Source organism: Tasmannia lanceolata, unplaced genomic scaffold, assembly GCF_043159265.1.
Source record: "Tasmannia lanceolata isolate RefF3 unplaced genomic scaffold, GAP_Taslan_0.1 ptg000023l, whole genome shotgun sequence".
Taxonomy (NCBI): Eukaryota; Viridiplantae; Streptophyta; class Magnoliopsida; order Canellales; family Winteraceae; genus Tasmannia; species Tasmannia lanceolata.
The window spans coordinates 12128953-12201041 of NW_027518700.1; the positions used below are offsets into that span (position 1 = coordinate 12128953).

The 72089-nt window shown below is 42.0% G+C and overlaps 1 pseudogene; it reads left to right on the plus strand.

Annotated features, from left to right (window-relative positions):
• Positions 1-17917: 17917 nt before the first annotated feature.
• LOC143855654 (transcription factor bHLH35-like) lies at positions 17918-53758 on the plus strand (annotated as a pseudogene).
• The last annotated feature ends 18331 nt before the right edge of the window (positions 53759-72089 follow it).

A 72089-nucleotide genomic window follows, 5' to 3' on the forward strand; every position in this document is an offset into this window, starting at 1 on the left:
CTCCGAAGGAAGTTAGAAGTGTTAGACCTTCTCGACAACCTCTTAAGCAGGCTTTCATTGCTCCGAGGGAGGTTAAGAATGTTGGACCTTCTCACCAACCTTTAAAGAGGCCAGTGATAGAGGAAGAAAAGATGGGTCAGAAACGAGAAAGAGAATTCACTCAAATGCCTTGTTCTCTTATAGTCATCATGAAGAAATGGGTCAGTGAAGGTTGTTTGAGGCTTCCAGATATTAAACCTGTGCCTGTACCATTCCCCAACAATTGGAGGATGGATCAATACTGTGAGTATCATAGAGGCCCGGGTCACCTGACGGAAAATTGTTTAGCCTTGAAACATGCAATCCAGAACCGGATCGAGAAAGACTCTTCTGCTCTCGCTGAAATTTATGCTTCTGCGAACCAGGCACTTGAAAGAACCATCCAACCTCGCAGAAATCCCGTCACTTATGTCACTCCAGAGCCAGAGAATAAGTTGAAGGGAAAAGAAAAAATGTCAGAGTTTGAATATCTTGAGAATGTTCAGGCAGAGAAGGTGATGTCACCAGCCAGTTTTCAAAGACAATTTGGGCCAAGTCAACAGGACTTCAGAGGACCACCCTTTCCAAGGTTTCTGAACCAGGGTCGAACTCCTTAGCCAGCATTATCATGGAAGAAGGCGTGCTACTTGTGAACTTCAATGCCAATTCCTTGCCCCTGTTCAAGTGTTATGTTTCAAGAGTCATATGTCAAGTATCTTGTTTCAAGATTCGTCATTTGTGAAGTTTATACCAACTCCTAGGTTGAAAGTTGGTGAGTCATAGTGTCAAAAAAAGAAAAAAAAAGAATTGTCATGTTTGTCAGTCTTTCTTATATAGAGTCAGTGTTTTGTTTTTTATCAGAACCGTTGAAGAGCCCATAGAGGCATGTCTGTGAGTCATCTATGTACTTCAAAGTTTTCAATTCAATATAGCATTTGGTTCTATATCTTCAATGTTTTTTATTCACTCTTGGATTTAATGTTTAAAACAACTAAAGACACCTCCTTCTCGGATGAGAATGCAGACGAAATTCACCTCGAGATCTGAAAGATGGTCAAACGAGAGGAAGAGCGTCGAGCATAGCCACTTGAAGAAGAAATCGAAGCCATTGATAGTGGTATCGAAATTCGAAACTCGAGAAAGATGGAGTGGCAAAACTTTATCTCCCGAGAAGCGCAAAGAATTGATAAACCTGTTTAGAGGGGTTTGAGGTAGTCTTGCTTGATCCTGTAAGGATAAACCAGGGGAATGCCCTGTCGTTGCTCGAAGCAAGATTTCATCGGCTTTAGACATCCAGTTGAAAAGTGAAGATTTTAAAGAGCGAAACATCAGACATCCTGTGGAGCTGATGAGATATTGAGAGAAGACTTTCAGGCAAGGAAGTTGTATGATAAATTTAAGTCTTCCTAAAAAAAAAAAAAAAAAAAAAGAGACAAGGAGTTGTGGAACCTTAAAGCATAAATTCAAGATCTTCGAGATGGGAGTGGAGCACAATGGTTGCAGTTTTGCCTGACATGCCGTCAGACTCCTGGAAAAAATTTTAAGTCTTCGAACCTTAAAGCAAAAGAGCTTGTACATCAAATACATCAGGAGGCCATCATTGGACGTCTGAACTTTTATAGCCAAAATCCTAATGTTTTAAAATCCATTTGTAAACCCTTTGGGCCAAAACGTCAAATCAAACCATATTTTTTTTTTCTAATCACATTATAAACTCGGGGCATTTATGCACCCGAACTACGCGGACCTGATCCCCACCTCTTCAGGGGTACGTAGGCAACTTGATTTATTCAGGTTCGGTCAAACCTTGGGATAAAATCCTTTTTAAAATTTTGAAGCTAAATGCTAAACCATTCTTTGAAAAACCCCAAAGCGAACTACGCGGATCTGATCCTCCATTTTTGGGGTACGTAGGTAGTCTGGCTAGACCAGATTCGGTCTAAATCGTTTGAACTTTAAATGTCCCACCCTTTTGAACCCAAGCCTTCCTAGAAAGTCCTTCTAGTGCAAGCGAAAGTTGAGACAAGTGGTTTTTTTTTTAGACTGAAAACTTGGAAAGCAAAAATTGTGACTTCTTTTGAAGGGAGAAATCAAGGAGACAGAGAAGCAATCTCAAAACAGGGCAGGACCCTGGAATCCGAGTAGTGTCGACAAGACTTACTTTGATATCCTTTTAAACTAGGGGCATTAAGACTGAACAATCCGAAAGGGGTAATAACCATGACAGATTTCCGGTGGAGGAAATTAGAGCCTTTTGACTTGGTTTTCGAGAGTACTCTAAGAGTGGATAGCCTTACCATAATACAATAACACATGTTATCTAAGGGTGAATCAAAAGTGAGTCAAGTCCCTTGAGTAATTTGAGTCTTCTTTGATTGAGTCATTGGAAGTCTTTTTCTTATTTTTATCATTTTTTCTCTCTCAATGTCCGAAGTGTTTGGCACTGGAAGAGCGAGAGTACACATTTTTAAATGTGAAGAAAATTCAGAGTAGATCCTGGTTTAGAAATCAAGGAAAGGGCAAGAGACATTTTGTTCAAACTTGCCAAAGACATCAAAGCCTCAAGTAGTGAGCAATGAAAGAAAGAAAAAAAAAAAACTCTCAGACTCATCCATTGTGGATATCCTCTTGCTTATATACCAAAGAAAGAACCCATGCAAGCTTGAATTTTCTTACCTATCCTGGTTTGGCTCTCCAATGAATCCTGTCATGGAAGTAATCATACTAGGGGCATCTTTTATGACTTGCGTCATAAAAGATATCAAATACAAGATAATTGAGATAAATATTTTCAGCAAATAGAGACAAGCGAAGCTTGAGCACTCTCTTGAATCAAATTCCTTCATTGAACTCATTCTTTCAAAGAGTCAATGTTTCAGAAAATCTAGTCCCCAGCGGAATCTAGAACCTGCTTTTGCAGTTTTCAAACCCAGCAGAATGTAGTTCCCTTGTTAAAAGGACTCAATACCCTAAAATTCTTTCAAGTTACTTGAGTTTGGTTTTCAGCAATGATCATGCACTCCCATTTATTCTCGGCTGGAGATAGCTATGCTATCAGTGAACTCGATATAAGATCGATAAATGTTTTTGTGTTGATTTGAGACTCTTTGAGTAGTTGAGACCCTTTGAGTGTTACAGACTCTTCGGGTAGTTGAGACTCTCTGAGTATAATCGTTTTGTGTTGATTTGAGACTCTTTGAGTAGTTGAGACCCTTTGAGTGTTACAGACTCTTCGGGTAGTTGAGACTCTTTGAGTATAAATGTTTTGTGTTGATTTGAGACTCTTTGAGTATAAATATTTTTGTGTTAATTTGACTCTTTGAGTAGTTGAGGCCCTTTGAGTGTTACCGACTTTTCGAGTAGTTGAGACTCTTTGAGTATAAATGTTTTTGTGTTGAGTTGAGTCTCTTTGAGTAGTTGAGACCCTTTGAGTGTTACAGACTCTTCGGGTAGTTGAGGCTCTTTGAGTATAAATAGTTTTGATGTGTTTGAGACTCTTTGAGTAGTTGAGACCCTTCGAGTGTTACAGACTCTTCGGGTAGTTGAGACTCTTTGAGTATAAATGTTTTGGTGTGTGTTTGAGACTCTTTGAGTAGTTGAGACCCTTCGAGTGTTACAGACTCTTCGGGTAGTTGAGACTCTTTGAGTATAAATGTTTTTGTGTTGGTTTGAGACTCTTTGAGCAGTTGAGATCCTTTGAGTGTTACAGACTCTTCGGGTAGTTGAGACTCTTCGAGTATAAATGTTTTGTGTTGATTTGAGACTCTTTGAGTAGTTGAGATCCTTTGAGTGTTACAGACTCTTTGGGTAGTTGAGACTCTTCGAGTATAAATGTTTTTGTGTTGATTTGAGACTCTTTGAGTAGTTAAGACCCTTTGAGTGTTACAGACTCTTCGGGTAGTTGAGACTCTTTGAGTATAAATGTTTTTGTGTTGATTTGAGACTCTTTGAGTAGTTAAGACCCTTCGAGTGTTACAGACTCTTCGGGTAGTTGAGACTCTTTGAGTATAAATGGTTTTTTTTGTGTAGTTGAGACTCTTTGAGTATAAATGGTTTTTTTTTGTGTAGTTGAGACTCTTTGAGTATAAATGGTTTTTTTGTATGTATTTGAGACTATTTGAGTAGTTAAGACCCTTCGAGTGTTACAGACTCTTCGGGTAGTTGAGACTCTTTGAGTATAAATGGTTTTTTTGTGTGTATTTGAGACTCTTTGAGTAGTTGAGACCCTTTGAGTGTTACAGACTCTTCGGGTAGTTGAGGCTCTTTGAGTATAAAGGTTTCTCTATGTAGTTGAGACTCTTTCGAGTATAAAGTTTTTTTTTGTGTGCTTTTGAGACTCTTTGAGTAGTTGAGACCCTTCGAGTGTTACAGACTCTTCGGGTAGTTGAAGCCCTTTGAGTATAAAAGTTTCTGTGTGTGTTTGAAGCTCTCTGAGTGTTATAGACTCTTTGAGTGATCGATTTGATATTCTTCGAGTGATTGATTTACATTTGCATGGATATTGATTTACATTCTCCGAAGTCATTTCATTGTGCTCGTTTTCTTAAAAGCTTTGTTTTAAAAGAGTATGTTTGTGTTTTGTGTTTGCTTACTTTAATAAAGTCCTTGCGTGTTGATTTTAGATAGTCGAGTCATGAGTATTAGAGAGAGGCCATCTCATTGAGATGTACCAATTGCAGAGTTAAGGGTCAGAGAGAGGCTATCTCACCAATGCTTGCAGTCTTTGAGTTTTGTTGAGAAGTCATTGCACTGTTTTATCCTTGTGAACATCATTTAAAAAAAAAAAAATTGCTTTGTTTTTATATCAGGTCGGCCAAAATGAGTTGTCTTGTCAGCTTTGCCATTCGTATGACAAGCACACTCTGCCAAAGAGGCGCATCTGTAGACACCCCATTTTGACCGAGCCCTATCCCCTTGTTTTACCCGAGGCATCCTTCTGTGGGATAAAAGAGTGGTCATAATTTTCGCCTAGTAGGGGCTGTCCAGAGCAAAAGAGGGGGTGTATGAATATATTATTTCCCTTAAAAGGGAAACGAATTAGGGTTTGAGGAGAGGATTTTCGTTTTTTTTTAAGAAGAAACCCTAGCCCCTTTCATTTGCAGAGGGAGGAGAAAAAGAGGAGAGAGCTGAGAAAGAGGGAGGGAAAAGGGCTTTGCAGCCATCTCTCCACCACCCTCACCCCCTCAAAAATCCGACCGGCCATTTTCTTCTTCCCATCTTCTCCGGCCGGATTGCCGGAATCCGGCAACTCCCTCATCTCCGGCAAGGCTCCATCTTCTCCGATCAACCTACTCTGACCGGCCACCACCTCAATCTTCACCACCACCCCCATTACTTTCACCATTTTGTTCACCATCTCTACAAACCCTTTTCAGCCACCCATACCCACCGTCTACATTTTCTCCATTAACACCACCCACCACCTCCATTTTTCCCACTTCTACTTCCATTCCCCATCTCCGGTAATCCGGCCGGAATCCGAGCTCCACTCCCATCCATATTTGCCACCATTTCTCTAACCCCATCTACTTCCTCTGCCATTTCCATTAAACCCTCCTCCATTACATATCTACCCTTGTAACCCTAACTCCGGCCAGCCACCCACATCTCATTTCATCCTCCATCTCCACACTCTTCCTCTCCGATCGACCTCCTCCTCTAGCAACCTCCTTCTCCTCCAACTTTTTTTCTGCAAATCCGACCGGATCTACGATCCTCCTCCGTCCGATTGTCTCCGGCCGGCAGCACCTCCTCCATCTCCACACTCTTCCTCTCCGATCCACCTCCCCACAACCTCCATCTTCTCCGACCGCACCGCCATCTCTCTCACCTCCAAGCCGGCCGATCTAGTACAGATCTGAAATTGGGTTTTCTTCCTCCGTCCGATCCTTCTCCGATCTGATCCATCGGATCTCCGATCCTTCTCCGGCCTTCTTCCACCTCCTCCACCATCGCTCCGGCCATGTCCCAATCATCTTCTTAGAACATTTCTACTGGAAATCCGGCAAGCTTGTCACTTTCTGCGGTCATGGGTCCTTCTGTGTAAACCATATCACCTCCTCCGGTTAGATCTGTAAAAATTCCGGCAAGTCCCATGGATTCCGATCTGAGATTTTAGATCATTTCAAGGAGAAGTAAGAAGAAGAGGAAGAGGGAGTTCATCTCGGGACGAGATGCCGATCATTTCTTTGCGAATTCGGTCATCGCTTCGTGCCTCCCCAAATCAGATTAGCTTTCTGCTGTCTTGGATCTGCCTCCTATTCACGTAATTCTAGTTGCGAGGCATCGAAGGGTGTTCATTCCGGCATAATCTCCAATCAGGTTCTATTTCTTGTATTTATTTAAATAAATTGTTTAAGTGGAGAAGGAAATCAGATGACTACTCTATTCGATTTTATCGACATGAGTACTGTCTGATTTCAAGGCGGTTTATAGAAATATTATATGTGTATTGAAATCAGATGATTACTTTGGCATCATCTGATTTCGTTGGAGTCCCCGTATTGGGGTTTGTGGTTGGCTTTGAAGTGTTTAATATCATTTTTTTTTACTTCATTAGGCTACCCAGCGGCTGGTCTGGGCTAATTAATGTTGTTTACCATTTTATGATTGATATTCTTACAGATTGTGCACTCTTTAGTTGTAAATCATACTTTGCGGATATTTGTTTGGTTTTTATAATAATTGATTGGAAATTTGAGATTATCTGGTATCTTTTTTTCCTCTCTCTTTGGTTAGACTAGCACAGTCTTTTAGATTTTTGTTAGATTTCTTTAGATACTATAACCGGTACTAGGAGACATACTCTGTCTCGTTAGGCAATTCTCCTTTGGAGGCAAGCTTTTTTTTTTAGTTTAACCTCAGGGAGGTTGCTTTGATTTTGATAAATGGTGTACCTATAGGAGGCATGCCTTGCCTCATTTAGAGAGCCTTTGAATCATTCGTTTGTGTGGTGATTTTATCGGGGGAGTCTTTGACTCATTTGATCTTTATTGACGTTATTAGGGAGTCATCTGTCTTGGCTTTGTAAGTAATTAGCCTTTAGAAGGCCTGCTTGGCCTCATTTGTAGAATCCTCTCAATTAGTTGTCTTAGCCTTGCTTACCCCTCGCCAGGGCAATGATAAGGTTACTTGGAGCCCATCTTTGTGTGTGTTTGGGAGACCCGCCCGGTCTCATTCTCTCGTTAGTCCTCTTTGTGCGCCGTTTGGTTTTGGGAGAACACCCTACTCGGCTTGGCTTCATACCCCTACCCTTATGGGTATTGGGTTGCACATTTGTTGCACCCTAAGGCTAGGTAGCTGTCCGGCCCGGCTGGGTGTTTTACCTTTGCCAAATGTGCACAAGGTCTCTTTTTCCTCTTGCTTGTAAGCTTCTCCTTATTCGATAGTCCATTCGCATAGGAGTCAGCCTTGATTAGAGAGTCTTTGACTCATTCGCCTTTTAGGTGATGTTATAGGAGAGTCTTTGACTCATTCGCCTTTTAGGTGATGTTTTAGGAGAGTCTTTGACTCATTTGCCTTTTCAGTGGTGTTGTAGGAGAGTCTTTGACTCATTTGTTTGTGTGATGTTGTTATCAGTGGAGTCTTTGACTTGTGTTGTTGTCAGTGGAGTCTTTGACTCATGTTTCCATCTCTTTTGAAGAGTCTTTGACTCTTGTATCTCTCGTTTGCTCCTTTTGAAGAGTCTTTGACTCTTGTATCCCTCAGTTGCTCTCTTTTGAAGAGTCTTTGACTCTTGTATCTCTCATTTGCTCTTTTTGAAGAGTCTTTGACTCTTGTATCCCTCAGTTGCTCTCTTTGAAGAGTCTTTGACTCTTGTATCCCTCAGTTGCTCTTTTTGGAGAGTCTTTAACTCTTTTATCCTTCAGTTGCTTTTATCAGAGAGTCTTTGACTCATTTATTCGTCGGTTACTGCTATTAGAGAGTCTTTGACTCGGTTGCTTCCTTTGTGCTGTTATTAGAGAGTCTTTGACTCATTTGCTCTTATAATGGTATTATTAGAGCATAGTTTCCCTTATTCACCCTAGGGTTTGGCCCTAGGGTTTTGCTTTGTATATTCCCTCCGGTCTTTGGCCAAAAGGGTGAAAACATCAGAAATTTTAAAATCCATAAACATTGAAATCATTAAAAATCTCAAAAACATTAGAAACTTAAAACATAAAAAATGGTTGATTTGCTGTAAGTGTTTGATAGGTAGAGAGTTCGTTTCGAACTACGTTGGCTTGATCCTCTTCCACGAGGTACGTAGTGCAGCTTGGGATTCTTATCCCAGGTCCAGCCAAACCTTTGTAAATAAATCATTCAAACTCTTTAAAAAAGTACAAAAATATTTCATAAACCTGTTTTCGAAAAATCTTCCTCTAGAGTTAGGACTTTGTCCTAGAAGGAAAGTTTTAGAGTTAGGGGTTTGTGTTTGTTTTTAGTCTTTGATTTGTTATGTGCTTATTTACGTTTGTTTTAGGGTTAAGAGTTTCGTCCTTGGTGTGTTGTTTGATTGTTGTGTGTTTTGTTTGTGTTTGTGTTAGAGTTAGGAGTCTGTTACGCCTCCGTCCGGTCAGTTGGCGATTCACATCGCCGACTGATGACTAGGTCTTGGATACGTTAGCAATCCTATTGTTTTCCTTAGGGCACAGCCTAGTTACACATAGGTTGTAGGAACCACCTGCATTAGCTTAGGGCGAACCTGCATTTAGTTAGGGCATATAGGGTGTCCTAAAATCTATAATTCATTGGAATTTAAATAATCGTTCAAGAAGCTTTAATAATTAGTCCGGTCTTTTAGATCGAGTCTAAGATAGAGGTCTAGGTGTCTTAGGCATCCTAGTTTAGAATAGGTGCGAAGAACTACGTTGCCTTGATTCTCGTGGAGGCGGGGATACGTAGGCTTCTTTGGATGAATACCAGACCATCCGAGGACTCGGGCTAATCATTTAGAGTCTTAGGATTTGTTGTGTAGTCATCGTTTGTTTTGCTATGTTTTCTTACTTTCTTGTGCAGACCTATACCTTTAGCTGTAGCATGCATGTGTTCGTCCACCAGAACTTAGACACCAGTTAGGTATGTCACTCATAACCTAGCTATGCTTAGGCAGCACATCTTTCATTTTATTTTATGGGTGTTTATTATCTCTATCCTCAGGAAATGCATGCTTAGGTAGACGACTCCTGAGGATTGTTCCCATTTCACATGATTTTTGCCCAAAATTCTTCGAAGTTAATAAATAAATGGCATAAGAGACCAAGTGTTCGCACTCGGGCGAATTGGGGGCGCTCTTCGGACCTTCTCCATTCGTCATCAGGCGCGGACCTTTTGTATCTCTGGTTATCCATTGCAAACAGAGCATTTGTTTTTGGTTCCATGGCGTGTCCATGGATGGCGACTCTGAGTTATTTTCAGATATATCTCGGTTTCGAGCCCTGGCTCCGGATCAGGATGTATCTCTTTCTTTTTATATCGCCACTCATGCTATGCTGTGAGGGTGGCATCCGTTTCGAGAGTTCCTTGGCAGAGCTCTCTTCCGTTGTGGAGATCTTAGAGGATTGCAGGAGGGATCTCGCGTCCCTCGGCGCCGTCTTCAGGATCGGGGTCCACAGTAACACATTTGTAGACACCCCTATTTTGCTACGCTTTGAAAAGCAAGAGATTCGGAAGTTTTATTGAGTCTTGAGTCGGTCTTCCGCATTAGATTAAGTATTCTTGCATTTTTAAGGAGTTTTGAAGTTGGTTCGTAATCCTAAAAGTCTCTAGGGTGTCCATTGGCCTATGAAAGATGAAAATTCAAGTTTCCGATCAAGTAGAAAAACCTGCTATTTTTTAAATTTCTCAGGGTTTTCCTCATTTTCATCGATTCTTGCACTATAGGGTATTTCGGTCATTTTCAATGTGTCCCATTTGATCCCCCGAGTTGTGTCTGAGAAATCTTGAGTGATTCCATGAATTTTGAAAAATCTGCTAAATTTAAAACTTCTCAAGGGTTTCACTTGATTTGAAAATTTTACGTGTCTAGGGCATTTTTGGGATTTTCAGGGGGTTCCAAGTGATCCTGTTTGATATCACCCACCAAAAGAAGCAAACTTAAAAACTTTCTACTTTTTAGGTTTGACCATGAAGACTTTCTATTTTTAATTTTCCCCTTTGGGGGCAATCCAATTTAAGGTCATTTTAATCGCCTTTGGGTGCGTAATGATCAAAGAAGGGCATTTTAGTCCGAAAAATTATTTTTTCTGATGGAGATGGTTTGACCATATGTCGATGGTGCACCATAAATGTCATATGGGTTGGGTTCATCAAAAAAAAATTTGAATTTAAATAATTTTATTGAATTTTCATTGAAAAAAACCCAAAATACATGTCACAAGGCCCATTAGGCTAAAGCCCACAAGGTGGGGTCCATGAAGACCCACCCATGTGGGTCGACCACACATGGGGAGGCCACATGTAAAAACCTCCAACATGGGATGAGGTGGTTGGTAACATCATATTTGTTTTAAAAAAAATAATAAAGAAAGGAAGAGTTATAATTAGAAAGGGCTAGTATGGTCAGGTTACTAAAATGACCAAAACTTTTTACCTATTAGTCCAAAAAATTTGTAATTGTAGTTATTTCGAACGTCTCGAAAAGATCTACAACTTTCTGGTTTTTAAATTTTCCTAAATCAGTCTCTAAATAGGTCAAAAATGAGCTCAAACGTTGGGCTACCCTCTTTGGACGAAAATCGTTCATAAAAGCTAGTTTCCTATGTGAGAAGGCTTTTAGATTGATCTTGAAGGATCTCCATTGTGTAATTTAGCATTGCTTGGCTTGCAAGAAACAAGGTTTACAAATAAGTTCAATATGAAAATCAAAGAATGAGAAAGTGAAAGCACAAATTAGAAACAAGCCAAAAGGAGAGAGCTCACATTGAAAACTTTCAAATTCACTCAAACCTAGCCATGTGCCTATAAAAGCAAACCCACCCAAGGCTTTTCTTCTCTTGAAAATTCGTTCAACCCTAGGAGGCCTCCTTGAAAAATTCATCCCTCTCACTTTCTTCCTCTTGGAATTTATTTTATTTTTGTGTGCTTTAGTGTTCTCTACACTTGGTTCTACACAAAGTGCTTTTAAATATTCAACATATTCAACATATTGGAGGCTATATTATTACTCTTCGGAATTTTCTTTTGGGATTAAAATGGTAAGTCAAAGCGTATATCTAAGGATTACTTACCCTAGAGACAAGGAGAGCTAGTAAGGTTGGTCTTCTAAACCATATTTCATGTAATCTAAATTAGAAGCATGCTAGGGGTAAATTTAGGATTTTCCTTGAAAAGTTATGAGAATGAAAGTGTTTGCATGTGAAATTTTGAGGAGATGAGATCAGGTTTAAGTTATTTTATAATCTGAAATTTTTCTTGGAAAATCTATTTTTTTAATATTAAAATCAAAATTTTGAAAATAAGAAGATTTAAACTCACTTTACAAAGAAACTATAATAAACCCTTGAAATTTCTTGAATTTTTCAATTCTTGAGTCTTTTATGTATTAAAAAGTATAAAAATCTGAAATTTTCAAGAATTTTGACTTCGTTTTGACCGCGATTTGACCTTTTGAACTTTACCCTTAAATGGGTAAAATTCCAAAGATCGAATTTAAAAAGGTGTCAAAACAGATCTAAAATCGATGAAATTTTAAACATAACAGAGATTTAGGGTTTTAAAACAATACAAATTTTTTGAAGAATTTTGGACTTAAATTAAGGAGTTTAAAAATTTGTTTAATTATAAGGGTATTTTTGGAAAAAACTAATTTTCGAAAAGTATATAGGATTTCCATAAGTAAAATTTGGATGAGAAGTAACTAAAACATGATCTGATCTCCAATAATTTCTTCAAGATTTTTGGTTAGATATGTCTTATCAAGATATGTCTTGATATGTCTTGATATGTCTTATGATTCTTAGATATTTCTTATCAAAATTAGTAAAAACATTGTTAGAGATGTCTTATGATTTTTTATGCCAAATCAAGCACGCCATATTAAATCGAAAAAAAATAGCAAACTGAAATGAAAACTTCTGAAAATATTTTATTGCGATTTACTGCTGGAATGACATGTTCTCACAATGTTTGGATTGATTCTGACTATTTTTGCTATAAGTTTATGTGCAAATTCATAATCTGGACAGAAATCTTTAAAATCAAACATTGATAGTAAATCATCTTTAAAATTCATGAACATTTTATCGTAGTCTTCTCTGGTCAAGAGAAAGCTACTTTAAAAATTTCAGCTTATTTAGATTAAATTTCCTATAAGTTGATGTTTAACTTCATAATCTGGACATATTTCTTCAACATTGAAACACTGATAGCAAAACACATTTAAAATTCATGACAATTTTACAGTAGTATTCTCTGGTCAAGGGAAAGCTACTGTAAAACCTTCAGCTTATTTAGATAGATTTGCTATAAGTTGGTGTGTAAATCTATAATCTGAACTGAAAATTTTAAAATCCTAATAAAAATCGAAATAAATTCATATTGTTATAAAAATTTCCAGAGAACTCTAATTTTCCATCACGTATTCAATTTTTAAACCATCGAAACAAAAACTTTAGGAATCATTGATTTCCTTTGTAAATTTGATATATTGTGATAGTTTAACCGCCAAGATTGCATTCATAATCGTATCCTAATTGTAATCAACCCTTGATAATTTGATCATTTAAATTGTAGTATGTTATTGGCTCCGAGGTCCACTGTCCACGAAAATCCTGAGAAACATGCCAGGCAATAACATGCTATAACTTACGTGCTAAATTATACAAGAGTCGAAAGCACGATTCCCTTCCTCGTTATAGGACATGGAAAGATGTAGGTGAACAATTCATAAAACAGTTCAAGTATGATGATGGCACAGAGATCACCAGAAAAGATATGGAGAAGACCAAACAAGACACGAAGGAGTCTTTCCTAACTTTTGTGAAAAGATGGAGAAGGTTAGCTGCGCAGATGATGGAGCGCCCTTATGATGAAGAACAAGTCTAGATAATCATGAAGAATATCTCCACTCAACTCCAATATCAAATGTATCTCCAATATTATCCGGACTTCAAACACTTTATTGTGGCAGGCACACAAATTGAGGAAACCATGGCTCAAGGGGTGTTTAACCATAGTAACCCGAATACCAGAGAATTCAAGAAGTCTAGGTCAACTGAGATTGGTAACCTTTCCCGTTCCAATCCTAAACCTCCCAAACCACAGAACCCCATTGTCTTGGATTATGACCAACCCGTGGGTGCACCCCAACAGAACCCTATGAAGGAATTCACTCATCTCCCTCTTCCAGCATTTGAAGTATTAAAAGAATGTCTAGCCTCAGGTCGTATCACCCTACCTTTTATTAAACCTCCTCCCAATCCATTACCTCAAAATTGGAGAGCACAAGACCACTGTGACTACCACCGGAGCCCGGGCCACATCATTGATCGATGCATAACTTTGAAGTATGTAATCCAATAGATGATTGATGATAAAATGTTGGCATTTCAATAGAGGCTAAATACTGTCAATAACCCTCTGCTGACTCATGCAGCACCGCCGTCGGCAAATCATAATGCTTAAACGACCCAGTGTTCAATTAAGCTCAGGTTTTGTTGGAATGAAAAGAATCAAAAGTTGAGATTACCAGTTATGAGGAAGTTTTTCGCCGAGCCTCCAGAGCCAGACAGTTGCAACAATTTTATTTTGAGTCAGTCATCATGTTAGTTCAGTTATTGAGTCAAGTCTTATAGTTCTACAGTTCAAGGTCAATGCCTAGTCCAGGCAAGTTATCTTTTGCTTTTCTTCTCGTTTTAAAAGTTGTGAATCCCGAGCTTGTTCAGGATGAGTTATAACGATGTAATCTCTTTCAATCAATAAAGTTTGCTTTTTCATATGTTCTAGTGTGTATGCTTCTAACTCAAATGAAAATAATACTCCCACCTCAAATGAGGAAAAAGATACCGACGAAACTCCCCTTGTTTGGCAGCATATGTTCAAACAAGAGGAGGAGCACCGGGCCCAGCCTCTCAACGAGAAAATTGAAATGATAAATATTGGCACTGAAACTTTGATTCAGTGAATGCGTATTGAAAATACATTAGAGTGTTAGGATTTGATAAACCCATTTCGAGGATAAGAAGATTGTCTAGAAGCGCTAGAACCGATACCAGGGGCAAGACATAGATTCAAAGCTCAAGAGAACGAAGAAAGTGAGAGACATATGCTATATAAGGAGCATGGATTGGAAACAACTTTCATATCTCCAGTCAATGACCTTGGTCCCCAAGTTCATAGTATGAAGCCAACAAATTCAAGATAAGAAGTTCAAGAGCAAGCATTGAAAAACAATCATCAAATATCAAGAGTTGCAGATCCATAGATGGGGGATGTCAAATAACAAGTTTCGCTCCATCAAAGTCGAAAGCACATATCAGAATCTTGAAAGAAGAAGATCCATTATCTCTTACCTGAAAATGCCGTCAAACTCCGAAAAAAATAATAATAATAAAGAGAACTCATCAACCTAGATCAATTCCAAACCTGAACATTGGAAGGCCTCCTTTGACCGAACAAATCTTAGAATCGTAACCCAATGTCAAAAAGAATATCCGTTTGCAAACCCTTCAAGCCTGAATGAAATTCCTTCGAAAACCCATTATACTAGGGGCATTCCCCCGAACTACGCTAGACATGATCCCTACACTAGGGTACGTAGGCAGCTCGGTCAAACCGAGTTCGGTCGTTTCAACAAAAAAAAAATGAAGTAAATAGAAAAAAAAGAAAAAAAAAGAAGTCAATCGAAAAAGAAAAATAAAAAGAAAAAGAAAAAGAAGTCAATCGAAAAAAAAATTCAATTTACCTTCAAACTAGGGGCATTCGTCCTAAACTACGCACGACCTGATTCCTACCCTGGGATACGTAGGCAACCTGTTCACAGGTTCGGTCGAAATATTTGTTGAACCTTAAGCCATTCTTTGAAAAAGCCCTATCCTACCTATAAAGTCCTTCAGATGTTCAGAATAAAAGATCTAGGCGTTAAAAAAAATGAACAAGAAAAAAGAACGGAGTTTGAAGATCTGCTACACTGAAAACCTAAAAGGGCGGTCTAGGCAAAATTTAAGATCATTCCCCTGCTAAGTTGAAAACCCAAAAGGGCGGCTTAGGCAAAAGCTAAGGGGATAGCCTGTTGGATCGAAAATCTAGAAAAGTGATTCAGGCAAAAGTTAAGGCTAGCGCGGTCCGCCAAGTTAAAAATCCTGAAGATGTGACTTGGTCACGGTAAGAGAATCATTATACGAAAGCTATAGCCAGAATCAGGACTGAAGATCGAAAGGAAGTTCCAGCAAGCTTAACATCCTAGAAACTGAGGGCGTTGAAACCAAGGAATTAAATCCTTGAGGCATTACTGCTTTAAGGAAGAAGTCCAGTGTTTACCAATTGAGAAACTACTCTTTGAAAAGCTAAGACTTACCAAATAAAATATTAACTAAGTCAGAAGCATCACTGTGTTTGTCAGTGTAGTCAGTCAATCTTTGTTATTCTAAGTTCACTCTTTCAGAGCTCCTCAATCCTTTGAGTTGTGTCTTTTATCCAAATTTCTTCTTTATGAAGAGTCAATCGTCGTCCTTGTGTCCAAATGATGCAGCTGTCTAGGTGAAAGAGGCCCGGTGTCGTCGGCTCCCTACGATTGTACCTGCGCTAAGTTAATCATGAAGGAAAGATCTCGAGAATCTAGTCAAAGAGTTTTGTTTTAAAGAAGATCAGCCTAGAAGCATTTCGAAGTAGAAACATCAGAAATTGCAGTTTCAATAAGAAAACCATGCCCCAGGAAGACACCTAAGGCTTGGGAGAGTCCTGTATGTGATGATGGTTGGGCCCGTTTCTCAGAAAGATGGACTATTGAAATTCATAATTTCCTTCCAGACACTTGAATACTATCCTTGTCAATAAATGTTTTGTCTAAACACTTGTCAAAGGAAAAATACCACTTTCCAATTTCAGTATCCAAAAGAGCCGTTGTTCTAGATTACCAGTTCCAGGTATTTAGATCAAAGATCTGGACAATATTTACACTATGGGGTCGGGGGGTGACAAAATGCCTCTCCGCAAGATTCTCTAGCAAATCCCATATTAAAAATAGTAATTTTCAACCAAGAGAAAAGGAAATTTCATTTCCATCTATGAAATTTAATAATTTTATATTTTCTCCTCTACAAAATATACCCTCTTTTTGTCTCTTTATGGCTTTTGCCTTCTCCATTAAAAAAAGAAAAAGAAAAGAAAATAAAACCTCTTAATATGAGGGTAAAATGGTAATTTAAAGTTAAAAAGAAGAATCCTGAATTTTTTCTTTACGAAAGCAGATAAGAGTATCCAAACTCATAAGTCACAACCACTATGATTGTGCAAAAAGAAGTGGAGGAGATGAGGGAGCATAAAAAAGAGAGAAAATTACGGAATGAGAGTATTAATTATCGAAAATACGGATTGCTGGTACTAATTAAAGTAGGTATTAAACTCAAGTGATTCTTCAAAAACGGGTGAAAAAAGACCCCAATACCCTTCTGACATGATCAGAACCCTCGTATGTTGTCCTTCATGACACATTCACAACCTAACATCAATCATTATCTTTAAAGTAATATTTCATTATTTCTCACTTCTCTTTTGGCTAAGAACGGCTACATTATTGAATATTTTATTATTTACACATTTCTTTTGGCTGAGAACGGCTGCGTTATTAAATATTTTATTATTTACACATCTCTTTTGGTTGAGAACAGCTACGTTATTGAATATTTTATTATTTCTCACGTCTCTTTTGGCTGAGAACGGCTACATTATTAAATATTTTATTATTTCCCACATCTCTTTTGGCTTAGAACAACTACGTTATTGAATATTTTATTATTTCTCATGTCTCTTTTGACTGAGAACGCCGCCGGAATATAGAGTATGCCGTCGGAATCTCGAATATGCCACCGGATTCTAGATTACGCTGCCGAAATATCAAGTACGTTGCCGAATTTTCTGGGTTCAAACATGTGTTCCAAGCATATCGAATATGCCGTCGGATTCTGAAGCACGTCGCCATAATATTTGGAGCACATAAAAATATTTCCAGTGTGAAGGATCCAACGGTCTCTACTTATTGCAGACGGTGAATATTAAAACAAACCCAAGGCTTTTTTAGGTTCAAACACATGTTCAAACGAACCAAGCGATGACAACTAAGGTCAAATGCATTAAATGTTATCCTAGTTTCTCTCAAAGATAATACTAAAATATACAAAAGGTGGTTACAAATAGACGTGAGAAATAATTAAATATTCAATTCTAGCCTCATTAACGTTTTACTGTGATCATGCCAGAAGGGTATTGGGTCTTTTTTCCACCCTTTTTGAAGAATCACCCGGTACCTGAAATCTCTATTTTTCGATAATTAATACAAACATTCGTACTTCTCTGTAAAATTTGTTTTTGAAAGCTACTTCTTCTTTTGGCACTGGGTGCAAGGACGGAGTGCGGTCTTAGTCTTTGGGTCTATGAGGTCTTTCCGACCTTTGATCCAACGGTTCAGGATCTTTCCCAGAAACCCCAGATTAAATCTTAAGAGATGATATTTCTCCACTTGCCTCTTCTTCTTCTTTTTTTTTTTTTGGTGACGTAGGGTGTCCCCACCCCCTTTGGAAGTAGGACTATTCCCTACGGATGCGCGCAATAGCCCGTAAACCACACGCAACGGGTAAGCCCGGGTGGGATTCGATCACACATCTCCACTTGCCTCTTCTTCTCCATTATAATCTCTCCTTTATTCCTCTCTCCCCCACCTCATTTTTATATAAAAGCACCCTTAGCATGGAAATCCCACTACAAAATGAAGAGTATGGTCGAGGAATATAAATTATATTGGGAAACCAATATGTTTTTCCAGAACGAAGAACTCGACAGGTATTCATAAATCACTCAATCTGTTCTTTCTTTTCCCCTCCTTTTCATAGTTTTTTTTTGTAACAGTTTCAATTTGCAATTTCTGGGCATTATGATTCTAGTTCTCCTGATGGGACCCCTTCTTCAGCCACACCTATGAACATTGAATCAGAGAGAAGTAGAAGGAAGAAGCTCAATGATAGGCTTTATGCCCTCAGAGCCCTTGTCCTCACCATAAGTAAGGTAGGACAAACTTAATTATTGAAAACCCAAAAAAAAATAAAAAATTAAAGGATTGTGATTTTCTAGGCAGGACACTGAAATGAGGATTGATAGATCAATGGCTAAGATCGTCCGATCATGGTGTTAAGACACATGGTCATGGAAAATGAATGTTAAGATACTATGTTGTTAAAAAGGAGGGTACTCATACATGCAATGAACAGGAGGTGATATCAATACAACAATGCTTTAATAATTGTACAAATTCAGCTTGTCATTTCTTCTTTTAATTGGCTTGTCAGAGCTATTTGGGAAGTGTAATAACTTTTGACAGCTCTTTGAATAATAAAAGACAAGATAAGTTAGTGCAATTATTAAGAAATTGTGGTGCTGATATGATTTACCTTTATTATTTGAGGAATGATAGTACGATAAGTTAGTGTAACCTTCTCTTTTGTTGTCTCTATTTTTTACATATAAAAAAAGTTAAAAAAATAATGTTCCATATCTTTCCACCCTAAGCATGTATATTAAGATTTGGGTTAGTGATTAATTAATTGATTGATTGACTAATTGGTTGTATTGAATAACTGGATGGGGTTAGATGGACAAAGCATCATCATCAAGGATGCAATTAAATACATTCAAGAGCTTCATGAGCAAGAAAGGAAGATCCAAGCTGAGATCCTAGAGCTTGAGATAGAGAAACAAAAGAAAATACCCATTTCTCATATTGAACAGGCACGCGTCTCGCTGTCGCAATCAAAGAAAAAGAGAATAGAGCGAAGCTGTGATCCTAAGGTTGTTGGAGGACAACCAACGGGTACGATTGAAGTCCTAGAAGTAAGTTGTACAACTTTTTATTATAATAGCACTTGCACTTTATTAACCACTTTTCTGATTGGTTATTGGAAGCATTATGAGAATTATAATAGTTGTGTTTAAAATAAAGGGAAAATTACAGTTGCCCACTCAACTTGCTGACACATTCAATGATAACCCAGTAGTTCCAAACTCATCAACTACACCCCCTGACTTTTCAATGTGTATAAGGTATACCCCATCTTTTGAAACATTATCAATGCTAATTAAGATATGTCTCTAGTCGGATGACTAGAGAACCTTCTCTAGTCCGCCGACCAAAAGCTCAGTGGGCCCATATTGTTTAGATGATTGTAGACCCCGATCCCGAGAGGACGGTGAGCGAGGGACGCGAGATCCCCCAGTCAATCCTCTGAGACCTCCACAATGTGAAGGAGAGCTCTACCAAGGAACTCTCGAAATGATGCCACTCACAGCATGGGTGGCAATATAAATGAGATACCTCTCGATTCAAGGACTAGCCCGGAACCAAGATGTACCTATAACAAAGAAGAGTCGCCATCCAAGGAAATGGGTCCTAGATCCCATGAAATACTCTGTTGCAACAGATAACCAGAGATGCAAAGGTCCGTGCCTGGTGACGAATGAGGAAGATCTGAAGTGCACCCCCAATTCGCCCAAGTACAAGCACTTGGTCTCTTATGCCATTTTTAATTAACTTTGAAGACTCTTGGGCAAAAATCATGTGAAATGGGAACAATCATCCCCGAGAAAACGTCTATCTAAGCATGCATGACCCGGGGATGGGCAAAGAAAATGAACATCCACATCCTAACTCATCGCATCTAATAAAACAGTAAACAACCACATGCAGAGCTATAACTAAACAGACAATGATAGATATAATGAGATAAGGAAAGCAGTAAAGATCTATATCTAGACAGATAATCAAGATAAGATAAATGAATAAATGCTATAGCTAAGCAACCAAAGCAGTAGAGTAATCATACTAACATGCGAACCTATGCGAGAGATAAGGTATCACATGCTTGAGAAGCAAACAAACTAGAAGCGACGCATGAGAAATCTGAGGCAAGCACACAAGCTAAAAGATGCAAGAAAAGAAAAGAATCAGAAAATCATCGGTATGCGAGAACCAAAAACTGTCAGGAAAAAGAAAATGGAACACACGATAGGCTCAGAGGGCGATTCAAAAGGAATCAAGCCCAGCGATCCTAATCTGCTGAAGATCGGACAAGTCTCGCGATCGTCATGACCTATCGTTGGGCTCAGCGAGGACAATCCCTGTGAAGGGACCACGCTACGTCATCGCCCGTCCCAAAACTTGATAAAACGTCGGAAAACCGATGAAAATTGAAAAACCACGATCGAAATCGAAAATGGAATGAAAAAGGGGACTCCGAGTGACCTGGCGATCATCATCCTTGCCCATTTTTGTTTTGAAAGGTTTGAAAATATTTATTAAAAAGGTTTGACTGGACTTGGGTGGACCCAAGCTACCTACGTACCCTGTGGAAAGGGATCAAGCCAACGTAGTTCGAAACAGCTTTTTCAAAAAATATTTTGGTGTTTTTGATGTTTTTTGTTGTTTTTGGATTTTTACTATTTGATTTTTATGTATTTTTATCCCTTTTGATTGAAAGGGGGTTTTGGCTCAAGAGGTTGCCGTCCGTCATCGTCTTGACCCGAGAGAAGACGTTCCCAAAATCGATGGAATCCCGAAACTCGAAAAGGATCCCGAGGAAAGCGAAGAGAATGGCCCCGAAAAGAAAGGAAACCCCTCAAACCCTGTGAAGACCCTGAGATGGGGAAAATGATAGGAAGGGCAAGGGGTTTCACATATGACTACATGGCCAAAGGAAAATAAACACGCAACTGCATGACTTGGTGAATCAGATAAATGGTTAGAGAAAGGAGGCAACAAAATTGAAATTAAGTTGGAGTGAATGAATGCCTAGCATAAGCTAGGTGAAATTACTCTCATTAATTTCTTTTTCAAGATAGGCCAGCAAAGGCAAGAAGAAACTGAACCAGTCTAAATCCCATATGCTGAGAAGAAGCCATGCCAAAACAGAAACAAAGCACGCGGATTGGAATTGGATTCAACTATTAGAATTTCACAGAGCCGCTTTTCTAAAAAGAAAACCAAATTAAAAGTATTGAATATCAATCACAGATATAGCACTGTCCAAAATGAGCATGATCTTAATTCATCTATAAATTAAAAAGAGAATAGAGAAGTTACCTGAAATTAGAGCTCGGTGGAGAGATGGTAGTTGGTGGCCGACGGTAGAAGAAGAGGCCGGATTCCGGCACAGTTTTGCCGGAGAAGGTGGAGTTGGGCCGGAGATCCGGTGGATTTTCCGGCAAACCCCCCCCCCTCTCTCTCTCTCTGCTTCTTAAAAAGAAAACAAATAAATGAAGGAGGGTTGGGTGGCTGCAATGGAGATGGAAGAGGGTTGTTAGGGAGTAGAGGATGATTGAAATGGGTTTATATGGAGGAGGGATTGTAGAAAGTAGTGGAAATGGTGTAATGAAATGGGTTTATAGATGGTGGCTGAAATTAGGAGGTGGCTGGGGGTGGAAGAAAATGAGGATAGAGGGAGAGAGATGGGGGTTGGGCGTGGCTGTTGGAGATGATCGGATTTAATGGGGTTTTCGGCCGGATTCCGGCGAGGGTTCTCGGAGAAGATGAAATGGAATAGGGTTTAAATGGGCAGAAAATGGGTTTTGGGGTGAAGAAGTAGTTGGTGGGGAGGATGGGGGTTAGATGTGGAGGAGGAGAGTGGAATGGCAAAAGAGGGTTTACCGAAATCTGTTGAGGATGGGTTTGGATTCCGGTGGGTTTTTTTAAAAAAGAAAATGCGATGGGCGTGGTTGATGATGATGAGGATGATAGTAAATGGCTGAGATGGAGAGGCTAGGGTCGGTGGCCGGAGCTCCGGTGACGGAAAGTTGCAGAGATGGGTTTTGTTGAGATGGAGGTGGCGGCTGAAGAGGTGGAGGATGGGAAATGGGTTTAGGATAAAACAGAGGAAGGGTTTGAAACGGTGGTGGAGAGAATGGGTAATGGATTTTTGAGGAAATAGATGGGGGTGGAGCTCGGCTGCCAATGGAAGATGGTTTGGATATGGGTGGAAGTGGCTGAGGATGGTGGTTGAGAGAAGAAAGGGGAGGACTACTGCTACAAGAAGGGGACAGAACTCCGGTGGAGTTCACGGGGAAGATGACCGGAAGTCCTCCCTTTTTTCTTGTTTTTCTTTTTTTTTCTCTGCCTCTCTCCCTTTCTCTTTTGCAAAAAAAAAATCCGAGCCCTCTCTCTCCACGATTTGATTTTTGATTAAATAGCTAGGGTGCCCTCCTTGATCCCATCTCCACCCTCCATTTGCTGCCTTCTCATCTCAGCCATCCCTTTCTCCCTGCTAGCCCTAATGCCTTTTTTAGAAACCCTAAAAATCTAAAAGCCTCTAATCTAATCCAAGCCCTACACTTCACTTTTTAGATCCTACAGCCCATGTTTATTGCTTGCAAAGGAAGCAACACCCATTTTATCAAAATACCCCTAGGACAAGGTGATTTTACAACCTCCTACCATTAGCCTCTACTTGCCTTTTCTTCCTATCAATGGGCACCCCCACTTGATTGTTTCGCTCCCCTCTTCTAACAAGGGAAAATATATACGCCTCCCCTTTTCCTCGGACAGCCCTCTTTAGCATATTTTCTAGCTATAGGGGGGGTGGTTTAAGCAAGAGAAGGGGAAGAGTGAATTACTTCTTTTTCTTGTATCTTTTCTTAGGGAAATGATATTGACACATTCGTATTTTGATAACGACACCAACTCGCCCATCTTTTCTTATTTAAACTTATGAGAATGTAATGATCATTTAATCGTGATTTAAACACAAAAAGACAAGGTAAGCTAGTGAAAATATCAAAGCGAGATTGTGCCAGCATCATTTGCACTTGGGAGGTTCGTGCAGAGGGGTGCCAATACCAAGGTTTGTATAGAGGGGTGCTAATACCAGAACTCATGGTATTTTGCAATTTTTGTAAATTCCGAAAAAGAAAAAAAAAAGAAAAAAGGGAAGGTCAGGGCGATGGAACGGATGATATCAATGGGGTTTATGGATACTGGGGCTTTCAGAGCATTTCGGAAATGGACTGCAAATGCGCACTCTTGGGTCTCTCAGGTTCTTTCGCACTCTATGCTCGGTTTCGAGAATTTCAAAATTGATTCCGGACATGTTGGAACTGGTTTCGGGAACTTGAAGCTTGATAGTGGGGACCTTGAATTCGGTTTCAGGACTCGAAATTCGGGATTTATTCAATTTTTTGGGGAAATTTGGGTCAGGTCGAAATGGGGTGTCTACAGATGCCCCTCTTTGGCAGAGGGTGCTTGTCGCACGAATGCTAAAGCCAAAAGGCGACGCATTTTGACCTGCCCCAAAAATTTGGTTAAAGAAGGAAAACATAAAGAAAATGATTTTGTGAAGATTGAATTCTTGAAGGGTCAGATGCCTCAAGAGTCTAACCCGGATTGGATGCCTCAGGGGTCTTTAGAAGGAATGTCTCAGGGGACTTTGGAAAGAATTCCACAGGGGACTTTGAAAAGAATGCCACAGGGGACTTTGGAAAGGATGCCTTGGGAAGGCGGTTGAATACAGCCTGTCTGCGAAATTGACCTGTCTGCGAAATTGACTTATCTACGAATGAGACACAGCCAGCGGGACTGGAGGTCAGCGAGATGGGAGCTAAAGAAAATTTGATTTGTGTGAGAAACGGACCTGTCTGCGAAATTGACCTGTTTACGAATGAGACACGGCCAGCGGGACTGAGGGTCAGCGAAACGGGAATCAATAGAGATCGGCCTAGATGGCCGGATGAAAATAGCTTGTCTGCGAAATTGACCTAACTGCGAAATCGACCTGTCTGCGAATGAGACGCGGTCAGCGGGACTGAGGGTCAGCGAAACGGGAGCTAAGGAAACTTTGATTCGCGCTCAAAATTGACCCGTCTGTGAAATTGACTTGTCTGCGAATGATACACGGCCAGTGAGACTAAGGGTCAGCGAGACGGGAACTAAGGAAGATTTGATTTGTCTGCGAGATTGACCTGTCCGGGAAGTTGACCTGTCTGCGAATGAGACACGGCCAGCGGGACTGGAGGTCAGCGAGACGGGAATCAACAACGACTGGCCTTGATGGCCGGATGAAAAATAGCTTGTCTGCGAAATTGGCCTGTCTGCGAAATTGACCTGTCTGCGAATGAGACGCGGCCAGCGAGACTGAGGGTCAACGAAACGGGAGCTAAGGAAAATTTGATTTGTCTGCGAGATTGACCTGTCCGCGAAGTTGACCTGTCTGCGAATGAGACGCGGCCAGCGGGACTGGAGGTCAGCGAGACGGGAATCAAAGAAGATATGATTTGCGTAGATTCGAATTGAGAATAGGATCTTGACTGATTCCATTGGGGATTGATTGATCATCTCTTGCCAAGAGAAATTAAGAGTGCGCATTCTCTGCTGAGGACAAGACTTCAATGACTTGCCGAGGAATTGATTTTGATGGAGAGTTCACTGTATTTGAGAGTGGACTCAGCTGGAGATACTGATTTTGCTAAGGAGTAGATTTTATTAGAGAGCGGACTCAGCCGGGAGTTGACTCGGTTGGGGATTTGGAGGCTTGACTCGAGATGTGCTCATGCCTCTCTCATCTCAACTTGCTGGAGATATTGACACTGATTGCCTTTGTGTGCTTGACATCTTTTATGACGCGAGTCATAAAAGATGCCCCTAGTGTATTCGTGCTTCCATGACAAGAGCATAACAAGGCAACGTAAAGTTGATATTTCATTTCATGAACACTGGGATTACATGAGCTTTTGCTTCTCTTTTTTTCTTTTCTTTTTCGAGGGAAAGAAAACAAACACATTGCTGATGGTTTTTAGAGCCTTCTTTCTGGTTCTGTTCGTTTCTGATGCTGAGATCTCTGACAGACTTGGGCAAGGTAATCTTCGACGCTTCTGGATCATGCTCTGACTTGCTCTGGTCTTTGAAGATGTCGGCCTTTCTCTGCATGTCACCCCAACTTCAGGAAGGGACTAACTAAACTAGACTTTAACGACCTACACTCGACCCGACACATAAAAGACCGAGACTTCAAAGAGAAACTTGATTTGCTTCAGGACCTGATGAAACCAATGAATATTTTTAGCATTTTAAATGGTAATGGTCGCCCACCCTTAAAAGATTTCCGATACCATGTTTAAAGGCATTATTTTCCTCTCTCGGTATTTGCGTCATGGTCATTATACCCTTTAGATTGTTCGGTTTTAAATGCCCCTAGTATAGAGCAGCCAAAGAAGATCTTGCTGGAGCTATTCAGACTCTGATGGTGCCAACTCAGATGCTGAAGGCTGTGCCCATTTTCTGATACTCTGCTTCTTGCGGGAAGTCACTGCCATTCTACCAGATCACCCAAGCGGGTTTTCGATCTATCGGATCGCTCTGCCTTGATTTTTGCCTGGATCACATTTTTTAGGTTTTTTGGTCCAGCAGGCTAACACCCTAATTTTTGCCTAAGTCGCCCTTTCAGGTTTTCGACTTAGCGGGTGAATGACCCTAACTTTTGCCTAGACCGCCCTTTCGGGTTTTCGGCCTAACGGGTCTTCAGACTCCATCTCTTGTTTTCTTTTCTTTTTTTTCTTCTTACCTTCGCCTATTGCACCAAAAGGACTTTTTAGGTGGGTTATTGGTTCAAAGGATAGGATTTTGCTTTGGAGTTCAAGGTTTGAGGGTGATTGATTTTTGTTTGGAAGAGCGACCGAACCTGGATAAACCAGGTTGCCTACGTACCCTGGAAGAATAGGGATCAGGTCGGGCGTAGTTCAAGGCAAAAAAAAAAAATGCCCCTTATTTGAGGCTTTGGAAGACTTTTGATTTTGTTAAGGCTCAAAAGGGCTGCGAACGATTGTTGTATTATTATTTTTTTTTCAGGATTTTTTTTTTGAAGGTTCTGGCTGGCCAAAGGAGGCCTTCTGGTGCTCTAAGCATAATATTTCTTGAGTTGGTCCAGGTTTGTTGGCTCTGTTAATTTTTCACCATTTTGATCGAGGAGTCTAACGGCTTTTCCTGGCAAGACTTCGTCCACAATATAGGGGCCTGTCCATTTAGGCTTAAACTTTCCCCTGGGATCATAGACCGGTGCCCGAAAAGTTTTCAACACGAGGTCTCCTTTCTGCAAGTCTCTGATGCGAACTTTCTTGTTAAAAGCTTTCTCGATACGGCGCTGATATCCTTTGACATGATATAGAGCTTTTAACCGTTTCTCATCAATCATGTGAAGCTCCTGGTATCTGGCTTGTGCCCATTCTGATTCTGGCAAGTCAACCTCCATCATCACTCTCAAAGAAGGAATTCGCAGTTCTACAGGCAGGACAGCTTCCATTCCGTACACCAGTGAATACGGCGTTGCACCTGTGGAGGCCCTGATTGACGTCCTGTAGGCCCATAGAGCATACGGGAGCTTGTTTGACCAATCTTTGTAGGTTTCGGTCATTTTGCTGATGATAACTTTGACATTCTTATTGGCTGCCTCGACAGCTCCATTGGTTTGGGGCCTATAGGGCGAAGACTTGTGGTGCTTAACTTTGAACTCTTCGCATAAGTGTGCCACCTCCTTCTTGAAGTGAGACCCGTTATCTGAGATCAGCTCATGCGGTACTCCATATCTGCATATGATATTTGCTCTGATAAACCTTGCAACCGAAGCAGAGGATAATGAGGCATAGGAAGCTGCTTCTACCCACTTGGTGAAGTAGTCAATGGCGACCAGAATGTACTCATGTCCGCTCGATGACTTCGGTGATATCTTCCCAATAATGTCTATTCCCCATACTGAGAAAGGCCAGGGCGATGTAAGAGAATGCAACTGAGATGGCGGCACGTGAATGAGATTAGCATAAACTTGGCATTTGTGACACTTCTTTACAAAAGCATGACAATCTGCTTCCATGGTCGGCCAGTAATACCCAAGTCTTGTGATCTTTCTTGATAGCATTTTTCCATTCATGTGTGGTCCACAGACACCTTCATGAATTTGTTCTACGATTTCAGCGGCTCGATCTTCATCTATACACAAGAGCTGGATCCCGTCGAACGATCTCCTATATAATTCTCCACCACATATGATAAAATTAGAGGCCAACCTCTGAAGTGTTCTCCTCTCTTTTCCCGTGGCTTCGGCTGGATGCCCCTTGCCCGAAATGAGATCTTTTATATCTGTGTACCATGGCTTGCCGTCTGGACACCTTGCTTCTATTTCTATTGCATTAACATGTGCCGGGGCCCATTGCAATCGTACTGCCAAAGGCTGAACCTCCATTGTCGCAGATAGTTCCAACATCGAAGCTAAAGTAGCAAGGGCGTCAGCGAAATGATTCTTCACTCGAGACAGGTGAGTAAATGAGATGTTTCGAAATTTGCTAACCAGAGACCCCAAGTACTCGTGATACGGGATCAGCTTATCTTCTTTTGTTCTCCAACATCCTTTGGTTTGACAAATAATCAGGATCGAGTCTCCGAATACATCGATGTCTTGGATGTTTAAAACCAGAGCTGCTTCGAGACCAGCAATGCATGCCTCGTACTCCGCCATGTTGTTTGTACACTCAAATTGTAGCTTGATTGATATAGGGGTATACTCCTTTCTCGGCGATACCAGTACTGCCCCTATACCACGACCTTGCTTGTTCACAGCTCCATCGAAGTACATAGACCAGGGCGTCCCTAGGGCTTCGTCTTCTAAGGTCATTATCTCTTCATCTGGAAACTCTGTTTTCAAATATTCAACCTCTTCTACGGGTACTTCAGCCAGCTGCTCTGCTACTACCCGCCCCTTGATTGATTTCTGAGTGACGTAAGTGATGTCAAACTCAGACAATAATAACAGCCACCTTGCAGTTCTTCCAGTGAGAGCTGGTTTCTCAAACAAATACTTCAAGGGATCCATCCGTGAAAGGAGTGAGACCCTATTTGATAACAGATAATGCCTCAGCCTTTGAGTAGCCCAAACCAGCGCCAGACAAGTTTTCTCGAGCAGAGTATACTTCTGTTCATACTCAAACATCTTCTTACTGAGATAATATATAGCCTTTTCTCGCTTCGACTCTGGATCTTGCTGGGCCAACATGCATCCCATCGCTGTATCAGTCACAGACAGGTACAACAACAATGGCTGGCCTGGCGTAATTGGTGACAACACTGGAGGCGAGGTCAGACACAACTTGATCTTTTCAAAATCTTGTTGACACTCTTCATCCCATTTCTTTGATGCATTCTTCTTCAAAAGCTTGAAGATCGGCTTGCAAATAGTGGTTAACTGTGCTATGAATCGTCTCAAGTATTGCACCTTGCCAAGAAATCCTCTGATTTGCTTCTCCGTTTTTGGTGGAGCCATTTCTTGAATAGCTTTTATCTTCTGAGGATCGACTTCGATTCCTCTCTGACTCACCAAGAAACCCAATAACTTCCCTGATGTAACACCAAACATGCATTTGTTTGGGTTAAGACGAAGCTGATACTTTTGGATACGCTGAAAGAACTTCCTCAATGATACAACATGCTCTTCTCTGGTCTTGGCCTTGACTATCATGTCATCCACATAAACCTCTACTTCTTTGTGCATCATATCATGCAACAAGGTAGTAGCAGCTCTCTGATAGGTCGCTCCCGCGTTCTTAAGTCCGAACGGCATCACTTTGTAACAATATGTTCCCCATTCAGTTATGAAAGCTGTCTTGATCATATCTTCGGACGCCGTCTTGATCTGATTGTATCCCGAAAACCCATCCATAAAGGAAAGCAATGCATGACCAGCTGTATTGTCCACCAGGATATCTATGTGCGGCAGAGGGAAGTCATCCTTCGGACTTGCCTTATTCAGGTCTCTGAAGTCTACACACATACGAACTTTTCTATCTTTTTTAAGCACCGGTACTATGTTTGCAAGCCATTCAGGGTATTCCACCACCTCGAGAAAACCCACTTCTAGCTGCTTAGTAACTTCATCTTTAATTTTCAAAGCCCACTCAGGTTTCATTCTCCGAAGCTTCTGCTTTTTCGGCTTGGCACCCGGGATTAAGGGAAGCCGATGTTGGACAATGTCTTCGCTTAATCCCGGCATGTCTTTATAGGACCAAGCAAAGACTTTATAGGACAATGTCTTCGCTGAATTCCCTAAGTAGGTCAGTTAATTCCTCCCGTTCCTCAGGGGATAATGTTTTGCCAATTCGTATTTCCCGAGTTTCGGTTTCATCGCCAATATTTATGGTCTCGATTTCTTCTTCGAGGGGCTTTGCTCGACGCTCCTCCCCTTGTTTAATCATATACTTGATTTCAGGGGGAGTTTCGTCGGCATCCTCATCCGAGGAGGGCTCTTTATTATTATTCTTATTATCATTGAATTCATCAGATAAAGAAGCAGACACAGAGACATACTGAGAAGAGATATTCATTTCATCAGAAACTGCAAGTACATCATTGGACGCGCCTGACTCAGGCTCAACGTCGGACTCAGCATCGGTCCCATCAGTGGACTCGAGCTTAATAGTAGCTACATCAGACGTGACGTCAGACAACTCAAACTCTACTTCAGACACATCAACAGACTCCGACTCATAACCATACTCCATAACATTGGAAGACTTATTGACAAGAATGTCATCATACTCCATAACAACCTGAGGAAAGACATAAGAACTCCAGTTGGTGAGGTCTCCTTCAGCTGAGGTGATCAAGGCTTGCGGGTTCAGAAGCGGTACATCTTCTCCGATTATTGCTACAACCGGTGAATCGATCTTAAACAGAGACTCCAGAAGGTACGGTTCCATAAGGTCAGCCCAGTCCGATTCAGATTCCTCTTCATTGATCTGCAAGGAGGGGAATTCATCTGGTAGTTCCATCTCAAAGAAGATCTCAAACCCTGGCATCTTTTCATGGGTTATTGTATCGACCCAAGGCTCAGCAAAACCACAAAAGGCGAAATCCTCCCCTTCTTTCCTGTAATGTCCATTTCTCAACAAACTGTAAAACCTGCTCGGCTCATCTATCCCCAAACGACGAAGCTCAACCTTTCTGCGCATATACTTCTTCATCTCACTGATCTCTTCATTTGTAGGTTCATAGCCCAACCCAAACAATCCAATTGCTTTACCCATATTCGGCCACTCAACTACACCCTGATGGTGGCGACCTAACCCGGCTCTTGGAACATAGCCCTGTTTGCGCATCATACGGACTACTGCGGGGTTTGAGCTTGTAAGGAAGGTGAGAGGTTCATTCATGGCTTCCTCCACTGATATAGCTATGACCTCCAGTGAGAAACCAGTCAGACTGACATCTTCATTCTTTTCTAATGTGGCCGGGATGATGAGCTCCTGAGAAATTTGGCCAACTTCTAGATCTGGGTCTCCTCTAACTGTTATCACACTGTTACCCTTGATGAATTTCAGCTTTTGATGCAATGATGAAGGTACAACTCCGTATTTATGAAGCCAAGGTCGGCCCAAGAGCAAATTGAATGATGGTTTAATGTCCAACACCTGAAACTCAATTTCAAACATACCACCTCCAATCTGGATTTCCGTGGCTAAAGTTCCAACAACATCATGCCTCGTACCATCATAAGCCAAGATGCCTTGTTCAGAAGGGATGAAATCGCCAGGTTCAAATCCTAAGGCAGTAGCGGTACTCAGAGGACAAACATTCAAAGCGGATCCATTGTCAACTAAAACCTCAGGAACTTTCTTCTCATTACAGAAAATGGTGACTCGGAGCGGGCGCCTATGATTGTGACCTTCGAGAGTCAAGTCTTCATCAGTGAAAGACAAGGTTTTGGAAACTCGGGCCATAGCTACAAGTCCGACCAACTGATCCGGAGTGATATCGACAGACACTTTAGCGGCATTCAACTCTCTAAGTATAACCTCTCGGTGCTTTGCAGAGTTCATAAGCAAACCCCAGATCGAAATATTTGCCTGAGTTTTCTTTAACTGCCGGAGGAGGTTTTCGTCTTCTTCATCTGACTTTGACTTAAACAACTCTGATGCTCTGGCCAACTCAGCGGGATTCTCAACCCTTAACTCGGCTGGTTTAAAGACACGCCCGCCGCGAGTAAAATGGCGGACCTCATCACAAACAATCTCCAGATCCTCTTCATCAGGCTGAAAAATATAAGGACGAACTTCATGATCTCCCTCATCAGGCTGGAAAACATAAGGAATTCGGGCTTCCTGATCTTCCTCATCGGGCTGGAAAACATATGGAGTTCGGGCGGTGCGATTGATGACAGGCTCAGCAAGACACTCCTCTTCCTCTTCTTTGAAATTTAAGACATAGGGAGTTGCAGGAGTTATGGCACAAATAAGAGAGGTTGGATCAACAAAGGGCTTGTCATCAGAGATGGCTCCTATCTCAGGTGGAGGGGGAGCGGTATGTCTAGGTAAGGGATTTCGAGTAACATTAGGTTCGGGTAGAACAAGGTCACCCACTGCTAGCAGTTTCTCAATTCTGTATCTCAGGGCTATACAACGATCAGTATGGTGACCAGGACCTTGGTGGTACTGACAGAACTGGTCTTCTCTGAAACCTCTGGGAAGAGGGTCTGGGGGAGGTCTTGGTGGTAAGAGTTCAATTACACCATCTCTGACAAGATTTCTCATGATTGAAGATGGGGTATAAGGCAACGGAGTGAATTCTTTCTTCGGCCTTTGAATGGGTTTTTCTCCTCCCATTACTATATTTCTTGGAGGCGGGCGAGAAGTCCCCAATTGATTCACTTCTTTGGCAGCAGTGATAGGTCTTTTACCCTCCTTCAGATTCATGTAATGCTTCAGAACTACACACTGTGCTAAAGCATCTTCTGTCATGTTCCCAGTGTGGATGAAGTGCTTAAAATCCGGATAGTACTGAGTAGCCATATACTGCGCATAAGGGCCGGAGAGATTTTTGACAATAATGCTGAGCTGGTCTTCTTCAGATGGGCGGTTAGTCATCTGAGCTGCCTTTCTCCTCCACTTCTTAACAAAGGTACTGAACGGCTCATGGATCTGCTGCTTGAGCATTTTCAGGTCTCGACGAGTGACCTCAACCTCGTCATCATAAGAGAATTGTTCAATAAACTTTTCAACAATGTCCTCCCAAGTCTTGGTATAAGCTGAATCCAAAGTCAGAAACCATTTACACGCCACGCCTGATAGAGACATTTGGAACAATTTAGCCATCTGCTGAGAATTCAAACCGTACTGCTCAAGCGCATTGATGTACATCTTTAGATGACTTCTGGGACTCCCAGATCCGTCATACTTGGCAAAGTCAGGGATTTTGAATTTGGGAGGGAGAGTGACACCGGGGAAGATTGAGAATTCAGACATGTCTATTTTCCTTGGATTGTGATTTTTCAAATTCAGAAGCTCGAGAGCCAACTGGTCTACTTTCTCAGATAACTCCTTCTCTTTTCTGGCTCTAGCAGGAGATGGCAGAAGATTTTCCTCAGCGTACTGCTCATCATCGTCTGACTGGGATATGGACTCCAGTTGAAGGATTCTGGACTGCAGGGTCCTTCGAGGTTGAAGACTTCTCATTTGCTTGACCCTCCAGACGTGTCACCTTTTCAGTAAGGGTTGACATCTGTCTAGTAAGGTTCATCATCATTTCTCTCATTTCAATCATGAAACTACTCTCAGTAGAATCAGCCATTAGGTCAGGACTAGAAGATACAGGAAAAGTAGAATAACGACTTAGTCTCGATGTTTGACGAGACTAAACCGGCATAGGAGCGGTAACTTTTCGGGGAGCGATGGTGTTCAGTTAAGACTCCTGAATGGAAGTTAATAAGTTAAATTGCAGGTTTGACAATTGAGATTGAATACTTCACACAAATTCAAGACGAGAAAAATGGAAAAGAACACATTTTCATTGATCACAAATCAAACAGCAGTTACGATTGATAAAACGTGTCACTTTTAATTACAAGTAAATGAAACCAAGTGAGCATAATGAGACTTGAAATTGAAATGACAATTGTATGAAAATGACAATCATATGACAATCGTATGAAAAAGGTCTTCAATGCTCCATGATCCGAGCTCTCTTCCCCGCAGGCTCTTCTGGTAACTCCTTCCGTTGGACTTTAGATGATAGAGCAAATCTCTTATCTGTAACCTTGTTTCCCCAAGCAGCTACAATTGACTTTATGAGACCGGGAGTAAGCTTTTCGCAAGTGAGAGGGGCTACAAATCCGGGAGGACATGGCTTTCCCGTGATCTGGTAAAGCAAACGAGTTGGTGCATAAAAGGTTGACTTTTCCAAACCCATAAGATACACAAATGGATGCGGGTAGGTGCTAGTGATAATGTGTGAGCATGAATGACTCACCCAGTGAAATTGATCCTCCTCCACGTGCTGCAACCAATTATGCCACTCATCAAGGGATTGGAGTTTATTGGCCATTGGTTGCCACGAAAGGTGATCCTTGAGGGTGTACTGAAGGGAGTTCCGTGGCCGAAGGATGGTGAGTTTTTCACAAAGCCACAAATAAAGCATTTTGACACACCCATGGAAATTATCCTTAACCTCTCGCCGAACAATAAGATCCAGCCCAGAGAAGGTTTCCGCTAGCATGATTGGGACGGGATTCCTTCCTTTGCTAATTTGATCGACTACACTCAGTAAGGTCACAGGGGCAATACTGGAGTCTTCACGGATAACGTGATGTGCAAGGACACTAAAGATTAGGGCACTGCGCCGGCAACTTTGAAAACGGGAATCGGCAGGGTCAGCGTTTTTAGAAAAACGCTCAATGAGGTCATCGAATTGCACGCATGTATCTTTGAAACAGGGCATGGCATCAACAGTTTTGTTCTCGAAAAGCTTACAGAAAAGAGAACGAGGAGACGCTACACTCGAAGGTTGGATCCAGAGTCCCTCCGGTGGGAGCTCTAATAGGGCGCACCAATACTCGAATATAGGACAGATTTCAAAGGGACCAAATTGAAAAACATGAAGAATAGGATCCCAAAGTTTTGCAGCTGCTTGAAGAAATTGCCAATTCACACCGGATGCGCTCAAATGATTAAACGTGCTGATGAACCTGTCGGCCATACTCCACTCTGCACGCTCGCGTGGGAGAGCTCTAGTTGACTCAATTATCCAATCCCTCATCACCTTGTTCGACATGATTTAACCTAATCACAGATATGATAAGATCAGAAGAGTGAAGATAATCTTGAATAACGAGGTAATAGGGATAAATTTGATCAACCATATGGGAAGGATACAACTGGTGATACTGAATTTCGTTCATCAATGATCAAGGACAACCAATAAATCAAACAAGTAGACCACGGCCATAAAATGACAGAAGTAGGTCATAGACTGGATCTCAAATCTGATGATGGACATTGACAACTGTATGATCAAGAGGATCGATAATGATAGATCATGGTCACAGAGGCAGCGGACAAGCCATCGACCATATCTAAAACAGGGCAGGCGAGTAAGCAACATCTAGCCTAATGAGTAATACATATACACCGCCTGAATCTATGACACATCAAAAGAATGGGTACACAGTCGAAGGGTAATGTACATATACGGCAAGGATCTATGTACCCAAAATGAGTAGACCGTGGTCATGAGAGTGACGGGTATAGACCACTAATTAGGTGACTCTGAAAGAATGTACATATGATTGATTAAACAAGGAATCCCTCACTGGAGAAGACGGTTCTAATCTAACCAACTGACAAAACTGAATATACAGAGAAGATTCGTACAATCTGAAGACAAAACGACAGACATAGTCCCAACAATGGTAAAGGAAATACTATCGACTGCATCGAAGGAGTGCAAATAGGATGAATCAGACTTTGAATACCTACTGCAAAAGGGGGTCTGATTTGAACGACCGACTCGACAAGTAGGATATGTACAAGAAGATGGCAAAACTGTACATCGACTCAACGAGTAATACGTGTACAAAGGAACAACACCACTGTACACCCAGGAGACAAAACATAGACCATGATCAGGATAAAGACCAGGGAAAATGATTAACCATTTTGAAGACTGGAGAATGAAACTATGTAGCTGATAGTTAGACCATAAAATGCTATTGACAGACAGGCCTTGGTCTAACAGGTTAGCACAAAGACCGATTAGGACAATAAGAAACCAAGGACTGGACCCTGGCCATGAAAGGTGGTGAACAAAACCATCGGCCAGACCCAAAACTGAAAGAAGGAACAAACTCCACCTGATGATAATAGATAAGAAAAACTCACAAACATGGACCTAAGACACCGGAATGACCATATGATAAGAGATCAAAGGGTAAGTCATGATCCAGCTGACAACCGAGCAAGAGTAAGGGTCATCGATCAGGTCTGAAGGAATGCACGACTGCGATAGATACAGAAACCTAATCTAGGAGACAGGTCCTAATCTAAGAATAGATATAATACAAGCACGTACATATATACATACATACCCTAACTAGGGACACCAGCCCTAACCTGATCTAGCGGAGCCAAGAAAATCTCGCCTCGAAAGTGTCTGTGAGTGTACTAGATAACGCGGTGGGTAATCACGGTGTGACTTACCCTTCTACACTACATGGGTAGGCTGACTTCTATCCTAGGCTCACATATGCTGGCCGCACATGTTCGTCCTATATGAGTACATATATATAGTGTCCTAGTAAGGGTTCCCTAATTTTGGTTCTAAAGGGAGCAGCTAATATATATACATAATATAATGAAATAAAAGTAGGGCCCAGGCATTTCTGCAGGGTACTATGCTTATGACCATACCCATGATGTATAATGCCAGCACACCCAGCATTATACAGAGTATGTTCATTGCTCATCGGCTGCTGTAGAACACCAGCACACCCAGTGTCTACGGCCGCAGCTCCGGCGCATAGCTTGGAAATAGATACAACGGTTCCCTCAAGGTCATAATTACCCATCTGGTACGCGTCATATCTATTCCCTGAGGCCAATAATGAAAATAATGAAAGAAATAAAGAATATAACAATGTATGATGTGCAGTGTGTGAATCCCTCGTTTTATTTACGCACCTACTTGGTGCCCCTGGATTTCTAACGATATTCGTTTCCATTTAACTTGATTTTGACCCAAATTTCTTCAAAATTAATTAAGATGGCAATTTTACAGAGTTAGGCAATATTTCAAAAGATCCCCCGCAGAGTCGCCAGCCTGGGGACCCCGACCCCGAGAGGACGGTGAGCGAGGGACGCGAGATCCCCCAGTCAATCCTCTGAGACCTCCACAATGTGAAGGAGAGCTCTACCAAGGAACTCTCGAAATGATGCCACTCACAGCATGGGTGGTGATATAAATGAGATACCTCTCGATTCAAGGACTAGCACGGAACCAAGATGTCCTATAACAAAGAAGAGTCTCCATCCAAGGAAATGGGCCCTAGATCCCATGAAATACTCTGTTGCAACGGATAACCAGAGATGCAAAGGTCCGTGCCTGGAGACGAATGAGGAAGATCTGAAGAGCACCCCCAATTCGCCCAAGTACAAGCACTTGGTCTCTTATGCCATTTTTAATTAACTTTGAAGACTCTTGGGCAAAAATCATGTGAAATGGGAACAATCATCCCCGAGAAAACGTCTATCTAAGCATGCATGACCCGGGGATGGGCAAAGAAAATGAACATCCACATCCTAACTCATCGCATCTAATAAAACAGTAAACAACCACATGCAGAGCTATAACTAAACAGACAATGATAGATATAATGAGATAAGGAAAGCAGTAAAGATCTATATCTAGACAGATAATCAAGATAAGATAAATGAATAAATGCTATAGCTAAGCAACCAAAGCAGTAGAGTAATCATACTAACATGCGAACCTATGCGAGAGATAAGGTATCACATGCTTGAGAAGCAAACAAACTAGAAGCGACGCATGAGAAATCTGAGGCAAGCACACAAGCTAAAAGATGCAAGAAAAGAAAAGAATCAGAAAATCATCGGTATGCGAGAACCAAAAACTGTCAGGAAAAAGAAAATGGAACACACGATAAGCTCAGAGGGCGATTCAAAAGGAATCAAGCCCAACGATCCTAATCTGCTGAAGATCGGACAAGTCTCGCGATCGTCATGACCTATCGTTGGGCTCAGCGAGGACAATCCCTGTGAAGGGACCACGCTACGTCATCGCCCGTCCCAAAACTCGATAAAACGTCGGAAAACCGATGAAAATTGAAAAACCACGATCGAAATCGGAAATGGAATGAAAAAGGGGACTCCGAGTGACCTGGCGATCATCATCCTTGCCCATTTTTGTTTTGAAAGGTTTGAAAATATTTATTAAAAAGGTTTGACTGGACTTGGGTGGACCCAAGCTACCTACGTACCCTGTGGAAAGGGATCAAGCCAACGTAGTTCGAAACAGCTTTTTCGAAAAACATTTTGGTGTTTTTGATGTTTTTTGTTGTTTTTGGATTTTTACTATTTGATTTTTATGTATTTTTATCCCTTTTGATTGAAAGGGGGTTTTGGCTCAAGAGGTTGTCGTCCGTCATCGCCTTGACCCGAGAGAAGACGTTCCCAAAATCGATGGAATCCCGAAACTCGAAAAGGATCCCGAGGAAAGCGAAGAGAATGGCCCCGAAAAGAAAGGAAACCCCTCAAACCCTGAGATGGGGAAAATGATAGGAAGGGCAAGGGGTTTCACATATGACTACATGGCCAAAGGAAAATAAACACGCAATTGCATGACTTGGTGAATCAGATAAATGGTTAGAGAAAGGAGGCAACAAAATTGAAATTAAGTTGGAGTGAATGAATGCCTAGCATAAGCTAGCTGAAATTACTCTCATTAATTTCTTTTTCAAGATAGGCCAGCAAAGGCAAGAAGAAAATGAACCAGTCTAAATCCCATATGCTGAGAAGAAGCCATGCCAAAACAGAAACAAAGCACGCGGATTGGAATTGGATTCAACTATTAGAATTTCACAGAGCCGCTTTTCTAAAAAGAAAACCAAATTAAAAGTATTGAATATCAATCATAGATATAGCACTGTCCAAAATGAGCATGATCTTAATTCAACTATAAATTAAAAAGAGAATAGAGAAGTTACCTAAAATTAGAGCTCGGTGGAGAGATGGTAGTTGGTGGCCGACGGTAGAAGAAGAGGCCGGATTCCGTTACAGTTTTGCCGGAGAAGGTGGAGTTGGGCCGGAGATCCGGCGGATTTTCCGGCAACCCCCCCCCCCCTCTCTCTCTCTCTCTCTCTCTCTCTCTGCTTCTTAAAAAGAAAACAAATAAATGAAGGAGGGTTGGGTGGCTGCAATGGAGATGGAAGAGGGTTGTTAGGGAGTAGAGGATGATTAAAATGGGTTTATATGGAGGAGGGATTGTAGAAAGTAGTGGAAATGGTGTAATGAAATGGGTTTATAGTTGGTGGCTGAAATTAGGAGGTGGCTGGGGGTGGAAGAAAATGAGGATAGAGGGAGAGAGATGGGGGTTGGGCGTGGCTATTGGAGATGATCGGATTTAATGGGGTTTTCGGCCGGATTCCGGCGAGGGTTCTCGGAGAAGATGAAATGGAATAGGGTTTAAATGGGCAGAAAATGGGTTTTGGGGTGAAGAAGTAGTTGGTGGGGAGGATGGGGGTTAGATGTGGAGGAGGAGAGTGGAATGGCAAAAGAGGGTTTACCGAAATCTGTTGAGGATGGGTTTGGATTGCGGTGGGTTTTTAAAAAAAAGAAAATGCGATGGGCGTGGTTGATGATGATGAGGATGATAGTAAATGGCTGAGATGGAGAGGGTAGGGTCGGTGGCCGGAGCTCCGGTGACGGAAAGTTACAGAGATGGGTTTTGTTGAGATGGAGGTGGCGGCTGAAGAGGTGGAGGATGGGAAATGGTGTTTAGGATAAAACAGAGGAAGGGTTTGAAACGGTGGTGGAGAGAATGGGTAATGGATTTTTGAGGAAATAGATGGGGGTGGAGCTCGGCTGCCAATGGAAGATGGTTTGGATATGGGTTTTGCCGGATTTCGGGCGGATTCCGGCTTGGACGGTTGGGGGAGACGACCGAGATGGGTTTGAGAGTGAGGTGGGTTTGGGTGTTGGGTTTAATGGTCGGCGGTGGCTGTCGAAATGGAAGTGGCTGAGGATGGTGGTTGAGAGAAGAAAGGGGGGGGACTACTGCTACAGGAAGGGGATGGAACTCCGGTGTAGTTCACGGGGAAGATGACCGGAAGTCCTCCCTTTTTTCTTGTTTTTCTTTTTTTTTCTCTGCCTCTCTCCCTTTCTCTTTTGCAAAAAAAAATCCGAGCCCTCTCTCTCCACGATTTGATTTTTGATTAAATAGCTAGGGTGCCCTCCTTGATCCCATCTCCACCCTCCATTTCCTGCCTTCTCATCTCAGCCATCCCTTTCTCCCTGCTAGCCCTAATGCCTTTTTTAGAAACCCTAAAAATCTAAAAGCCTCTAATCTAATCCAAGCCCTACACTTCACTTTTTAGATCCTACAGCCCATGTTTATTGCTTGCAAAGGAAGCAACACCCATTTTATCAAAATACCCCTAGGACAAGGTGATTTTACAACCTCCTACCATTAGCCTCTACTTGCCTTTTCTTCCTATCAATGGGCACCCCCACTTGATTGTTTCGCTCCCCTCTTCTAACAAGGGAAAATATATACGCCTCCCCTTTTCCTCGGACAGCCCTCTTTAGCATATTTTCTAGCTATAGGGGGGGTGGTTTAAGCAAGAGAAGGGGAAGAGTGAATTCTTTTTCTTTTCTTGCATCTTTTAGCTTGTGTGCTTGCCTCAGATTTCTCATGCATCGCTTCTAGTTTGTTTGCTTCTCAAGCATGTGATTGATTGTTATTTTCTTAACCTTATCTCTCGCATAGGTTCGCATGTTAGTATGATTACTCTACTGCTTTGGTTGCTTAGCTATAGCATTTATTCATTTATCTTATCTTGATTATCTGTCTAGATATAGATCTTTACTGCTTTCCTTATCTCATTATATCTATCATTGTCTATTTAGTTATAGCTCTGAATGTGGTTGTTTACTGTTTTATTAGATGCGATGAGTTAGGATGTGGATGTTCATTTTCTTTGCCCATCCCCGGGTCATGCATGCTTAGATAGACGTTTTCTCGGGGATGATTGTTCCCATTTCACATGATTTTTGCCCAAGAGTCTTCAAAGTTAATTAAAAATGGCATAAGAGACCAAGTGCTTGTACTTGGGCGAATTGGGGGTGCTCTTCAGATCTTCCTCATTCGTCTCCAGGCACGGACCTTTGCATCTCTGGTTATCCGTTGCAATTAAGTATTTCATGGGATCTAGGGCCAATTTCCTTGGATGGCGACTCTTCTTTGTTATAGGTACATCTTGGTTCCGGGCTAGTCCTTGAATCGAGAGGTATCTCATTTATATCGCCACCCATGCTGTGAGTGGCATCATTTCGAGAGTTCCTTGGTAGAGCTCTCCTTCACATTGTGGAGGTCTCAGAGGATTGACTGGGGGATCTCGCGTCCCTTGCTCACCGTCCTCTCGGGATCGGGGTCCACAATGATCCAAAGCATTCATTTGAAGGGCCCTAACATAGGTAGGGTGTGCCCAAAAAATCAGCTCCATAGGATCATCCTAACCCTTCGATTTGTGGATGGACCGTCAACTGAGGAGGTCTACCTTATACACATTGAAAAAAGTCAGGGGGTGTAGTTGATGAGTTTGAAAGAAAGTTGAGGGGGTGTAACTGTATTTTTCCCTAAAATCAAAGGGAAATGATAAGTGCACCTCTTTTCCTCACTCGGGACACCCAGCAGCAGTGTATCAGTGACTGCAGAGGGGCTGATGTAGTTCATGTCAGAAGGATTCAACGGATTTGATTGCCACATACACTGCAATTGGGTGTCCCATGCGATGAAAAGGGGCGCATTTATCATTTCCCAAATCAAATCAGATGAAGGGTGCATTTGGATTGTTAGATAAAAATAGAAAGGATGCTCAATAACTAAATAAATTTGTTTATAAAAGTGTTTTGAGTAAATTGCAGCTTAGGGTTAATAAGGTGGGAGAAAGGACATCGGTTATTAGCATCACTTGCATTAAAAAAACGGATACAATTGTAAAGCTATGTGAAGCTTTTGAGTCTTTGAAGCTTAAAATTATTACAGCAAATATCACTGCTTTCTCTGGCAGACTTTTGAAGATCTCTTTTGTCGAGGTAATTTTTTCGAACACAATAAATTTCATTACTCTCTGCTTTTGCCTCTTTACAAATGCAAAGGAAACAGTCACTGTTAGGCTTTTTCCTAACAGGGGCTTTTTTGTCACAACACATTCCATGTGGATGTGATAGCGACCGTTGATCTTAACTTACGAAAACTTATCTGATCCAATTGCTGAAAATGACGAAAATACCCTTATCTACCTTAAAGTGCCAATGACACACATGCATTCTTATTGTTTTGGGGAAGTGGTCCCTTTTCTTCCTTGGCCACCCCTTATCGTCTAAAAGAAGAGTCATGAAATGATATATTTTCCCCCTTTTCCTCGCAATGCCTGGTCATGAATTTATTGGAGGTCTTGAACAAGAAAAGGGGACCCAAAATTGCGTTTAATTTTGGGAAATGATAAATGTGCCCCTTTCATCACATGGGACACCCAACTGCAGTGTACGTGGTAATCAAATCCGTTGAACTATTCTGACATGAAGTACATCAGCCCCTCTGCAATCATTGATACATGCTCCTGGTTGTCCCTAGTGATGAAAAGGGGCGCATTTATCATTTCCCTTAATTTTGACTCTAATAATTAGTTTTGGGCTTCAAATCATTTTTCAAAATCCAAAATGACGGGACCTAAATGAACAAATTAGGTCAATGGTTGTGCAGTTCACGTGCATCATTGATGACCTTAAGAATGTCAATGCTGCACGTGAACTGTCATCAATGACGCTGGTGAACTATCCAATCATTGACCTAATTTGTTCATGAGTGCCCTTAGGGCACTTGTTAAGCATCATTTAATTGTTCTTGGGATCTTGGATTTACACATACTTCAAGGAAAAAAATCTCAAAATGTGTGTAAAAGTCTCAAAGTATGTGTAAATTCAAAATTACGAGGGTAATTAAATGATGCTTAACTAGTGTCCTTAGGGCACCCGTTAGCAAAACCCTTATTTTATTGGTTCCAAAGTACTTTCGGTTATAATTAAGCAAACATTAAACCAAAATCCCTAAATATGGCTTTCCGTTCAATGACGTAACTAACATGGTCCATTCTTGGATTCAATTTCCTACATAAAGATCAATCCCCCTAAGCAACATCCAAATCCATATTTTTATTAACCAAATTAGCATCAGCTAAGGGCCTCCAAGATATCCCTCACACCAAATTGGGTGTCAATATTAATTTCCAATGGCAGTTAACCTCTCTGATGGGGTATGAAAAACAGCAGCCAGTTAGCTGTTGACACATGGCCCCGAGATGGCCCACCACAGGCCCAACTGTTGCACAAGGGAAATCTGGTAATTTCCTGAAGAGTAGGTAAATTTAAACCTATAACAGGTCGACACCTGTCCTGGGGTAGGTAATCCAACCACCCCAGGTTTCCCTCTATAAAAGGCCTTCCAGGGCTCAGAATCGAGGGTAATAACTTCTCACCCACCACACTTAAAAACAAGCTCTGCACTCCTGCTCATACTGACTTGAGTGTCAAAGGGCCTGTCCGGAGTAACGACTTCGGGTTGGTCTTCTAACCTCGTTTGCTCTTGTGCAGGACTCAACTCCTTCACTTCGCCTCCTCGGGTCCTCCAGCTCAGCTCTTACCTCACTGCCGTATCTGTTACCGATTTTAGGCCTAACAGATTGGCGCCATCCGTGGGACGACGAACTAAAAGATGTTCGAATCCCCTTACAAAATGGCAGGACGGAGGAATGCTCGGGTACCAACTGCACTGACTACTAGAGCCGTGCTACCTCGCAGGACCCGGAGTGAGCGAATCGCCTCACAGGTGGTGGCTACTTCTGCTTCCGCAGAGCAGAGCCCAGCTCGTTCGGAACACCTCAATTCCACACCCACTCCGAATCAAGTTCAAGCTCTTTTTCAACAGATGACGGCTCTTGTCGGTCAATACTAGCAGCTACTCCAAGCACCTCCCCAACATCCTCCAGAAGCTCCACGACCTGTACAGGAAAGGTCGAATATCCATAGGGGAGAGTCAGCGCGCCATGGTGAAGACCAAACTCACCACTCCACAAGGCAAGTCCATTACTCCAGAACCGGGCATGCCCATACAGAGCCTCACCGCCGCCGGAGGTCGTGGTCCCACTCTGCGCGAAAGCACCGAGCAAATGAAGACCGCGCACCATAGGAAAAATCCCGGCCTCGTCGAAGGAGTCCGGAAAGTCAGTCCAGCTCTGCGGCGAACCCGCCAGTGGAGAGAAACGGGTCGTTGGACCAACCAGACCGTAGAGTTGATCCGATGCTACGAAGGATAGAAGAAATGGACCACCGTATAGAAGAGCTGGCAAAAGATCAAACCCGGCCTGCTACAAGGGCGTTCTCAAGTAGAACGCCGTTCACCGACGATGTAATGAACGTCCTGGCTCCCACAGGGTTTAAAATGCCAACCGTCCCGCAATATGACGGGACCACTGACACTGTGGACCATTTGGAGACGTTCAGGACGATGATGCTCCTCCATGGCGCGTCCGATGGCTTCCTCTGCAGAGCATTCCCGACCACACTGACTGGTGCGGCCCGAGACTGGTACTCAAGGATCAAACCGAACTCCATCAGCAACTTTGAGGACTTTGGGGACGATCTAGTCCGCCATTTCATGAGCACCCGCAGGCCAAGGAAAACAACAGCATCCTTGATGGCCTTGCGGCAGGAGGACAACGAACCTTTGAAAGTGTTCGCCAGCCATTTCAACAGGGAGGCACTCCAAGTGCCGAATTTGGATCCCTCAGCCGCCATGAACGCGCTCATCGCAGGCGCTAGATCCAACGATTTTTGCCGGTCAGTAGCTCACCAAAATCCACACTCACTGGCAGATCTGATGTCCGGAGCGAAGGAATATATAGCAGTTGAAGAGACACTGGCGGCCCTGGACTCAAATCGGAGGAGAACCTCTGAGGACAAAAACCCCACTGAGCAGTGTAGGGACGATAAAGCCCCCAGAAGAGAGAAGTCCCCCCCAGAGGAGGGAAGAAAACTTTACCCCTCTCAACACCTCCCGGAGACACATACTGGCCGCTATCAGAGGAGAAGAGTTCGTAAGGTGGCCGACCAGAATGATCTCCAAGGGAAATAAGAGAGACAAGTCGAAGTACTGTCAGTTCCACAGGGACCACGGTCACGACACAGACGAGTGCTGGCAGCTTAAGGAAGAAATCGAGTTGCTTATCGGCCGGGGATACTTGAAAAAGTATGTCATAAGTGACGGCCACACAAGAGAGCGCAGAGAGAAGAGTCCCCAGGGCCGGAGCCCTCGACGGTCACAGCCGCCTCCTGCCTGGGGTCAATCTCCTCCGCCATCCAGTCCAAAGCTAGACGCACACCGATCCCAGCCAAGGGGGTCATTGGCACAATTATGGGCGGACCGGCCGCTGGGGGCGCATCATCCGCTGCTCGAAAAGCTTACGCACACCGAGTCAATGCCGTGCACACATGTAGCAAAAAGATGAAGACGGAGAATGGGATCTCCTTTTCATATGCGGACCTCGACAACTTGATACTGCCACACGACGACGCCCTAGTCCTGACAATGCTCGTCGCGAACTGGGAGCTGAAGAAGATCCTTGTCGACAACGGGAGTTCGGCCGATATCCTTTACTATCATGCTTTCGAGAGAATGATGATCAGAGACGACCGTTTAAGGCCGACAAACTCCAATCTGTTCGGTTTCTCAGGGGAGGTCGTGAAAGTGGCAGGACAGATTGAACTCCCAGTCCTCGTCGGAGAGCCGCCCTGTCAAGCCTTTGCGATGGTCAATTCCCTGGTAGTGAGGGCCACTTCGGTCTATAACGCTATCTTAGGACGACCCGGCCAGAACTTGATCCACGCTGTCGCTTCAGCGTATCACCAGAAGATGAAGTTCATAACGCCAAACGGCGTGGGAGAAGTCCGGGGAGACCAACCACAGTCCAGGGAGTGCTATGCAATGGTACTCAAGGGCAAAAATGCGGTGGAATCGCTGCCGATTGAACTACTCGATCTGAGGGATGAAGCCCAGGGGACTCGGCCCGCCGAAGACCTCATCTCCATCCCTTTGTGCGAAGGTGGTAATGAGAAAGTCGTTCAGATCGGCTCCTCTCTAAGCAGCAGCACCCGGGACAGCCTCACCCAGTTTCTTCAAGACAATGCAGACGTCTTTGCATGGGCTCCCGTTGACATGCCCGGCATAGACCCGGAGGTCAGCACGCACAGACTTGGTGTTGACCCAACCTGAAGGCCGGTGAAACAAAAAAGAAGACACTTCGCCCTCAAAAGGCAACAGGCGATAAAAGAAGAAGTGGAGAGGCTCTTAAGGGCTGACTTTATTCGAGAAATCCAATACCCGGAGTGGTTGGCAAAGGTAGTCCTGGTTAAAAAGACAAATGGAAAGTGGAGGAACTGCGTTGATTTCACTGATCTGAACAAAGCCTGTCCCAAGGACAGCTATCCGCTCCCAAAAATCGATCAGCTCATTGATGCCACTGCAGGTCACAAACTACTGAGCTTCATGGACTCCTTCTCCGAATACAACCAAATCAGAATGTATGAGTCAGACATACCAAAGACTTCCTTTATAACGGATCAGGGGATGTACTATTACCGTGTCATGCCCTTCGGCCTAAAAAATGCCGGGGCCACGTATCAGAGGCTCGTAAACAAACTCTTCTAGAATCAGATCGGCCGTAACATGGAAGTCTATGTCGACGATATGCTGGTCAAGAGCCGAAGTGCACAAGATCATGTGTCCGATCTAAGAGAAACATTCCAAGTCCTTAGAGAGCACAGCATAAAGCTCAACCCCACCAAGTGCACTTTCGGCGTCAGCTCGGGAAAGTTCTTAGGGTTTATGGTAAGCCAAAGAGGGATAGAGGCCAAACCAGAGAAGATCAAGGCCATGGTGGAGCTCACTCAACCGAAAACCATAAGAGAAGTGCAACGGTTAACGGGAATGGTGGCCGCACTGGGGCGTTTCATCTCGAAGTCCGCAGAGAGATGCCTGCCTTTCTTCAACGCCGTTAAAGGAATCAAGACTGCACCCTGGACAGCTGAATGCCAGACCGCATTCGAAGAGTTGAAGCAGTACTTGTCCTCTCCACCGCTGTTGACAATGCCGGAACCGGGGGAAGAGTTGCTCCTGTACCTGTCTGTAAGCCCCATGGCATTGGCAGCCGTCCTAGTTTGTGAAGAGCACAGCCAACAAAAACCGGTCTACTATGTCAGCAAGGTCCTGCATGGTGCCGAGATCAGGTACCAGCGGGTCGAGAAATTGGCCTACGCCCTAATCATGGCAGCCAGGAAGTTGAGACCGTATTTTCAAACCCACACAATAAAGGTCCTGACCGATCAGCCGCTCAGGCAAGTTCTCCATAAGCCAGACACCTCAGGACGACTCGTGAAATGGGTCGTGGAGCTGAGCGAATTCGATATCCAGTACGTGCCTAGACCAGCAATAAAGGCTCAAGTGCTGCCAGATTTTGTGGCTGAATGCACTATCCCCCAGCAGAGCACTGAACCTGAAATTGTCCAGACCCTGGCTGTGGAGAAGAAAACCACAACTGAGAAGCGAATAGAAGATGGGACTGAAGCAGAAATCGTCCCCGTACCAGCAGAACAGGATCCATCGACCACCGAACCGCTCTGGGAAGTGTATGTGGACGGATCTTTGAACAAGGGTGGCTGTGGAGCCAGTTTGATTTTCACCGGGCCTGACAACTTCACTTTAGATTACAACATGAGTTCGGATTCCGCGCATCCAACAATGAGGCTGAGTATGAAGCCCTCCTCGCCGGAATGAATCTCACAGTCCAGACCAGCGCCCAAAGGCTGAAAGCATAGTGTGACTCCCAGCTGGTTGCAAACCAGATTCTAGGGGTCTATGAGGCCCGCGACGAGCGTATGATCAAATACCTCTCCAAGGTCCACCAGTTATCCAGCAAGTTCAAAAGTTTTGAGGTTATCAGAATCCCCAGAACAGAAAACACAAAAGCAGATATGCTGTCTAAGCTGGCCGCATCCGATACACCACTCTCGGGAGTATATGTATGGAGTTTTTACAGAAATCCAGTATCGAAAATGAGGCCGCTGAAGTAATGCAGGTGGAACACGAGTCCTGCTAGATGGAAGAAATTATTGAATACCTGCGTAGTGGAAAACTTTCTGAAGCCAAGAAGGAAGCCCGCAAAGTGACACAGAGAGCAGCCCGATTTTCCCTCGATGGTGAGAGCCTGTATAAAAGGTCGTACACCTTCCCATACCTAAAGTGCCTCCAGCCCAAAAACGCCGCATACACCCTCCAAGAGACGCACGAAGGGATTTGTGGGGAACACCTAGGGGGCAAGGCCCTGGCAATCAAAGTGTTGCTGAGAGGCCTGTACTGGCCAACCTTAAGGCAAGACGCACTAAATCTAGTCAGAAGGTGCTAGAGATGCCAAAAATTCTCCCCCACCATCCACCAACCTGCTGTGTCTATGGCCCCAATCATCAGCCCACTCCCCTTTGCAGTATGGGGGATGGACATCTTGGGTCCCTTTCTACCGGCCTCCTGAAGACGAGCGTTCGTAGTGGTGGCCATTGACTATTTCACCAAGTGGGTGGAGGTCGAACTTCTAGCCCAGATCACAAAGTACAACGTGCAGAACTTCTTTTGGAAGTCGGTTGTTTGCAGATTTGGGATCCCACGCGTCTTGATAACAGACAACGGTAGACAATTCGACTGCCGGAACTTTCAAAATTTCTGCTCTGACTTGAAGATCGAGCAGAGATTCACTTTAGTGGCGCACCCTCAAACGAATGGGCAGACAGAAGTAACGAACAGAATTCTGCTTCAGGAAATTAAAAAGAGGCTGGACGAGAAGGCTGGCTGATGGGCAGATGAACTTTATCATGTCCTGTGGGTGTATCGTACCACCCCGCGCACATTAACGGGGGAGTCACCATTCAACTTGTCCTTCGGGACGGAGGCCGTAATGCCCGTCGATGTGGGCGCCCCGTCTCCCAGAGTCACCAACTTCAATGAGCAGCTCAATGAAGATGGGCTCGTGCAAACCTCGACTTACTGGAAGAAGCCCGGAAAGAGTCCTGAATCAGGGTCGCCGCCTGCAAGCAGAAAGTGTCCAACTATCATGATTTGAAGATATGCCCCAGAGAATTCCGAGCAGGGGATCTAGTCCTAAGGAAAGCTGCTATCTCCCAACCAAAGAAGGTTGAAAAACTCTCCCCAACCTGGGAGGGGCCGTACCGAGTGAAAGAGGTGATTCACCCGTGGAGTTATAGGCTGGAGACGCAGGAGGAGCACCTATTACCCCATGCCTGGAATTTAAAGAACCTCCGAAAATACTATCAGTAGTAGGCCACCCGGCGTGAAAGTGACCTTGTAAATATATATTGAATATGAATGATAGAAACTCTTTCGAAATCTCCTCGCACTACTCGGAAACCCAGTTCACTAAAACTAGAGTGCTCGCCGCTTGGTTCGCCACGGCTCGTCTCCGCAAAGACCGGGAGCGCACTCCTGGTCCAGAACAAGCCCGGACAGTAAAAACCAAGGCTACTTGGAAACCCAGTTCACTAAAACTAGGGTACTCGCTGCTTGGTTCGCCACGGCTCATCTCCACAAAGACCGGGAGCGCACTCCTGGTCAGGAACGACCCCGGACAGCAAAAACCAAGGCTACTTGGAAACCCAGTTCACTAAAACTAGGGTACTCGCTGCTTGGTTCGCCTCGGCTCGTCTCCGCAAAGACCGGGAGCGCACTCCTGGTCAGGAACGACCCCGGACAGCAAAAACCAAAGCTACTTGAAAACCCAGTTCACTAAAACTAGGGTACTAGCTGCTTTGTTCGCCTCGGCTTGTCTCCGCAAAGACCGGGAGCGCACTCCTGGTCAGGAACGACCCCGGACAACAAAAACCAAAGCTACTTGGAAACCCAATTCACTAAAACTAGGGTACTCGCTGCTTGGTTCGCCTCGGCTCGTCTCCGTAAAGACCGGGAGCGCACTCCTGGTCATGAACGACCCTGGACAGCAAAAACCAAAGCTACTTGGAAACCCAGTTCACTAAAACTAGGGTACTCGCTGCTTGGTTCGCCTCGGCTCATCTCCGCAAAGACCGGGAGCATACTCCTGGTCAGGAACGACCCCGGACAGCAAAAACCAAAGCTACTTGGAAACCAAGTTCACTAAAACTAGGGTACTCGCTGCTTGGTTCGCCTCGGCTCGTCTCTACAAAGACCGGGAGCGCACTCCTGGTCCAGAACAAGCCCAGACAGAAAAAATCAAACCGTCTTAGAAACCCAGTTCGCTAAAACTAGGGTACTCGCTGGTTGGTTCACCACGAACGTCTGCCCGGAGTATCAAATAGTATCAGCCAGGGGCAGACAAGTAGAGAATGGACAACAAAATGCAATTTCTATTTATGGAAAAGTGGGGCCTCGAAGGACCTTTACAAAAGGTTGGGCCTCTAAGGGCCATTACAAAAAAATTAGGGTCTTCAAGGGCCATTACAAAAAGAAGGAACGGGAGCTCAAGACACCCCGTGGCTCCGGGACCTCTGCGGCGGCGGCAGTGCCCTGCTCGTCTTCATCAGGCGCCAATGGATCAGGGAGAACCAGACCCGTCAAGGTCACAGAAGGGTTGGATTCCTTGACCTAATCAAGGCAATCAAAGAATCCCACCTTGTAAGATTTGCTGGACAAACTAATAAGTTCGTCCTCCTTCTTCTGTATGGCTTCCTCGACGGCCTCCTTGACGGCCACAATCTACCTCTCCCGAGCTCTTTCCCTCTGTGCGTTGAGGGCCTCGGCGGTTTTCTGCTTCTGGGCGGCCAACTCATCCTTGAGCCGCTGATTCTCCGCGTCCCTCTCTCCGATGGACCTTTGGAGCTCCTCTGCTTCCTTCATCAGCTGGCCGCTCTCCTCCTCGGACTTAGTTATTGCCTCGGAGAACTTCTTGCTCTTCTCCCGAAGATCGTTGTAGTACAATCCAATCTGCAGGCGAACAAATGTTAACACGAGGAAGCAAAACAAAAGACAAAACAAGCAGACACACAGGCCATCTTACCTGGTAAAGGGAAGAAAATATGGCCTCGTCCGCCGCAGCTGGAGGTTCATTTAGAACCTGGAGCTTGTCCTTGCCTAGGAAAATCTTGCTGACGATCTCTGTTGCTACCCGGCTCTCACCAAGGCCGGAGTCGGTTTTCTGAATGGCCTAATTGGGCCGAAAAATGTTATCCCCAGACCTCGTCGGGGGAGGACGGGTTCCAGTGGATGTTCCACCCGACTTTGAGGACCCTGCTCCCCGGCCGTAGGCGCCGACCAGCTTCACTGTAGTCTTACTTTTGGGGGGGGCGTGTCCCGGGTTAGAGCAGGACTCGAAATCTCCGCGGCCTTCCTTTTCTGGCCCTGCTGGGCCCTTCCAAAGGCTCCTTGCCTCACCTTCTCTATCTTTGACTGTTTTTTGCATCTCTGAAAGAGAACATAGACGAACAAAACCAGTCAGAAGCAAAAAAAAGAGGAAAAGGAGTTTAAAAGCAAGACTGGCTACATACGTGCCGGGGTCGCAGTACTAAGGCCAAGCACGACCAGAACCTCTTCCCCAGAGAATTCCGAACAATGAATGAGGCCCTCAGGGTCCAGCTCCTCACGGACTAGGACGAATGTTCTCGTATCCTCACCCTCAAGGAGTGGCTTGCGGCTCATCGCAACTGTATCTCGGGTGTCCCATGTTAGAGGAACCGGTCAGGGCTCGGTGGACTCCCTGTCCTCAACGTAGAAGAACCTGTTCTTCCATAAGTGTATGGAAGAGGGAATGCCAGTGATCATTTTCACCTCCGGGCGCTGGCTAATGTAAATCCAACCCCCGTCCTTATGCCTCTTCAAGTGCGCACACGCGCGAAACAACAGCACAGACAGATTTCTCTGAAGCCGGCCCTGGACCAGGTATACGAAACCGGTCAGCGTCCTCCACGATTTTGGCGCTACCTGAGCCGGAGCCAGCCCGTAATATCGAAGGACCGCTGTGAAGAAGGGGTGCAAAGGGAACCTGAGCCCAGCCCTTAACGACTCGTCGTATATACAGACATCGGAGCTTTCATTGCAAGCCCTTCTCCCTCTATCGCGACCCTCAGCCCGAACCTTAGGGGAATAATGTACCTATCCCTAATGTCCCCCATCCTGGACTCGTCAAGGATATTCTCCTCCTAAAGAGCCCGTATGTTGTACTGGGGATTGGCGTCCATCCGGGTCCTGGCTACGACCTCAACGGCCCGGCCCGGGAGGAATGTTGTGGACGCCTCGGCGGCGTCACTACCAACACTCGCCTCTGCCCGAAGATAACTATCCGTTGGGGGCGGGGTGGTGTTCAGATCCAAAATCACCTCATCCCCAATCACCTCGTCCTCACTGTCTACGATCTCTACACTAACATAGGGAGTTACCATATTTGGCCCGGGAGTCCTGGTTGGATTATTTTGGGTCCTCCCTGACGAACTAGACCCTGAGCTACTGGAAGAGGACTCCCCTAAACCGGACTCCGAACCGGACTCAGAGCTAGAGTTACTACAGGACATGAACAAAGGAAAAGAAATGAATAAAAGACGCACTCAAGAAAATTACCGGACCGAACAGAGAAGAGCTCCTAAATCCGTGGACAATCACAACCTCGAGCTAACCGAGCCAAGCAGGCAGAGCAAGAAAGAAAGAAAAAGAGGAGAGAGCGAAAGTAAAAGTGAAATGTGAAAGGTAAAAGCCCCTCCTTTTATAAGCCTTGGCTAAGGCGGTTCGCATTTATTAAAGGGCACGCCTTCGAGGGCTCTTGTATGGTGCCACGTGTCTTTCATTAATGACAGACACGCACTTCGAGGCAAGGGCATAAGCAAATACGCGCCTATCTCCAAGGGGCTAAGGGACATCCGTAAGGTGCTCGTGTACAGATTAACTCCTAAAGCGATTGTGCCCGTCAAGAAGATCTGTCCGGCCCAAGCCGGACAAAATGTAGCGCAGGACAAAAACAGTCCGGCCCAAGCCGGACAAGATATGGCGCATTCGCTACGCGACAAAAATCAATCCGGCCCAAGCCGGACAGGATATGGCGCATTCGCTAAACGACAAAAATCTGTCCGGCCTAAGCCGGACAGGATATGGCGCATTCGCTAAACGACAAAAATCTGTCCGGCTCAAGCCGGACAGGATATGGCGCATTTGCTACGCGACAAAAATCAGTCCGGCCCAAGCCGGACAAGATATGGCGCATTTGCTAAACGACAAAAATCTGTCCGGCTCAAGCCGGACAGGATATGACTGATTTTCAGGCCGGACTGCTAAAATTTCCGGACTGATTTTCTGACCGGACAGACAGAATTTCCAAACTGATTCTCAAGCCAGACAGATAGAATTTCCGGACAGATTTCCATGCCGGACAGACAAAATTTCCAGACTGATTTCCAAGCCGGACAGACAAAATTTCCGGACTGATTTCCAGGCCGGACTAACAAAATTTCCGGACCGATTTCCAAGCCGGACAGACAAAATTTCCGGACTGATTTCCAGGCCGGACTAACAAAATTTCCAGACTGATTTCCAGGCCGGACTGATAAAATTTCCAGACTGATTTCCAGCCCGGACTGATAAAATTTCAGGACTGATTTTCAGGCCGGACTGATAAAATTTCTGGACTGATTTTCTGGCCGGACAGACAGAATTTCCGAACTGATTCTCAAGCCGGACAGATAGAATTTCCGGACAGACTTCCCCCGTTCAGGAATATAACTCCTCGCACTTCCCCAAATCACTACAATGACTTGGAGAACTGAGGGGGCAACTGATGGGGTATGAAAAACAGCAGCCAGTTAGCTGTCGACATGTGGCCCCGAGATGGCCCACCACAGGCCCAACTGTTGCACAAGGGCAATGTGGTAATTTCCTGAAGAGTAGGTAAATTTAAACCTATAACAGGTCGACACCTGTCCTGGAGTAGGTAATCCAACCACCCCAGGTTTCCCTCTATAAAAGGCCTTCCAGAGCTCAGAATCGAAGGTAATAACTTTTCACCCACCACTCTTAAAAACAAGCTCTGTACTCCTGCTCATACTGACTTGAGTGTCGAAGGGCCTGTCCGGAGTAACGACTCTGGGTTGGTCTTCTGACCTCGTTTGCTCTTGTGCAGGACTCAGCTCCTTCACTTCGGCTCCTCGAGTCCTCCAGCTCAGCTCTTACGTCACTGCCGTATCTGTTACCGATTTTAGGCCTAACACTCTCTACCTACCTTCGAAAGAAAATAAAGTATTTAAGAAATTGTGGTTTTCTAAATCAACTCTTAGAAGATTTGCTAATTTGAGTAAATGATTTGGCCAGGCTGATGGAGTAGAAAAAGCTCAACTGAAGGAGAAGATTGAAACTGCCATACCAGATTTGGATGTGCCCAAAAGTACTATGTGCTTCTAGGTCAAGGAAAGGGATCCTACGTAATTTTTCTCTGCACAGCATAAGTGTTGCTTTCTTTTCTTTTTTCTTTTTTTTTTTTAATCTACAGCATGGTCATGAGAGGCTCAACTTTCTACTTTCATCTCACAACAAGGAGCCCTCTTGGCAATTGTATTGGAATGCATTAGTGAAGTCATGGTGAAGTCATGTGCTCACCTTTATATTTTCAATATATTTTATTATTTCTCTAGCAGTGATAACAACACTGGTATGTATTATGAAGAATGCCAAGGTCATGTTTGTTTTGGATTTTGAGAATTGGTTTGTAGTCCGAAACTGATTATTGGACTCACTATTAATTCCATTCACATTTGTATAAAAAAGGGAAAACTGTTAATGAGCTTGAGCTCATATAAGCTTATATGAGCTTGAGTGCCCAAATACATGGGTCCCATATTTTTTGTGGTGATCCAAACCATTCATTTGCAAGGCCCCATCATAGATAGGGTGTGTACCAAAAATCAAGTCCATTGGTTCATCCTAACCCCTTCAAAAGTGGAGGGTAAAAATGGGTAGATTTGTCGACAAACAATCTCTGTCCATTTTCCCCTCCACTTTTGGATGGGTTAGGATGTTCCTATGGACCTGATTTTTGGTACACACCCTATCTATGTAAAGTCCTTCCAAATGAATGCTATGGATCACCCCAAAAAATGTGGGACCAATTTTTTTGTGGCACTCTAGCTCATATAAGCTATAGTTTTGAAAAATTGCTTCAAAATCCAACTTCAATTTGCCTAATTTTCATGGACGGAGGACCACCTTTTGTTACCTGGACTATCCTCCTATCCTCCTGCATCATATTAGTTAGGCGAAGAGACCTTGGCCGATATTATTTGCGCCTGATTGCTAGTGATGACTTTAGTGGTAGTGTTATTTGTTTGAAAATCTAGCACTCTAATAAGGGTTTTTTCCAATCAGTTCTACCTTCATTTTTACTACAAAAATGGAACCACATTTTGAAAGCCTTTCTCTATTTGAAATTTTCAAGTAAATTAATAATAGTTAATATTAAAACATTAATTTATTCATTAGCATAATTATACTAAAAGATTAATAAAAAATGAAGGCTGTTTCACCTCCGTCGCAACTAAGTTTGTCACCTAGAACTCAGCCTTTAAATTTTTTGTGAAGGGCTGAGATTAATCTTGCTGAGAACATATTTTTTAATCTCAGCTCTTTTCAAAAAGGTGGAAGTTTAATTTATAGGAAACAGACTTAGTCACGACAAATGTGAAATAGTCTCTAAAAATTATTAAAAAATAAAGTTTTATTTGATACGGAAAAAATCTTGTGCTAAAATTGTGTGTATCTACTATGACTAAAATTATAAAACGATGTTTTTATCACATTAATCTTAAGACCCGTTCGTTTGATATTATGGCAAGCAATTGTGAGTCCCAAACAATTATTCTACTAATTAGTCGAATAATTGGTTTTGGACTCACAATCGTTTGTCATAACCTGGAATGAATAGGGCCTTAGGGAAATGATATATTCAAATATTTTCCTTCCCCGGGCCACCCCTTGTACGATAAAATTTGTAGTCATAAGTACAATAGAGGGGTCACCCGGGAAAGAAAAAGTGACGACAATATCCACTTCCCTTAAGCCCTGTTCGTTTGAGATTGTGACAACTGATTGTGATCCCAAAATTGTTTATTGGACTCAAAAATTAATTTTGAGTCCAATAAATAATTTAATTTTGAGTCGAATAAATGGGGGTCACAATTAGCTGTCACAATCTCAAAGGAACACTGTTCGTTTAATTTGATTCCAATAATTGGTTTAGCACTCACAATTGGTTGTCATAATACGAACATGGCCTTAAGATTATGCCAACTGATTGTGAGTCCAAAACCAATTATTGGATTCAAATTTATGTTTAATTTTGCGGATTTGCTAGCGTCCATCGCAAAAGGCATTTCACGGCTGGTCTGTCGCATGTCAGACCAACCACCTCGTGAATGGAGACAAAAGCTGTTATCTCCATTCACGAGATGGGTGGTCTGACATGCGATGGACCAGCTGTGAAATGCCTTTTGCGATGGACGCTAGCAATTCCATTAATTTTGACTCCAATAATTGGTTTTGGACTCGAAGTCGGTTGGCGTAATCTCAAACGAACAAGGCCTTAATCATATTCGCCAACCTTGTGATTGTGAACAATACACATTGTTTAATTTTGAGTCTAATAATTAGTTTAGGGCTCAAAATCGGTTATCACCGTCTAAAAGAAACAGGGCCTTAGTCATGAACCATACACATAATATTGTTTGATAGCAGCCGAAAAGATGGTCGGTGGCATTCCCCTACATTGTTTCATGCTCTAGAGTCCCTCGTGTTTTATGGTTAGTTTGAATGTCTCTGTCTTACTTTTGATCCACAACAGACCCCTGTCCAACGTAAAAGAAAAAAGAGGTATTATTGGAATGGAAATTGATATCTCCACCTCCTTTCTCAGACCCCCTTTGGCTGTCTTGCCTTGAAAATATGCCAAAAGAGATGAAAATACACTTACTTTCAGGAAGGAGAGTTGCTAGGAAGATACACCTGTGTGGGACATTCCTAACAACCATCCCTATTGCACCACTACTGATTGCCAAATTTTCATGGCAAGAAAACCCTTTTTCTTTGTGAAATAATGAACAAATATAAGCCTCTCTTGATAAATGTGATTGCATTACCTCTGCTTGGGACAATCTTGATACAAGTGCCTCTTCGTATTATTTTTCCTTAGGTCCTGTGTCTTTTGACATAAAATGGCCATATAACAAGTTTTACACCTATTTTTCTTCTTATAAATAGGCTTAAAATTTGTTTTACACCCAACATAAAATAGGAAAATGGGCATAAAATGTGTTTTATGTTGAAAGAAGAGACCAGCTTCTTTCAACGTAAAACGAGTGTGAAATAAATTTTACTCCAATTTTTAAGTGAAAAAATGAGCATAAAAAGAAGAAACAAAGAAAAAGAAAGCCTTAACAACAAAAGGGTTTAGAAATGGTGGCAACTGTGAAAACCATGTGATTCAAGTCATGTGGACCCTCTTCTTCTGTCACCAAATGTTGGGTCTTTTCTTTCATTTTCTATAGATGCTGTTCTGTGACAATGAATGGTGGACCTTGGAAACATAAAGGAAAAGCCATAAAGCAGAAGCACAGATGCCATAAGTGTGTATCCATAGACTTGAGCAGACTTAAATCTGAAAGCTGTAGTGAAATTCCTTGCCTCATTAAAAGAGCAACCAAGGTCGACTTCATAGTCTTTTTTTTCACGTGGCGTACATAATTGAGGGAGGAACGTACACTAACTAGCATTCTTGGGCCATGATATGCATGGACGTAAAATGGTGGGCTCCACTCTAACTATCAAAACATGAGGTGCACAATGGTAGGCCCCACCTTATTTGTGGGTTTTGGCTAGAGATGATGGGACCCACCATCAAAACATGAGGTGTGAAATGGTGGGCGATACCCTATGCATGGTTTGGGTGGACATGGTGGCCCCGTCCCATAGAATATGAGGTGTAAAATGTTGGAAAAATAATCCGTGAAGTGGTTGAGAAGAAGATAAGAAGATGCTTCAAGGCGCGTAAACGATCTCCTTAAGACAATATTTGCCCCCACCAGTAGTGTGCAAAGGGGATCACGAACTCGCCTCCAAGATACATTGAAGCCCGGTTCCAAACCGATTGCTTGACGACATTCTGCACTGAACGGAATCAAGCCTGAATCACCTTTGAATTTTTCAAGTAATTGAGACCCAAGTGTTCTGTTTCTGCAGAAAACAGAATACTTGAAGAGAACTTCTAAAACAGTAAAAACAGAAACTTTGTAGGGGTTTAGAGAGAGAATTGTGCTGGAAATAGCAATTTTGGGTATGCCAAAGTAGAAACCCTTTCAACTCAATCCTGGAGTGACCGTTGGCTTGTGTAAAAACCCTTTCAACTCTGAACCGCTAAATTGCCCATCCATGGTGCAGATCGCATCATTTGGGCCTTTGACCATTGAGTAGATGGGACACCATCCAACGGTCATCTTCCACTAGCCGTTACACTACGATCCGACGCTTCGGATTGCACCCGCTCACACACTATCCATTGGACCCTCTAGGCCTGCTGGGACAACCGTTGGGCCCGAACTCTGGCCCAACCCGACCGAACCATTTGGTCTACCCACTTGCCCGATCCAAGTCGATCTTTATCCAACGGTCCGGATCAAATCGGAAAAAATGAATGCGCCATGATGCGCCCTATAGCCCATTGCCAATGTTGCGCGCGCGTGCACATGTGCGAACGGTGCGTTGCACCATCCCGCGGTTCAACCCAAGGCTAAGACCCATTGTGCACCATAATAAAGTAGAGAAAAAAGTAAAGCTTTATAAGCCCAACTTTTTCTTTCTTATGAGTCGGTATGAGACTATCTTTTTCACACTACTTTTGCACTCTTCTCTTTTTCTTGCAAAAAGCAACTCTTTACAAAGAAAAGTTTTTCATTTTCCAAAACACACTTAGAAAATATTTTTCAAACACTATCTTTTGACAAAAAATAAGATTTTAAAAATCAAAATCTAACAATCCCCCACCATTTTCAAAATAAAAAAATATCTCATCATACTTGGAACTCTTACGCATAAATGAAGGTATATTAGGATTTAAACCTTCACTTAGTGAGAACACATCAAAGTTGACCAGAATTGCATAGTATATGTGCCTTTGAAACTAGCTATTCTATACGGCCAACCGGATACGTTTCACATATAAGAAATTATTTTCCTCAGGTGATTCTTATAAGCCGACACGTGTATTAGCAATGTGCCTGTATCTCGGTTTCATGAGTGCTCTAGAGACTAGCCAAGTCTCATAGGAAGCGGCACCACTTCCACACTCACATAGGTAGGCTTATGAGTGCCCCTGTAATTATAGCACCCTAACAACCTGATTATAAGCCTATTAAGAGCCTAAATGCTCAACCTCCTCCGTTACACATTACAGGTTCTAAGCACTTTCCTTTGGGATGGCATTTATATAATGTACAGTGCTTGCAATCACTCCATATGATGTACTTGGGCTCATTGAACTCAAGACTTGATATCCCTTTAAGCGTTAAGTTGAGTTTCCATCATTGGTGATCATTAGTTATTGGCTTTAGACCCATCCCCATTGATGTCTTTAATACCAAATCTCTTGCAAGATCTTTTGTTAGTGGATCAGCCAGGTTCTGGCTTGATCTCACATAATCTAAAGTTACTACTCCATCAGTAAGTAACTTCCTAATGACACTATGCCTAAGTCCAATATGCCTGGACTTACAATTCTACACATGGTTATATGATCTTGATAGTGTGTCCTGACTATCACAATGCACATATATCGATGGCATAGGTTTAGGCCAAATAGGAATTTCAATTAGCAAATTTCTCAGCCACTCTGCCTCTTTACAACATGAGGCCAGTGCAATAAACTCTGCTTCCATGGTGGAAGTAGTTATGCATGTCTGCTTCTTCAAAGCCCAGGAGATAGCTCCCTCACCAAGAGTGAATATCCACCCACTCGTTGATGAATGATTAACATGCTCAGTTAACCAACTGGCATCTGTATATCCTTCTAACACTACATGATACTCACTATATGACAATTCATAGTCTATAGCATTCCAATGAACATTACTAAGATTGCTAGTAAATCTACTTAGCTTTCCAACTGCGAATGCTATGTCAGGTCTAGTACATGTCATAGCATACATTAAACTACCTATAACACTAGCATACTTTAATTGAGATATAAACCTACCAGTATTAGGATATAATCTTAAACTTGAATCAAAGGTGTAGAAACTGGTGTGCAATCAAAGTGATCAAATTTTCTAAGTACTTTTTCAATATAATGTGATTGGGTAAGAATAAGATTACTATATTTTCTTATTATTCTAATACCTAGAATCACATCTGCAACACCCATGTCTTTCATATCAAAATTCAATGACAGAAACTCTTTGGTCCTTGTGATACTATCCATATCACTACCAAAGATTAACATGTCATCTACATATAAACATATGATGATACATTTTCCACCTTTATACTTACTATATACACATTTATCAGATTCATGTATCTTAAAACTATTTGACACTAGAACCTTGTCAAATCTCTCATGCCACTGTTTAGGGGCTTGTTTAAGCCCATATAAAGACTTAACTAACTTACATACTTTATGCTCTTGACTAGGTATAACAAAACCTTCAGGTTGATCCATATATACTTCTTCATCAAGTTTACCATTCAAGAATTTTGTTTTAACATCCATTAGATGAATGTGAAGGTTGTATATGGATGCAAGAGCAATTAGGACTCTAATAGTTGAGATCCTAGCAAGTGGGGCATATGTATCAAAGTAATCTATTCTGGCTTTTTGTGTAAAGCCTTTGGCAACCAACCTTGCCTTAAACTTGTCTATGGTTCCATCTACTTTCATCTTATTCTTGAAGATCCACTTACAACCTATGGGTTTAGACCCAGGTGGTAAGTCAACTAATTTTCAAGTTTTATTACCCATGATTGAATCCATTTCATCATTGATTGCCTCTTTCCAAAATGCAGCATCTTGAGATTTAATGGCTTCTTCATAGGTCTTTGGATCAGGTTCTACTTTTAGATCTATCATAGTAGAAGTAGAGACCTTATCTCTTGATCCTTCTACAAGAAAGACTACAAAATCAGGACCATATGATTTTTCTTTTCTATCCCTTTTACTTCTCCTGATTTCATTAGGTACCTCATTTGTTTCCTCTTGAGGCTCTAATGAAGACTCTATAGGTGAGTTTGAATCCATTAATCTAGGAATGGATGAGAACCTGTTTTTACATAAGGTAGCATCCCTAGACTCAATAATGGTATTCATTTCTAAAAAGTCATTAGGTTCTATAACTAAGAACCCATAGGCTTTACTATGATTTGCATATCCAAGGAATATGCATTCAATGCCTCTTTCACCTAACTTTCTTTTCTTAGGTTTGGGTACTTGAACAATAGCTCTACAACCCCAAACTTTAAGGTAGCTTAAGTTGGGTTTTCTCTTTTTCCAAAGTTCATAGGGGGTTACATGTGTTTTCTTATTATGAATTCTATTTAGGATGTGACAAGCCGTTAATAATGCGTCATCCAAAAAACCCTTATTTAAACCAGAATTGACTAGCATGGAATTAACCATTTCCATAATAGTCCTATTCTTTCTTTCCGCAACACCATTCTGTTGTGGTGTATAAGGGGCCAAAAACTCATGTATTATTCCCTCATTTTCACAAAATTTAGAAAATTGGTATTCCCCTCCTCTGTCAGATCTAATATACTTGATCTTAATTTCACATTGGTTTTCTACTTCTGTCTTATAAGTCTTAAACTTATCTAAGACTGCATCTTTATGTCCAAACAGATATACATAGCAATATTTTGAAAAATCATCAATGAATGTTACAAAATACTTTTTGCCTCTTCTTGTTGGAGTGCCATGTAAATCACGTACATCACTATGCATCAACTGTAATAAAGTAGTAGATGTTTCTACACTAGGAAATGATTTTGTAGTTCTCTTAGTTTGCATGCATATCTTACATTTATCTACCAGATTTTCATCATATTTAGGAATTAGTTCTAACTTTACCATATCATGCATTTTCCTAAGATTTACATGTCCTAATCTATTATGCCATAAAGAAATAGAGTCAAGCATGTAAACAAAAATATTAACTTTATTAATATTCATATTGAACTTGCCCTCATATATATAACCCTTCCCTACAAATGTCCTACCCTTGGATAGTACAAACTTGTTAGATTCGAATACAAGTTTAAAGCCATTCTTATTAAGAAGGCTACCAGAAACTAGATTCTTCCTAACATTCAGGACATGGTATACATCAGTAAGAGTTAGGATCTTTCCAGAAGTGAATTCAAGTTCCACTTTGCCTTTTTCCTTGACTTCTGCAGTTGAAGAATTTCCCATGTAGAGAACATTTCTGTCTTCCACTGGAGCATAAGTCAAGAATGCGTTTCTGTCTTTGCAAACATATTTGGTAGTGCCCGTATCGATCCACCAAGCATCTTTTCCTTCGAGGAAATTAACCTCGGATATCATGGCAACAAACTTTTCCTTGTTTCCATCTTTGTTTCCTTGAGTGTTCGGCTTTTTAGATCGACACTCCCTCTTGTAGTGGCCAATTTTGCCACACTGGAAATAAGCGCCTTTGCGCTTCCTGTTCTTATCAGAACCCTTGCCATTTTGATGCTTTCTCTTCCGATTACCTTTCTAAGGTTTAGTAGGGGGTTTGAATCTGTTACATTGGCAACTTCCACCATATGGACTTTAGAGGATTGATTTGTAACATCATCTTTATTATCTCGAAGCCTTAATTCTTCGTCAACTTTGAGGGTTTGAATCAAATCTTCGTGTCATTTCCTCTTTTTTTATGTTTAAGACTTTTTCTAAAGTCTTTCCAAGATGGTGGTAGTTTGTCAATGATAGAGGGTATAATGATAGTGTCATCAAGGTTCACCCCTTGTTGGTGAACCTGACTAATGATATGCTGGATCTCATGGACTTGATCCACTACCAACTTATCATCAGTCATCTTGAAATTTTAAAAATGACTTACAACAAACTTTTTGGCGCCGACATTTTTCGATAGGTGTGGACCCCGATCCGAGAGAGGCGGCGGGCGCGGCGAGGGACGTGCCCCTCGCGCTAACAGTCTCAGGATCATCCACGTGAATGGAGAGCTCTACCAAGGAACTCTCAAAAGAAAATGCCTCTCACAGCATGAGTGGCGATACAAAGGTGAGATACCTCTCGATTCGGGGACTAGCCCAGATTCGAGGCGTACCTTAAACAAAGAAGAGTCGCCATCCAAGGAAGTGGGCCAAGGATCCCATACTATGCTCTGTTGCAACGGATAACCAGAGATATAAAAGAAGGTTCATGCCTGGTTACGAATTCGGAAGGTCTGAAGAGCACCTCATCCGCCCAAGTGCAAGCACCTGGTCTCTTATGCCATTTGTTATTGATTTTGAAGAGTTTTGAGCGAAAGTCATATGAAATGGGAGCATATATCTCTGAGAAGACATCTACCTAATCATGCATGTCTCAGAGATGAAAATTAAACACATACACAAAATAAATGAAAGATGTGTCACCTAAGCAAAACTAGGTTATAAGTGACATGCCTAATGGGTGTCTAAGTTCTGGTGTGCAAACACATGCATGTTACAGCTAAATGTATAGGATCTGTACATGAAAGTAAGAAAACACAGCAAAAACATACAACACAAATCAACTCTATACCTGACTGGATAAAATGAGTCCTAACTCTAATGCGACCTGACTCGGACCAAGATGGCCGTCCATCCCAGCTGCTCTACGTATCCCGGCCTCGGGAAGAATCGGAGTCAACGTAGTTCGATGACCTATTCTAAGACTACGATGCCTAACCATCTAGAACCGCTATCCTAGACTCGATTCCACTAGACTCGACTGATTTTTAAAGCTTTTTTGTACAATTGCTTAAATTCATGTGAGTTGTAATTTTTAGGACTCTATATGCCCTAACTAATGCAAGTTGGTTAGCCTTAAACTAATGCAGGTGGGACCTACATCCTACGTGTATCTAGGTTGTGCAACCTAAGGAAAATCATGGGCTGACTATATGCTTCCTAGTCTAGCCATCGGTTGAACTAAGTGTCTAACCGATCAACTTGAGGCCTCCTAACTCTAGGGACACTCACACGACAGGACACACCATATCAACAAATCAGGACAGACTCCTAACTCTAAAACACCCTAAATAGCTAAGACAGACTCCTAACTCTAGGGGAAGATCTTTTTCAAAAAGGTTTTGAAGAATTTTTTGTATTTTTGGAAAGGTTTGAAATGTTTATTTTTTTTTAAAGGTTTGGCTGGACCTAGGATGTGAATCCCAAGCTGCACTACGTACCCTGTTGAAAGGGATCAAGCCAACGTAGTTCGGAAACGATTTTCCTAACTACTCCTAAATGACTCAAGATTTTTGAGATTTTTGGATTTTCAGATGTTTTTTATGTTTTTTGACTCAAGAGGACAAAATCCTATCATCATAAGGGGAGGACAGGCTCCCGATATCCCGCAAAGGTTGGACAACATCCTATGCTTTGAAGGGGGAAAAAGACAGAAACACGACTCTGCAAGGGTTGGACAGCATCCTATACCTTGCAAGAGCGGATAAAAGAACATGATCTGATGAAAGGTTGGATAAAATCCTAACCCCTATGATGATAGAATTTGATTCCTGAACAAGAGGACTGACTCTCTAGACTAAGGACGGATTCCTATGCTAGTGGACTATCAAACCAAAATAAAGCTCACAAGTAATAAGGAAAAAAAGAAACCTTGTGCATATTTGGCAAAGGAAAAACACCCAGCCGAGCCGGACAGCTATCTAGCCCTAGGGTGCAACAAATGTGCAACCCAATACCCATAAGGGTAGGGGTATGTTGCCAAGCCGAGTAAGGTGTTCTCCCAAAACTAAACGACGCACAAAGAGGAGGTTTAGCAAGAGAATGAGACTGGGTAAGTCTCTTAGACACAGAGGTAGGATAGAAAAAAATGTTAGCAAGACTGGGCAAGTCTCCTAAGCACAAGGATGGGCTCCAAGTAACCTTATCATCGCCCAAACAATGATAAGAAAATGAGATAACGGACAGACCAAGTTGGTCTTTGACTAGAAGAGGGTTTAAGACCTGTGAGACTAGAGGTAGTCTCCTAGGGGTTGACTCAGGTTGATTCATTAATGAGACAATGCCTGTCTCCAAAGATTTGGATCTAAAAGACTAGGCAAGTCTTTTGAGAAAATGGAATGTTATTTGGACTGTGCAAGTCCCCTTAGAGATGGGCTTGAAATGACAAAGGAAAGAAACCTGAAAGACTTAAACAGTCTCATAAAATGAAGAAAAGATTAGAAGGGAAAACATTACTAGGACTATGCAAGTCCTCTAAAATAATGGGCTCGGGATGACTCCTTCATAGCCCTTGCAATGAGAGGGGATTCTAGTATCTAAAGAAAATTAACAGAAATCTATAAGACTGTGTTAGTCTATCAAAGAGAGAAGAAAAGGCTATCAGATAATCGCAAATTCCATTATATTCTTATAAAAATAAATCAAGTGCTAAGCAAAGAAGAATTTTCAATAAAAAAAAAATCTATAGCAATCATAAAATGATAAACAACATTAATTAGTCCAGACCAGCCGCTTGATAGCCTAATAAAGTAAAAGAAAACAATATCAAACACTTCTATGCCCAACCACAAACACCACCCCAATATGGGGATGAATATCAGATGATGCTAAAGTAATCATCTGATATCATATACACATGATAATATTTCTATATCCCGCTTTGAAATCAGACAGTTTTCATGTCGATAATATCGAATAGAGTAGTCATATGATCTCCTTCTTCGTATTAAACAATTTATTTAAATAAAAAGGAATGAGTATAATAAGCTTTGAGATAATCTCACCTGAACAATCCATTTATTACCGTCTTCGAACCCTAACTCAAAGCTTAGTATGAAAGAGAAGTATTAAATTTATAAATACTGGACTATAGGCTTAATTTTGGAAATCCTTATCGAAATCTTCTCAAATTTTATTTCAAAGTACTCTTTATTCAGTTTTTTTTTATATATTTATCAAGACAAAGAAAAATAATTTTCTCTGCATAAGACATAGCTTGTCTCCCTAAACAGGGACTCTAGAGAACTCTTTCATCATCCATGCAATGAAAGGAAAGGGGGATCAAAAATATCCAAGATACATGCCTAAAAGACTTAGAGAGTCTTCTAAATGAGAGGAGAAAACGCTATTTAGACTTAGTTAATCCCCTAAGGATGGGCTTAGCAAGTTATTCAAATCATCTTAACCTATCAATTATTTCCAATTGTTTTGTCAAATTCTGACCCAAATACTTCACATTTTTTTTTCTATTTAAAGAAACCCGAACCAACCAATCTTATGCGTGAGTAATATTATATGAATATAAAACAAGTATCATTGCCAAACAAGAATGGGAACATCGAACAATGCTATGCTATTTCTAACATCATTATGCTACTAGCATGATATTTGAGTAATTCCTTTAACCTTACAAGATTATTTTTAGGGCAACAAGCAATGAACTATTAGTGGACAGCAGCTATGTATTTATTAAATAACCAATGGGCAGCATTTTGTATATAATAATGGGCAGCAAGTAATGAACCATTAATGGACAGCAGCTATATGCTAGTGAAAAGGACCAAAGGGCAGCAGTTATGTATAGAATAATGGGCAGCAAGTAATGAACCATTAGTGGACAGCAGCTGTATGCTAGTAAACCAACTCACGGGACAACAATGATGTACTTTTGAACCATGTAAAATCACAATTGTAAGTATATAACCAGTGAGATAGCAATAGGAAGTAAATGACTTTTAACATAAAGACTTTAGAGGTTACTTATTGTAGGAAGAGATAATGGTATCAACATAGTAATATTTAAATGAAGTATACAAGGGCATCTCATCATTTAGCATTCAATGGGCAATTGATAAGGTATCACAGTTATCAAGGAATTTGTATCACAGTTTTCAAGAAATTCACAATCTTATCTAATGATATGCTTGAGACACTATAACAGCTTCAAATGAAAATTTTCACATCACAGGCTTAAGTATATGTCTTAAACAATGCGTAATAACAGAATTGGGCTCAGATTATCGATTTTTATCCTTCAAAGATTTATCTCTACCTGCTAATGAAATCTCATCCTCAACACAAATGAAATTCAATGAACAGCGAGTTTAGCAATTGACAGCTTTACAACGATTAGTCAGGGCATTTAAAGCAATATGGGAGAGGTTCTACTAATTTCATCATGATAAATAAACCTTTAGACATACAAATCAAGATTTATGAAAACAAGATAAACCTTTGACAAGAAGTCAAACCTTTCTACACAAAACACGGATGCAACCTTAGACTGAATTAGGATTACACTCGCAAAAATTGGGAGCATAAACCGATCCCACAACAGGGCAAAAAAATGTGCATTGAAATGAGGTAGACCAGTGTTCGAACATGGCAGATATGTGCATTGAAATGATGTAACACAAGAACTGAACAAAAGATGTTCTACGCTTAAAACAGAATTTAATCTATGCTAAAACAGGAGCTGTTTTTTGTGCTAAAATCGGGACTGAACTGTGAATTGCATGGGGTTGCTATCATCAAAGGATGTGAGGGCTGCAAATATTATACAAGGTATATGGGGGATGTATATATCACAGAGATGTAGGGGTAGAATTTCAAATAAATAGACTGCACATAGAACACAAATTGGACTACTCATAGATCAAGAACTAAGCTGCAAATAAGTGGACTAGACCTGAAATAAATGGGCTGGATATAAAACAGGAACTGACTCTATATAACTCATAATGCTTACATTAAAAGGAGAATTGCATTGGTACCACTTATAGTGCAGGCATTTGAAATAAAGATTAAAATATATCATGAACTACTACCACTACTACAAAATATTGCAAATTGGTACTTGCTTACAACAAAGGAATAAATAAATAAAAATAAAAATAAAAACTAAAAACTTAGGTAGCAAATACTTTGGGGTTTATGCCTCTAATAACAAATCAATCCACAAACGTTCCAATGATCAAAACATTACAGATCTGCACTCTTAAGCTGGGGTTAGGCAAGACTCCTACCAGATATCACAGATCTGCACTGTTAATGATCCAAACCAAATAAAACCACATCCTTTGATGATCCAGAACACTATTCATTAGTTAAAACAGAGTAAATCCATACTAATCTGATAATCCAAACAAAGAAATTCTCATGATCAATATATTGCAGACTCTTATTTCAATATCCATGAAATCTCAAGCAAAATGAACACTACTCTAATGACAACAACATTCAAAATCCTAGAGAATAATCTTACTTATAAAGCCAATTCTTTCCTAGAGAATAATCTTACACATTTTTTTTTATTCCCCCCCTTTTTTTATATAAAAAAAAACTTATAAACTATTAATTAATCAGACATCAATTGAGTGTCTATAGAAAATATATAAATCTTGTCTTCTTTATTCAAAATTTTTAAAGAACAAATAAAGTTAAGCTCCAAATATGATCCAAAATCATAACTGTAGAGAAACATATTGAACTAGAATGAAAATTTTAGGCACTCAACCAGCTCAAAATTCATGAAATCATCATATAAAACTGATCAGCATGTCACAAATCCAAGAGAAAACAAAAGAGCAATGTGAAAAAGAGAAATACCTTTTTAATCCTTCCTGAGAATCCAAACCTTCAAGGTGATGTCCGGTCCTCGCGCTGATGATAATCGAAGCTCAGAAAAAATTAATTGAACTCAGAAGAAGTGATTTGGACTCAGGGTTTAGGAAGTAGAGAAAAAGAAGGAAATGATGACGAAAAACTGAAACTGACCGGAATTTTGATCGGAGAAGAAAGTTAGGATTAGAGTTCGGAGGCTTGGGGAAAAACATTTCTCTCTCTCTCTCTTTTTTTTTTTAGATCTAAAGTATAACAGCAAGCTCTAGGGTTAGAGATAAGTAGAAGAGCAAGATAACAAGTTGAAATCGATCTGCCGGAGCTCCGACGAGGTCACCGGGGAAGATGATCGGAAGAAAAAGAAAAGGAACCAGATCTATTTCCTCTCTCTTAAAATCGAGAGTTTCTCTCTCTAAAAACAAATTATAAAACTATGATTCTCTAAAAAAAACTTCAGATCTGATGAGGATCGAGTTTTATATAGAAATTTAAAGAAATAATGATGAAGTAGCTTAGAAATGGAAGAAAAGAATGTGAAAACGAAAATAAGAGTACGATTGACCGGAGGAATAACCGGATTCCGATGAAAAACTTACCGGAGAAGAAGAAACTGGATTGGAGAAGAAAGAAAAATAAAGGAGAGTTAGGGATTTGGGGATCTCGCTCTCTAATCTCAGCCAAATTTTTTTCTTTTTTTTTGAAATGAGGCTAAAAATGAGTTTTTATAGGTTATTTTTGAAATTGATATGGGCACGAAAAAAAATGATAAGGCGCGCGGCTTTTTGATGAGCGCGCGAAAAAATGATGAGGCGCGCGGAATTACGTGTCCTATTCGGCCCAGGTTTGGCACCGTTCCAGGATAATTCACCCCCCTTCCGCGAACTTGTACTACGACTTTGCTCGACCCGTTCACTAGGCAAACGCGCTCGGATTTTGACGAAATTTCGCAGGGACCTAGCTGGGATCCTAACCTAGCCTAGGGTGAAGTTTGGGACCCTAACTCACTCACTTGATGGGGGTTTACAATAAATTGGATGGTTTAGGGCACGGTCAAAATGGGGTGTCTACAATAGGTACTTCGTCTCCAAAGTCGCCCATAGTTCTCCCGCCGAACCCATGCTATGGTAGATGTCAAACAGTTCATTCGTCATAGCATTGAGGATGTGTCTTTTTCACAGATAATTGTCTTGTTCCCACTTCCTCCTTCTACGGGCTTGGGCAAGCGTCTCGTTTTCAACTTCTGCCGGTTTGGGTGAAGTCAGTACATATACCACTATGAGAGTGGTGAAATGAAATGTACTTTTTCCTGCCATCTTTTGAAGTTTCCCTTGTTGAATCGTTCCAACTTGACAAAATCTTGCGTCATTTGCTTCATCTTAAGATTGTTGGAAAAATAATCCGTGAAGTGGTTGAGAAGAAGATAAGAAGATGCTTCAAGGCGCGTAAACGTTCTTCTTAAGATGATATTCGCCCCCACCAGTAGTGTGCAAAGGGCACCACGAACTCGCCTCCAAGAGACAATGAAGCTTGGTTCCAAACCGATTGCTTGACGACGTTCTGCACTGAACCGAATCAAGCCTGAATCACCTTTGAATTTTTCAAGTAATTGAGACCCAAGTATTCTGTTTCTGTAGAAAACTGAATACTTGAAGGGAGCTTCTAAAACAGTAAAAATAGAAACTTTGTAGGGATTTAGAGAAAGATAATTGTGCTGGAAATAGCAATTTTGGGTATGCCAAAGTAGAAATCCGAATTCTATATAAAATAAGTATTTTCTACTATTTTTATAGATCTCCTGGTGGCTTTTCCCATTGGAAAACACCCTTTCTGGACATCCTTTCAGCGGGTTTGAATTCTGACCATTAGATCGTGTCTAATTGAGACTCTACGGATCAGATCAATCCTAGAGTGACCGTTGGCTTGTGTAAAAATCCTTCCAACTCCGAACCGCTAGATTGCCCATCCATGGTGCAGATCGCACCCTTTAGGCCTTCGACCATTGAGTAGATGGGACACCATCCAACGGTCATCTTCCACTAGCCGTTACACTACGATCAGACGCTTCGGATCGCACTCGCTCATGCACTATCCATTGGACCCTCTAGGCCTGCTGGGCCAACCGTTGTGCCCGAACTCATGCCCAACCCGACCGAACCATTTAGTCTACCCACTCGACAAATCCAAGTCGATCTTGATTCAACGGTCCGGATCAAATCAGAAAAAATGAAAGTGCGCCTAAAAAAGAGCCAATAAAGCGCCACTATGCGCGCTATAGCCCATTGCCCACGCCGTGCGCACGCGTGCGCATGTGCGAACGGTGTGTTGCACCGTCCCGCGGTTCAACCCAAGGCTAAGACCCATTGTGCACCATAATAAAGTAGAGAAAAGAGTAAAGCTTTTTAAGCCCAACTTTTTCTTTCTTATGAGTCGGTATGAGACTATCTTTTTCACACTACTTTTGCACCTTCTCTTTCTCTTGCAAAAAGCAACTCTTTCCAAATGGTGGGCACCATCATTTGCAAAAAGTGGGCCCCACCGTATGCATGGGTTTGAGTAGAAATGGTGGGACCCACACATCAAAGATGGGTGAAATGGTGGGCACCATCCTATAAAAAGGAGGTGTAAATGATAAGCCCCTAGCCTACGCATGGTTTGCGTGGAATGGTAGCCCACCACAATCAAAACATAAGGTATAAAATTGCGTGCTCACCCATACTATGCATGGGGTGGGAAAAATTCTATGGAAAAGAATGTCTGGTACCATAGTTGTTGTGGATTTAGTGTATGATACGAGTCACCAGATTAGTATAAATTATAAGCCCTAGCTTAACAAACAAACAACGTTAGTGTAACCTTTTCCGATGCGGCGAGAAGAGGCACGGACTATGTTGCTCTCTTTAAGGTGAATTTGCACCTCTGCAGAAACTAATTTTGATGCAGCAATTACTGGCCAGAATCACCCCATGGATACAACAGCCCGACGCACCGTCTATCTCAAAGAACTACAAGATTAAAGAGATTCGAACCACCTGAACACTCCAATTACCCAACAAAATACATAAAATAAGAAGAGGACGAAAGAAAACTTCGTTTATAGTAAGATAATGAAAACAAGAAGAAACAATAAACTTCTGTAATATTTTTTTCATTGTTTTTGAAAACATAGAGAACTTCCTCTTTTTATAACCGTAACATGTCCGTTCAACATGCTCTTTAATGTAGTAAAGACGCCATTTATGAAAAGAGCCGTTCAAATGACGTTACAGATGCGAAAGGTCGCATCCCAACAGCCACAAAGTTCAGGAACGGCATAATTATTCGTAAAATAATGGCGGCGTTATTTATCCAGTTATTCGACATTTCAGTTTCGACATTCCAGTAAGCCATCTTACCCAGGTACGCCGGCTTACCTAATAACGTCGGTGTTCTTTTTGAAGAACGGTGAAGGTAAAGGTAATTTTTTGACGGATAAAAATTAAAATTTAGGGGAAGGGAAAAAACCTTGACTCACACACGCGGCAGGATGGGCCGGGCAGCGCGCGTGTGTGGTATAGCCAAAAGCCCACCGAATCCACTTGGTAGCTCATGCGCGTAGGCCCCCTTTCTCCTCTTCTCATTCACAAAGTTAAGGAAGTGAAAAGCTATATACACCCATGAAGCTTTTCTCCACTTTCCAATACATGAGTATTCGCTTTTATGAAGGAAGTAAGCAAACTCATTTTCCAAAACCAAAGTGGCTTCTGTTTGTAAACAAAACAACTTTGTAAAATACCAACAAGGGCCACTTTTTTATTAAAATACCAATACTCCCCCACTTATTTTAATAGAAAACGTTTAAAAATAAAAATATCACTTGTGTTGGGCAACCGGTAAAGCAACACGCATAATAAAGGTGACTATGTCT